The sequence below is a fragment of the Oryx dammah genome, unplaced genomic scaffold (genome assembly GCF_014754425.2).
Source record: "Oryx dammah isolate SB20612 unplaced genomic scaffold, SCBI_Odam_1.1 HiC_scaffold_17, whole genome shotgun sequence".
Lineage (NCBI taxonomy): Eukaryota > Metazoa > Chordata > Mammalia > Artiodactyla > Bovidae > Oryx > Oryx dammah.
In genome coordinates this window covers 50,481,283-50,552,185 of record NW_024070201.1, presented here as the reverse complement: position 1 = coordinate 50,552,185, position 70,903 = coordinate 50,481,283, and the positions used below count along the sequence as shown (strand labels likewise).

Genomic DNA, 70,903 nt, shown 5'->3' with positions numbered 1-70,903 from the left:
CCCACCAGCAAGTCCAGGGTTCATGTCCAGGCCCAGGGAACCTAGTAGTGGAGCCCAGAAATCAGGCAGGAGGTCAGGAGGCCATAACCATTTCCAAACCTGGGGACAAAGCCCTTTGCCTCCATCGTGTCTCACTCCCTGCCTGGGGACTGTGAGCGGGGGCATGGCCTCTTCCCTCACCTTCATATGTGGGACTGGGGTCCCATCTGTGGCCAACCCAGTACGGGAGGAACAGTCCATTAAGGGCATCTGAGAGGTGGCCTGGGAGGAAGAGAGCAAAGTCAGGCACCTGCCAGGCTCAGGGTGTTGAGTGGAGGGTGAGGGGGTCTTGCTGTGGAGTACGTTTTTGTGTGTGGAGTGTTTATGAAAAACATAGGACAGACCTTACTTCCTTCAGGTGGTCACTCAAATGACATCTTCCTGGTGAGGCCCTGTCCCTCCACTCCAGTGAAAACTAAACCTCCCACCAGCACACACTCATCTCCTCTTCTGCTGTAATTTTCTCCTTAGTGTTTATCATCTTTTTTTTTTTTTTTTTTTGAGACGTCAATGGCTTATTGGACAGGGAAGCACATACTATCTTTAAATGTATTATTTTATGTGTTTGCTTATTGTCTATCTCCTCCCATCAGAACCTAAACTTCACCAGGGCAGGGATTTTCATATTTTATTCACTGTTGCATCCCCAGTGCTTAGGGTGGTGCCTGACATATAGTAGGTACTCAATAAATATTTGTTGAATGGATAGATGGATGGATGAATTTCTAGGGCTAGTTTGAGAACAGAGTAGACTTAGGAACAGAAATCTGATGGCTCATAGGGAACTTGACTCAAGGCTGTGTTTATATCGCAAGCTGCAGCTGGTACTTGCAGTGTGTGTGTTGGGGATTGGGGGCCGATAAAGAGCCGTGGAGCTGCCCCTCACTGGTGGTGTGTGTTGAGATTCAGGCTATGGGCAGTCCCAGCTGAGAAGGGTGAACAGGACATGGCTGGGTGGGCCTGGGCTGCCTGCTTATTCCTCCTGGTCTGTCCAAGGTCTCTATCTCTTCCACCTCCTACACTGGCCCAGCTCTACCCTGCTCTCCCCCAAGAGCCTCCAGCCTGCACACCATCACTCCCTTTGCACCAGGGCCTCTGAATTGGAGGCCTCCAGCACTGGGCCAGCATCTTCTTGGCCCTTCTCCCTTCCCCTGCCAGCCTGGCCCTTCACCAGACTCCTGAGATCACAGCTCCTCCATTTGTATCCCTCATCCCTGGCACCAGCAGCCTGCTCAGCCCCGCACTGCCAAGCCAAATGTGGATGAAGGACGTGACTCAGCCCAGGGCCCTGAAGCCCAGGAACTGATAGCCACTCAGCTTGGCTGAGCTCCCAAACTTCTGTCTGTCCCAGAGCAGCCTCTCTCCCTTCTCATCCAAAACTTCGCCCCATCTTTCTTGTTGGGCCTTCTCTCAATCCCAACAGCCTGCAACTCATCCTTCAGAGCAAAGGAACGCCTTTCAGAGGCGCCTCCTTCAACTCTCTGGGTCACAGAAATAAATTCAAGGCTGGCCCCCACCCCCGCCCCTGCTGGCTCCTTCCCTCAGCCCACGACACTCTCCATCCTCAGCTCTCCTCTTAGCATCACCTCTTCCTTGACCTGTGTCTCTCCAGGAGGAAGAAGCACAGTCTTCCTCCTTCACAATCAAGCTTCTGGAAGAGTCCTTGCTGCTCTGCTTCCACTTCCGCCCTCTCTGCCCCCATTTCTCACACCTGTACTGTTGAGCCCCAGGCACGGTAAAGCAGGGAGTCTTTGGGCCGAGCTCAGGGGAGAGCAGTGGGCTCTGTCTTTCGAGGTGAGATGGGGCCTGGGAACCAGTGACTATCTGAGCTCCGTCACAAGGAAATCTCAATCTCAGAAGTGACCTTGATGCCACAGGCTTTCAGAAAAAAACAGGCCACTGTGAGGTGACTTCTGTTTGGTGTCACTCCTGCTGAGGCTGGTGCAGGGCTGGGGGGAGGGGAGCCTCATCTGTGGCTTCCAGGAAAAAGCCTGGACTCTGCTGGAAATTTGGGGTGGGGCTCTGCATAGGCATGGTACCACCAGAACATCTGTTTAGGGGGAACTGGGGAATTCTGGAGAGGTAGGTGAGAGGACTGATACCTTTACATAGCTCATGATATTTGTTTGAGAAAACATCAGTTATCTGTATCACAGACTAGGGTGGGCTGTTGATCACAGAGCAGGTGAGGGTCGGGGCACAAAGCTCACTCGGCTATCCCCCAGTATCACCCCTGATCATACAAAATACGAGGATCCACTCCCAGAGTGGGAGTGGGTCTCTCCTCAGAGCTCCCTGGAAAACCCAGAACTATTCAAGCCCAGTTATTCTAATTCTCCCCATCACTCCCATATACTTTGCCAAACCTACTCTGACCCCTGGGTGGGGTCCAGGTCAGTTAGAGTCAAATGTCCATTCCTGGCATCTCCAACCCTCTGCCAGCCATCACAGCTCCCTCTGTAGATCTTGGTACCTGGCAGACCTGGTTTCCATCCTGGCTCTGCAACTTATTAACAGTGACTTTACCTCTCTGAGCTTCAGTGTCCTTAATGATAAAATAGACATAACAATGCCTGTCTCCCAGCACTGTTGGGGCTCAAATGTAGTAATGAATCTAGAACACTTAGCCCAGAATCTGGTGCAAGCAGGTATTCACACAGCGGGGCTTCTTACTCATAATTTCATCACAGGCCAGCTTAGAAATGGCCTCACTTGCAATCTTTACTTATCTACCCACTCACTCACTTATTCACTCATTCATTTGCCATGCATTTGCAGAGAGCCTTAAGATATGCAGGAATTTTACTGGGCTTTGGTTTTTGTCCTTGAAAAGCCTCAGCTGATGGAAAGACAGATGGGGTCTCTGGGAAGACAGAGGAGGCCCCATCCCTGCCTGGGTTATCAAGGAAGGCTCCCTGGAGGAGGCGCTTCTTTAGTGGACTATGGACAAGGAAGGGGAGGGTGTTCCCCACAGAGAGACATGCTGGAGATATAAAGGCACAGGTATCCACAAGTGTTTGTGTTTGCAGGAGGTGAGTCCCAACAGGGACCAAAAACACACAATTGCCAGGCCACAAATTTGGCCCCTGCCTCATGGGCTCCAATCAAGGAACCCTAGATGGTTTGTAAAGCAGAGCAGAGGTGTGATCAGATTTGAGATTAAGGAGGTTCTTTATGCTGCTGGATGGAGGATGGATTGAATGTGAGACAACAGGGCCTGAAGAGGGGCCCTGACCCTGGAAAAGGGAGGCTGCAGGGCCAGCTGGTGGTAGGGCCAAATCAGGGGCCTTGAATGCCTGGCTCACAGCAGGCTCTTGCCCCTCTTCTGCACCCCCTGGACAAGCTTTGACAGCCGTCTTGCTGGGAAGACAGACTGGAGGGGTTAAATTCTCAGAGATAACCCATTCCAGTCCTCAGATCACAGATGGGAACCCAAGGCCCAGAGCACTGGGCCCTAGTCTCAGCCCTAAGGCTTCCCTGGTCTACAGCCTTGTAGAGTCTATGGAGGTCTTCTGTCCTTGAACCTGTCCCCCAGCCTGCCACCCCAGTCTCTTCACAGGGGAAGCAAGGGTGTGGCTTTGGTAGACGGGGACTTAGAGGGGCCCAGAAGGATGACTTGTTCCAACTGCCCAGCCCACGTGGGCCCTCCCATTTCTGAGTGGGGAGAGGGGTCTTAGAGCTTCCTCAGTTCTCTCCTCTTCTCCTTCACACCCTTTCGGCAGCTAAGGAAACTGGGGCCCAGAGAAGAGAGGCATTCAGCTCCTGGGATAAACACAGCTCTCTGGGCCTTGGAATGAGTGTCAGGTGTGGGAGACACTGGGCCCTAGTCTCAGCCCTAGGGCTTCCCTGGAAGCTCAGTTGGTAAAGAATCCACCTGCAGGGCAGGAGAACGGGGTTCGATCCCTGGGAGGATGCCCTGGAGGATGCCCTGGAGGGAGGATGCCCTGGAGAAGGAAATGGCAATCCACTCCAGTATTCTTGCCTGGAAAATCTCATGGACAGAGGAGCCTGGCAGGTTACAGTCCATGGGCTCGTAAGAGTTGGACACGACTGCGTGACTGAATCACCACCAGTCTCAGCCCTGCTGCGTGGGGCTGGACTCATGATTCCTGAGGACACTCAGCTGGGGAAGGGTGGAATTCCTCCGGCAACAGCACCTGGCTATGGCCTGGCCCCAGTGCTCAGCACTGTTTCCAGCGCTGTTCCTAGGGCACACTTCCCTTCCTTACCAGCCTCTGGGAGGCATGGCTGAGGAGGTCAAAACAGGAAGAAACCATGTGCTCCCAGGAGCGAGGGTCTGGGCAGGCAGAGGAGCCCAGGCCCCACTCTGTCTAGGGGACAAATGATCCCATCAGCGCACCCAGGTCTCCCTGTGGGGCTTGGTGAGGAGGCCTGGCTCTGGTCCCTAGAGCCTGCAGACCTGACCAAGCCCCTCCATGTCTGGCCTTGTGCTTGACCTTGACCCTACCCAGGGGAGTGAATGGACTGTGGCAGGTATATGGGACTGCACCGGAGAGACGGTTACTAACTGGTTACTGTGATCAGTGCCACATGACAGCTACCCTCCAGTCTCATGAGGAGAGGCTGGTGCGGGGGGTGGTGGGCAGGGCCCCACTCACTGCATTTCCCCGATGGGAAACCCAAGGCCCCACTTCAAATTAATCACCAAGCTCTGCTTGTTCTCCATCTTTATACCTGTCAGGCTGTCCCCTCCTCTCATCCTGTGGTCCCTGCCTCATCCTAGTCAGCAGCCACTTCCTACTCCGTGTCTTCCACCTCCCAGCCAATGCATCCCCTTTCTGCAGCTAAAGAGGTCCTTGCTCAGCAAAAACCTAACCTCAGTGCTCCCCCGTCCAAACATTGTATGGCTTCCCAGTGCCTGGGGATAAGAACAAGCCTAGTCTCTGCTGATCCCTCTGTTCTCAGCATTTACACGCAACCCATCCACTCACACATAAACCACAGGGCACCAAGCCATTTTCACTTCCTGAGACTAGCTGTGCTCTCCTTCGTGTCCCAACCAGTGCTGTTTGTGCCCCTGGATCGCTCCACAGGGCAGGTGGCAGGCTCCGGCTGTGAACTCAATGACATGGGAGACCCAGATCCCACCCTCAGGAGCTCAGCATAGAAAAGGAACATACAAGTACCTGAAGACCCACAGTCCGAGGCAGACATCCTGTTCCAGAGCCTGGTGGAAGCCCAGGCAGGGAGGGATGGTTCTGGGGGTAGGGAAGGCTCGATAGAGGAGGCAGCAACCAAATGGCCAAGTGTCCACAGAGGCCAAGGGCGTTTCAGACAGAGAAAACAGCAAGGGCAGAGACTGGATGAGGCGCATGGAAGGATGGTGAACACAGCTGGAGCAGCCAGTGTGCCAGCACATGTGGTCAGAAGAGAGGATCAAACTTATAACAATAATGATACAAGCACTGAGCCCAGTGTGGCAGATACACAATACCCCATTTAATCCTCATCATGACCTATGAGATAATACTGGTATTGTTTTCATTTTATACTTCAAGTGGGAAAACTAAGGCACAGAGAGGTTAGTTGACTTGCCCAAGGTAGCACAGGTAGAAGGAGTGATGGGCTATAAACCCAGGTAGTATGGATCAGAGTCTATAGTCTTAGCTCCTACAGTGCACCAGGGCTGGGGTAGGGAGGCACTCAAGTGACAGGCAAGTCCAGCCTCTCCACTGCTCTGCCCAACCTGCCTGGGACCTGGCTTGCTAAGGTTCACCTTCTCACTAATCATAGGGCCCCATAAATGCTGCCTCCTTCAGGAAGTCTTAAGGAATCAACTAGAAGGATTCCCTCTACTTCCAGAAGCCCCCATGGGAAATCGGAGACGAGGTATGACTTTTCAAACAGAGCCTCCTAAGCCCAGCTGCCCATTGGATTCCTGGACCCCCTATGCCTGTCAAGCATCTCTAGCTGTGGGGAGCCCCCTCCTCCATTCCATGGTAACCTTGTTCGTTCAGAGTGGGCACCTGACCCAGAGCTGGTCAGTCAGAGCATCCATCCAGACCCCTTACCAGTGATTGGTTCAGGGAAACCAATTAGGGTGTACCCCAGGATTTTGGTAGAATCAGCATGAAAGTTTCCCTCCCAGGATTATTAGCCATGAGGGAAGCCTGGTGCTTCTGGAAAGGATTTGGATGAGAATGTAGTAGTCCAGTAGAAGGTCAAGAGAGGACCTTCCCTGGTGGTCCAGTGCTTAAGACTCTGCACTCTCAATAGAGGGAGCCTGGGTTGCGATCCCACAGGTCACAACTAAGACCTGGTGTAGCCAAAAAAATAAATATTTAAAAAAGAAAGGAAAATCAGGAGCAACGATATAAAAAGAGTACTGATGGCATCACTGTAATTGGTGGATCTAACCATATCTGACCTAAGTCTACTTCTGAATTTTTCTTTACAATCACTAATACAGTTCCTGTTCAAATTGATAACATTTGTCATATGCAATCAAAACATCCCTAACCAACACAATACCAAAACTACAGACAACAAAGGAAAAACTAAATTGGATTCCATAAGAACTGAAAACTTTTGAGCATTAAAGGATACCATCAACAGAGCAAAAAGCAACCCACAGAATGGGAGAAAATAACTGCAAATTATACATAGGATATGGGATTAGTATCCAGAATATATAAAGAACTCACTTCTACAATTCAACAACTACAAAAAAAAGCAATTCAAAAATTGGTAAAAGACTTGAATAGATACTCTCCAAAGAATGTATCCAAATGACTAATAAGCACTCAAAACCTGTGTTTTGAAAAGATGCTCATCAAAGCTAATCAGTAGGAAAATGCAAACCCAAAGCATATGGAGATACACACTTCCCAGTCATCAGGATGGCTATTATAAGAAAAAACATGAAATAGCAAGTGTCGGCAAGGATGTGCAGATACTGGAACCCCTGGACATTGCTGGTGGGAATGTAAAATGGTGCGGCTGTGAAAAACAGTAACGGCAGTTCCTCAAAACAAAGAAAGAAACAAACACAGAACTACTAAAAGATCCAGCAGTTTCACTTCTAGGGGAAAAGAAGGGAAAGCAAAGACTCAAACAGACATTTATACACCAATGTTCCTAACAGTGTTCTTTACAACAGCCTAAAGATAGAAACAGCCTAAATGTCCGTGGATGGAAGAATGGATAAACCAACGGTAGTGCTCACGTGGATGTTTGCTTTCGGTTTTCTTGGGCACACACCTAAGAAGAGAACTGTTGGGTCATACGGTAACTCTATGTCTAACTTCTGAGGAACTGATAAAATTTTCCAAAGGGGCTGCCCCATTTTACATTCCTGTCAGCCACATATGAGAGTTTCAATTTCTCCACGTCCTCACCAACATTTGTTACTGTCTTGTCTTTTTCCTTATTTCCATCCAAGCAGGCATAAAGTGGTCTCATACTGTGATTTTGATTTACATTTTCCTAATTACTCCTTTTTTGTTTTGTTTATATTTTACCTTTGCAGTATAGGTATTTCTGATCTAAGGCCTGACACCTTTGGTGGAACAAGTGCCCCACAGAGTAGGAGAAGCATGGTTTTCAGGGCCAGACTGTCCTGGTTTTGCATCCTGCCTCAGCTTCTATTAATATTAGCTGTATGACCCTGAGCAAGTGATATAAAACTCTGAGTCTCAGTTTCCCCACTGACTAGATGTGGATGACAGTATTAACCTTTCATGGTTGATGCTGTTGCTGTAAAGATAAATCTATAACATAGCCATGGTGCGGGCCTGGCACAAGTAGGTCCTCAGTGACCCACTCTGAGAGTCTGACAGTGGAGCTTTCCAGGTTGGTCAGGAGACCTAGGCTAGTGACTGTTCAGTTTTTACTCTATTGTCTGTTTTATTTGAGCAACTTTCTACAGCAGAGGTATTTTAGGCTCCCTCAAACCTCAGCCTCTCTGTGCTTCTATTTTCCCTCTGTGACATGAGAAATGAGACTGTGTACCATAATGTCAGTGTTTGTCAATCTGGAGGATTCATTCTAACACCTTAAAAGTTTTGTCTCTTGCCTCAACCATCAGACTGATGATGGTTTCGCTGCTACTTAAAGGAATATCTCCTCCCTCATAAAGAGCTCTCCAGGGTGAGGAAGGAAGTGAATTAAACCTTCCTATGTGTGTGCTAAGTCGCTTCAGTCGTATCTCTCTTTGCGACCCTATGGACCATAGCCTGGCAGGCTCCTCTGTCCATGGGATTCTCCAGGCATGAATACTGGAGTGGGTTGCCATGCCTTCTTCCAGGGGATCTTCCCAACCCAGGGATTGAACCCATGTCTCTTATGTCTCCTGCATTGGCAGGCAGGTTCTTTACCACTAGCACCACCTGGGAAGCCCCAAACCTCCAAGTAATGTTATGTGCAGTATTTTCTTTTGTCCACTCCATGAGCTGGCCAGGTAGGTTTTAGTACCCCATTTTACAAATGGGGAAATTGAGATTCCAAGAAGTTAAATGACTTGTCTGAAATCACATGGCCAGCAAATGCTGGTACCTAGATGAAACCCAACTCTGATTTCAACATCTGATTTTTTTTCTCTGTGCAGAGTGTCTCCCACCCCCACCCTGCCTCCCAACAGAAGGCCCTTCGAGAACTTCTGAATGAATGAATGGCTGATTCCTCCTGACTTGACAGAGCTATTGTCATCTCTTTGAGCTGAGATTTGCCTCTTAGACAACACAGGTCAGCTCTCTCCTGGGGTCACAGAACAACCTCTACTCTGTTCCAGGACATAAAAATCAGTGCTGCACAGGGAGTCAGGATGCCAGGCTCTGCCCGCACTACAGGTTTAACTCATCCAGGCTTCAGTACCCAGCCCATGAGTTCTTTAAGCCAAAGACTAGATCTCCTCACCTCTGGGCCCCTGGCACGCAGCACAGGGCTTGGCACATATGCCACTGGGCCAGCCTAGGCCATCTCCATAGACTCACACTTGCATCTTGCCCAGGCCTGCCCTCATATGGGAGTGGTTAATGACAGGGCTGGCCCTGGGCCAGGGGTAACAGGAAGGTACCTCCACATGCCCAGTTCAGGGCACTGGCCCTTACCAGATGTGCCAACAGTCAGAGAGGAACAGTCAGAGCTGGGCCAGCAGATCCCTACCTCAGACTGAAAGAGAAACCCACTTCAGATACAAATGGGGAAATGGCTCCAGGACAAGAGGGGTGAGGGTGGGTGTCACTGGGGAGGGCCCGATAGACACAGCTTCCTGAGAGTCTTGACCAGCCTCTGTTGCAATGGCACCTGTTACTAGGCTCCACTAACTCACCCCTCCTCTAGGGAGGACAAGTTAGACTCTCGGGTCCAACATGGGACAAGACACTTTAATTTCTCTGAACCTCGGCCTCCTCAACTTCAGAATGGGGTAACAGTAATCTTGGCTGCATTTGCTTTCATGTGAAGCATTTAATACATAGTAGGTGCTCAATAAATGATAGCCATTGTAACTACCACTTAACCTTTTCTTTCAGCTCAATATTGACTGAGTGATTTATTCAGTTGTTCTTTCATTCATTTATTCATTCAGTCAACCAGGCACTACACCCTTGCTAGGTAGGCTGCGAGAGTCAAGGATAAAGATTTTGGAGTGACACAGGAGTTGAAACCCTGTTGCCACTAGTTGGGATGCGTAATGTTGGGAAAGCCATTTCCCCTCACTGAGACTTCATTTCCTTGCCTGTAAAATGAAATTAGTAAGAGTACCTGGGTAGGCAGTGCTGGGGGTTTTATGAGGAGCCAAAGGGACAGTGATGTGCAAGTGGCTGGCACAGAGCCTTGGAGGGAAAAGCAGGTGGCAGGTGGGCTGTGCAGAGGAGCCAGGTGAGCTGCCAGCCCTCCAGACTGGGCAGCTGGGCCTCCAGGGCAGGATGGGATGAGAACAGGCTGGAGGGGAGAAGAGTCGGTGAGCTCAGAGACAACTGGTGTTTCCGGACCACGGACGGCTCACTTCTGGTAAACTAAGAAGCCGTGAGGAAACATGGAAAGAGAGACTGGAAAAAGTTTAGGGGAGAAAAGTGCCAGCCAAACGAGAAGCCTTGGGCAGTACGGAGTTACCCCCCAGCCAGGTCAGGGGACCATGCACAGACACAGATGTGCACACACACTCATGAGCTGCACATTCTCACTCATGCAAACACACCCAAGGGCTTGCACAAACACAGACACAGATGCACCATCAGAGGCCCAGCACTTCAGAGTCTGCAGGCAGCCTTCTCATTTATCACCTCATCTGATACAGACAGGTGGAGAGACTGTCCCTGGATTGGCTTCGGGACCCATTCTAGAGCTGCCAAGAGATGTGCGTCCCCGGTACCTTCCAGGGCCCAGGGCCCATCCCATGGGCGGTGCTGCTTAGCATTCCCTGTGTAGTGTCATTGTAGATGGATGACAACAGAAATGCCAGAAAAGTTTTAACCCAGCTCCCCCAGATACGCTTGTTCATCCTGCTGTGCTCCCCTTTAACAAATCACACCAGGACTCCGGACTCACTTTCCTCACAAGCCACACGGAGGCAAGTGCCTCTTCCATGGATGCCCATCTGGTCCTAATTGGTCCCAGCCTTTTCCCACCACAGCCTCCTGCAGGCACAGCCTCCACCCTGAGGGGTGCTCATCAGCATATAACATTTAGTTTTCCAAAGCTCAGGGGAGAGCACGGTTACCCCCATTCTACAAACTGAGGCCCAGAGAGGCAAAGTGCCTCAGACCAGGCCTGTGTGACCCCCAGTCCTGCCTGCACTGTTCACTCCTCCTCATAGCCAAGTCCCCACATCGTCGCCGTCTCCTCCACCTTCTGCTCTGCACGGACTGTTAGCCTTAGCCACAATCAGGCCAAAGAAGGAAGGAGGACCCCCAAGTCGCACTCTCTTTCCATGAGAGAGTGGGCTCATGACCTGCAATGAGCCAAAGTGGCTGCAGGTAGTCCCTGTGCCAAGCTCTGGGTGGGGAGTGGCACTCAGCACCCTCAGGGCACTGACCCAGGACACTCACCCAGGAGGCAGTGAGCGCCACGCAGGTCCGTCAAGAGTTGGGAAAATTCTGACTCCTGGAGCAGTCCCTCCTTCTGGTCAGTTCCTGTGCCCCCAGCTGTCACATGTAGGGCTCACAGTCATCCCCGGAGACAGCCAATGAGGAAACCGAGAAATCGAGGAGGGGAAGTAACTTGCCTCGGCCCAGAGCTGGCAAGCAGCAGGGCGGGGACCCAAATCCCAAGAACGTTCCAGCTCAAGGCCCTAAAGCCAAAGCTGACCCAGCCACTGCCCAGTCACTTCACGCTCTGAGTGTGATCATCCCTGGAATGATACCATCAAATCAACCCCAACGGCTGCTGGGAGGACTGAGTGAGGTGGCATTTAAAGACCAGGGGCTTGGCACTCAGCAGATGACTGTTTTTCTCCTCATCTCCACCCCACCCCTCAGCCCTCTCCTGGCCTTTCTCAAGTCTGCAGAGAGTCCTGGCCCCGCTCACTGCCACCCCAGGGAATAACAAACCTGGTTTTCTCAGCAGCGCCTGCAAGGTCCATTAAAGGATGTGGAGACCCTGAGACCAATGGCTCTATTGTCTGGTCCTCAGCCCACAGGTCCAGATGCCATGGCCTCCCTCAGGGGACTGAGGATGGCTCCTCAGATTAAGGGTGACTTGGGCGGGGGAGTCTGAGCTCAGGCCAACCCCCATCCCTAGCTTCAATCCAACCTTGAGCTTGGGTCTGAAAAGAAAGCAGTCATGGGGACTCTGCCTCAGGCTGGTGGTGGGTCTGGGCCAGCCTCTCCCCATCCGAAGATTAGTCCTCCTCCTCTTTCTCTTTTACAAGTATTTATTAGGCACCTTCTCCATGCAGGTAATGTTCAATGCATGTAAGAGCACAAAACAAACTCCTTGCCCTCATGGCATCTACATTCTAGCAGGGGAGACAAATTTATTTAGTTAATGAGCAAACATGTAGCAGGTCAGGTGGTGATAAGAACTATAAACAAACATAAGGGAGGGTAAGGGACAGCGATCCACAGGGATGGATGGGACTTTCTAGATCTTTTCACAAGACCAGCTCCCACCTAACCTGAAGCAGACCCCAGGCCCTGAGCCCCAACTCTGTGCCAGTCCCTGCCCTGGTGGATCACAACAGAGGCCAGGGGCCCAGGCCGGGGATCGGGGCCCAGGCTGGGGATCCGAGGGCACAGGCTACAGCTCAGGACCCCCAAGGCTGCAACATAGAGCACCCAGAGCCTGCCTTCCACTCGCAGCCCTGTAGATGCTTTCCCCAGGATTGCAAGAGAGTATCCAGCGACCAATCCTGATGTTCCATTGAAAAGACAGAGTGTGAGTCCAGAGAGGGGCAGAGATCTGCCTGGAGCACACAGCAATGCAAAGGCGTCTTTGTTCCCCTCTCCTCTGACGGGTCCACAAGGGTGGGCTAAGGGCTGAGCCTCAGCAGGGCACTGACCTGTGAGAGGCTGCCTGTGTCCTCAGCCAGCTCCTCCACTAGGCCCACCTAGGAGCACTGGCCTGCTCCATCCTCCCAGTTCTGATAGCCAAATTCTCCTCTCTAAGCCCCTGGAGGCTGAAACCACTTTCCCTAGCCCAGTCTCAAGAGACTAGAATTTTGGTCAACTCTACCTTCACGTGAGTCCCATCCAGCCCAGTGGATCTCCACCCATTCCCCTCCCTCATGTCATGACCTAACTTAGAGCTCTTATCACAACCTGACCTGCTACCTGCCTCAGTTTCCTCATCTGTCAAATGAAGAAATGAAGGCAATTAGTCTTGGGACTGTCATGAAGAACGAGCAAGACACTGGCCAGAAGGCAGCCTGCAGACTTTCAGGTGCTACTCACATAACCGAGGTTGTTATAGGCTCAACATGCCTGTATATCCGAAAGCCAGCCTCCTCCTGCTTGTGGAGCCTTGAGGCAACCCCCAGAGCAGGGTCTCGACCCTTGATGGGAAATAAGTGAAAATTCCACAGAACCAGTTCTTCAGAAAAGAGAAAAACATCCCTGCTCCCAACCAGCAGGCTGGCAGCTGACAGGAAAAGCCCTTCCTCTGTCCTTGTGGTGAGAAGGTGAGGCGGGAGGCATGGAAAGGGAGAGTTGGGAAGCCCGGGAAAACTCCTTATTCTAGGAGGAGAAAGTGTGAGCTGAAGTAACTATTCATCTCGGGCCCCTAGGCTGGGAGAGGATGTTCCTACATGAACGGCAGGCACACCAGTCTGCATGGGGTGGGAGGTCAGCAATGTGTGGGTCTGACCTGGCAGATGCCTATGTATTCACAGGGGTTCATGTGTTTGGAACTGCACCTGTGTGTATATGGCACATGTGTGTCTGTGGCCCTGAAGTCTGTACATTCACACGTATGTTTGCCTGTGCTTGTGTCTCTGCATGTGGTACACACATGTGCCCACTACTGTAAGTGAATGTGAAAAAGTGAAAGTACTAGTCACTCAGTTGTGTGTGACTCTTCATGACCTCGTGGACTGTAGCCCAACAGGCTCCTCTGTCCATGGAATTCTCCAGGCAAGAATACTGGAGTGGGTTGCCATTCCCTTCTCCAGGGGATCTTCCTGACCCAGGGATTGAACCTGGGTCTCCTAAACTGCAGGCAGATTCTTTACCATCTGAGCCACTAGGGAAGGGATGCCCACAAACCCCCAGTGCACAGGCCTTGTTTTCCCAGGCTCGGCAATCCTTGCCACAATCTCAGGCAGGCTGGTCCTGGTCACAGCAGGTTCTCAATTTCCCTGGGAACAAAAGCACTTGCATAAGAGGAAAAGGAATACTTAGAGGATTAACTTAGCCTACTCAGCCCTGGATGTAGGCTTCTCATGTGTGTGCCAAAGGCCAAAGCCCTTTTCCTGGGGTCCTCAGACCTCTGCTGCCTGTGGGCACTGACCCCTGAAGAGCTACCCTCCTGCCTTCAGTCACCAGCAGGAACCCCTGTCCAGGTACAACAGTCAATCACTTTGCAGTTTACAAGGATCCTATCCATAGCCAACTCCTCAGAGAGTGGAATGAAGTGTGGACTTTGAGCAAAAGCACTGGTGTCCTTCGATAGCAGGTCAGGAGTGTGCCTGGAGGCCTCACCTCAACCTAACGAATCAGATCCTCAAGGGATGGAGGCAGACATTGCCACTTGAAAAGCACTGATATAGGACACTCCATACAGAGCCAACCCTCATCCTGCCAGTTCTCCCAGGATGGCCAAGGCCCATGCAGGTAATCTATACTGGCAACCACAGAACTCACCAGAGTGCTTATACTATCTCACTTAATCCTCACACACCCACACAAAGTAGGCACCATGATTATCACCATAACAGGTATGGGAAAATGAGGCACACTGAGCGGATAGGTAACTTGCCCAAGGTTCGTATAGCTAGTAGTAGCAAAGCCAGGATTTGAACACTGCTCCATCGTGCACCAATGTTTCCATGTCTGGATGGGAGTCAGTAAGGTGGGAAAGGCAATTAAAAAAAAGTGAAAAATCCAAGAATCAGTGGGTGTTCTCATGAAAATCTAACAAATACCAGATTTTACTGGTCGATGGCTTTAGAACTTGCATCTCTGTGCATAAAGGGCTAGAAGCAGCTCAGACAAAAGACACACATGCCGCATGATCCTATTAGAGGCAGAGCAGAAGGGCAGCAGCAGAAACCTAGACTGACATGGTGAGTGAGCTTGCTGGCAGCCAGAGTAAATGGTGGGAGGTAGGGAGGCTGCGAGGATTCCAGAGCCTGGCCAGAGTCACAGGGCTGGAGACAAGGCGACCACTGGAGAGATACAAGGGAGGCAGGTTCACTGGGGCTTGATAATTGAATGGGGTAATGGGGAATAATGAGAAATGAGGAAGAAGTCAAGGATACACCCAAAGCCCTCCTTCCTGTTAGGGTGACTGGAGGGCAGAGAGCACACAGGCAAGGACTGGACAGCCTCGCACAGCAGGTGCCTGGGGAGTGTGTGCTACCTGTCCCCCTCTGTTCATTCATGCCAACGCCTGCTCATACCAGGGCCCCTCCCACCCCTCCCACCCTCACCCCACCTCACTCAGCCTAGAGGTTCAGGACCCTCCTGGCTTTACTCTTCCACCAATCTCTTGGGGGTTACTGGTTTATGACCCCAGCCTCCAGAGCCACCGCCTGAGGTCTTTGCTTCAGTCGTCAGCTCAGGGGCTGGGGGGTGATCATCGGGAAATAATCAGGGCAAACTTTGTGAATCAGCAGGCCTGCTGCCCAGGGCTCTGGGCAGTGGAAATGCTGCAGGGCAAGGGGTGACGCCCAGGGAACCCCCCATCTCTTAAACTCTCCACCAGTACAGGGTTCTGCCAGAGGAAACTGCCCCCACCCCGGCCCTCCACCCCTCTCCTTTACCTCGCCCCTTAGTTCTTTAAGTTCTGAGACCAATTTCTTGGGACTGAGGCTGAGTGGAGAGAAGGGAAGAGGGGTCACAGTCATGGTGCCTTCTGCTGTATTTTCACTTCTCTTCATCTGCTCATTCGTTTCTTTATTCTCTCCTCACTCATTCGGGCTTCCCAGGTGGTGCTACTGGTAAAGAACCTGCCTGCCAATGCAGGAGATGCAAGAGATGGATTTGATCCCTGGGTAGGGAAGATACCCGGGAGGAGGGCATGGCAACCCACTTTAGTATCCATGGACAGAGGAGCTTGGCAGGCTACAGTCCATAGGGTCGCAAAGAGTCGGACACGACTGAAGTGATTTAGCATGAATGCTTCCTCATTCGACTAGTATTTATAGATTGGTCCAAGGACTGGGTTTCCATGATAGTGCTGGTGTCCCCAGTGGTCAGAGAGAGAGATCAGGGAGTTTTAGACTTGCAAACCAGATTGCCAGAGGAAAGTGACTTTTTTGTCCAAAGTCACACAGCTGAAGTGGGGGCTGGCCATCAGCTCTCCACTTGCAGCCCACGTTGAGTTCAGATTCAGCAATGCTTTAAAGGTGCTGTTCTTACTAGCACCACAGGAATCTTTTCTATGATCTAAGGTGCTTGGAGAGTCAGACATAATAATGTTTGCCTTTGGGTTCTCCTCAGCCCCATTTCTTCTTCTTTCCCTTCTTCTTTGTGTCTCCTCCAAGAGCCCAGTGATCCCACAAGTCCCTCATCCTGTGGGGAACGATGACAACTCGGGATCTGAACAGTTTCCTCTCCTGGGACACCCTCCCTTGAACCACGATCTACTCTAAGCACCTCCCTTGCCCTGATGAGAAGGAACCTCTGGGCTCACTGTCATTCCTCCCAGGCAGCATGTGGTCATGGACAAAGGACCTTCCCTCAGCCCAGAGAAGCAGTTCCAACGGTTGTGGCTGGTTGTGCAGGCCCTTTCCTGGGGGCTTCTCAAATAATTCTGCTGACGTGACCTCTAGTGTATCTTTCCTGGTAGTTTATAAACTTGATAGTGTCAGACTGCCAGAGCCAAGGTCAGAATGCGTGAATACTGGAGCTGGAATCAGGAAATGTTATAGCTGGAGGAAAGAAGTTGGAATTGGGATTACAGACTTTTTTAGAATGTTTGAGTTGAGATTACAGACTCTTAGAGCTAGGGATGTAGAATCATCAATAATTAGAGCTGGAATTACAGATCAAAGGAAATGAGAGACAGAAATGATGCCAGCATTACTCCATTCCACCCCTTGGACATCCAAGAAGAGAGAGCTGACCCTGTCACCCAGCCCGTGGGGTCTGGGCCAGGCCTTCCGCTGCCCCGCAGGGCTCTGTGCTCCAGATCTCCTAGAGTGGCATCCAGGGCCTCTGGGGCCGAGGCACTGCCTGCCTGGGGACAGTGGGGACAGTGGTCTGCCGCTCCCCTATCCTGAGCCTCGCTGCCAGTGCACCACAGCACCCCGCCACCACCCTGGATATATTTAGGCACCCTCCCTAAATAAATTTCCACAGCTCTGGCCACTGCCTTTTAAGTCCCCTCCTCCTCTGAGGCCTCCGGGCATCTTCTCTAAACTGACCTAATGAAATCCCCAGGAACAAGGGCTCTTGCCCAGCCAAGGCAAACATTTCTCCACTAGAACAAAGCCCAGCCTGAGGGGTCTCCCGGTCCACTCAGTCTGGAGCTCAGACCCACCTGCTGGAACTCTTGACACTGCAGCCTCCCTCTAGCTCCCAGGGCCTGCTCTGGCCTGAGGACCACACATCCTTGATCCTGCTCTTCTCAGCTTTCTTCATTCCAGGCAGAGAGCACTCCTGCCCCTGCCACCACAGTCCCCAAGCGCGCGCGTGCGCGCACACACACACACACACACACACACACACACACACTCGCGAGCACAGGCCAGCATTCCTCTCTTTCCTCTGGTGTTTGTCGGGAGAGAGGCTTCCATCCCAGCCCCACACTGCCCTGGCACCTCTCCTCTCGGCCTGTCTCCCACGCTCCATCCCAGGCCTTGCCAGAGACGCAACATCTTCCCCTTTCAGACTGAATCTTCCTAGGAGCCAGAGAGTCACTGAGAGTTCAATAGTGATCAAGGCTGGAGACAGGAACGGATCCCTCAGGCATTCTTAAATGGGAGACCCTCAGACTCCCACCTGCCCAGCTCCTGGGCAATCACTGGCTCTGTGGAATTGGAGAATTCTTAGGGCAGGAGCGGAACCACTGTGGGTGGGGGGGCTCCATCACTATCATTGTAGTTTTATAACCTGTTAAGGGTTTTTATGTGCCAAGTACTTTACATCCAGTAACTCATTCAGTCCTCACAATAACCCTACAAGGCAAATACAATTAATGTCTCCATTTTACAAAGGAAGAAACTGAGGCACAGAAAAGTTTTGCCCTAAGTCCTACATGTAGAGAGTGCCAGAGGTAGGATTTAAGCCAGGCCTTGACAACACAACTCCCTTGACAGTCCCAGGTGGTGGCCTGCTATAGGAACCCCCTTCCCCATGGTCTCCTGGTGTCCTGTAGCCTCTTTTTGCCTAGCCAGTGTAGAAAAGATGAGAACATTATTGAGAGTCAAGAGTTCCTCCTGAGAAGCCCAGTTTCCTTGCCCCTGCACTAGAGATGACTAAGACCCCACCACAGTTTCCCCATGCAAGACACACTCCCACTCCACTGTGACCCCTTCCTTCACATACAGTACACATGGCCACACACAGCTCCAGTGTCCCACCATACAACTCTGCTGCACACATGCACGCACGCCACGTAACAGCCACACAGCCGCACTCCTCCAGGAGGTCTAAGCCCTGCCATCTCAGTTTGGAGGACAGGTAGGGGGTTCCTCCTACTTTGCAGGTGCCGGAGGGCTCCCAGCAGGATAAACCCAGCTTATCACCAAGCCCTGTGTCAACTCACTGGATAGGAACTTACCAGACGATATTTTTGTGCACTCTACAAAAACATTACATAGAGGGTTGCAAAATTCACATGAGTGTTGAAGATTAAACAATGAGACTTCAAAGAAGCTTCTTGTGTGTGTGTGTGTGTGTGTGTGTGTGTGTGTGTGTGTATGTCTTTGCTCACCCATGCACGCCTGTGGGAGAGTGAGCATGGGACTAGCTGCACTTCCTCCAACCAGATCCAGGGTGAGCTTTCACTCTCCCAAGCCCTTCGGGGTGCTGGGTAAAAAAAGCCAGAACCACCCTAGGGTCGTGGGAAGTAAGAGCTGCATGAATGCTTCTCATCTTGCATTATTTGGCTCAGCATGCTTCACAGAGCCATGGATGTGCCACACATAGACAGCACACATTTCACAACAGGCACAACAAGCATGTGTGCACCGTCATGTGATGGTTCCCACCACACAGTGGGCACACACCCTGGGCACACACGTGGAACCCCCAGGTTACCCTTGCACAGTCACTCACAGCTGTAGATAAGTACCACACAAACTTTTTGCATGCAGAAAGCGAAAGAGTTAGTGGCTTCAGTCTGGTGGGACTCTTTTCGACCCCATGGACTGTAGCCCACCAGGCTCCTCTGTCCAGGGAATTCTCCAGGCAAGAATACTGGAGTGGGTTGCTGTTCCCTTTTCCAGAGGATCTTCCCGACCCAGGGATCAAATCCGGGTCCCCTGCATTGCAGGCAGACTCTTTACCGTCTGAGACACCAGGGAAGCCACAGTTCACTGCTCACACACACACCAAGCACACACTGTCGCTAACTGCATACACCCAGTACACACACGTTGCCCACATTAATTTCTTAAACACTGCCCACAATAACCCCAGACCTCCCACCCCGACACTCTCCATCCCACACCCACACTCACCACACTCACTTCCGGGAACCCCACCTGGGGCGCCAACGCATGGGCAGACGTGCCCTGGACCCGTGCGCCCCGGCACCGCCCCTCGGTCCCCTGCCCCGGACAGCCCTCACCTGGACCGCTCAGCACCTGCCGGGGTGAGAGTGCCAGGGAAGTCGCTTTCTTTGGCTGTCGGCTATCTAGGCAACCCCCGGAATCCAAGCGCAGCGTGGGCAGCGGCAGCAGCTCAGACCACCCGGGCCTCCCGGCTCCTCGCGCCGCAAGAGCAAGGGGGCGGGGAAGGGGTGTAGCCGTGCAGCCCTGCGCCGGCGCTGGAGTCCGCCCAGTTGGGCTGGGCTGGGCTGCCCGCGGCTGGGGGCTCCGAGGGAGGTATAGATCTGGAAGAGGCCACAGGTGTCAGGGTCTGCTGCTCTGAACTGGGACCCAGGACCCCTGGACTCCGTGCCAGATTCCCTCACCTCTTCTACCTTCCCTTGGCCTCAATTTCCCCCTTTGTACTGGGGTCAGGGGCTTAAGTGGTGATTCCGACTTTCCAGCTCTGACATTCCACAGTCCTAGGATAGTGAGAAGGGAGGAGGGATAGACATAAATGCCATTTCTTAGCATCTACTACGCGCCAGGCATCCTACTAGGTCTTTCAATACATTACCTTGCTTAATCTTCACAAGTGCTATTCTCTTTATTTTACAGACGGTGAAACTCAAGCACAGAGCAGTGAAGTGACTTGCCCAAAGTCACACAGCTAGTAAGGGGCAGATCTGAGATTTGAACTCAGTCGGACTCCAAAGCCCAAGTACCCCAAGTGGATTGGTGGCAGTTTCCATACCATACACTGTTCCCATATCCTCATAATAATATCAGGAGCTTGGTGTTACAAATCCATTTTAAAGATTAAGAAACTGATGTTCAGAGAGACTATTTTACTCCAGGTCAACCAGCTAGTGGACATCCTACTAAAGCTGGGGGTGAGAGTGGTACTGGGCTAGTATAAGGACAGTGCTTCTCACATTACTGATGTTCATCGGTGTCAGTATCCTCCTGTCACTCCTCCTCCCTCTCTTTTATCTCCTAAGCTCTCTCTCTTTTTTTAACATTAAAATTTTTTAATTTATATTATTTACTTATTTTTGGCTGTGCTGGACCTTCATCGCTGTGGGGGCTTTTCTCTCGTTTCGGTGCTTGGGTGTCTTCTCATTGCAGTGGCTTCTCTTGTTGTGGAGTATAGGCTCTAGGGCCTGCAGGCTTCAGTAGTTGCAACAAGTAGGCTCAGTAGTTGCAGTCCCCAGGTCCTAAAGCACAGGATCAATAGTTGTGGTGCACTGGCTTGCTTGCTTCTTGGCATATGGGATCATCCCAGATAAGGGATCACACTTGAGTCTCCTGCATTGGCAGGTGGACTCTCCACCACTGAGCCACTGGGGAGCCCTCCTCAGCTCTCTTACGGACAGTGGCCTCTAATTCTCTCATCTTGGAAACCCCAACCTGTAGCCCTCAGACTAGCCAGCCCCTCCACTTGGCTACCATTGCAGCTTTTAGTCACCAGTTATTGAGTTCCTATGTGACAGGTTCTGTGCTAGGACTGTGGATCTAAGTCAGTAGGAGACTCCAGATAGTGCTGGCCTCATGGAGTTTACAATCTAGTGGGGGCCCTAGTTGTTGAATAGTCACATAAATTAATATGTAATTACATATTGTGGTAAGTGCTTAGAAGGAAAAGTGAAGGGTAGAGGAGATATTATAATGGGAGTGGGAGGGTAAAGGCATCTAGTTTAAATTGTAAGATTTGGGGGAATCCCCTGGTGGTCCAGTGGTTAGGATTCTGCACTTCCACTGCAAGGGGGCATGGGTTCAATCCCTGGTCAGGGAACTAAGATCTCACATGCCCCTAGGCTCAGCCAATAAATAACTTGTAAGTTTTGGGAAGATTTCCCAGAGGCCAAAGTGAGGAATTGGCCTTGGCCTCAGTTAGGTGATGGTTGGGGGAAGAGAGTCCCAGCCAGGGAAAACTTGAAGAGGGTGAGACAGGAAAGGGTTTGGCGCATTCCAGGACATGAAGCTCAGCCAGAGTGGGTGGTACCCCACGAGCCAAGAGGCTTGGTGCGAGATGGGACGGAAGGAGCAACAGCGGCAGCCAGCCCAGCCAGGCCAAAATCAGGACTTTGGCCTTTGAAGAACGTGGGAGCCATCAAACCATTTAGAGCAGTAGAGTGACATAATCAGATATCCTTTTTTTTATTGGGGTAAAGTTGATGTATAACATTTTATGAGTGTTGGGTATACAGCATAATGATTCAGTATTTGTATATCCAATATCATTTTAATCAGTGTCTCCAGCTGCTAGATGGAGATTAAGGAATGGGTAGGAGGGGCAAGGTGGCAGCAGGTCTCCCCATAGGAGTCTGTTTTAGCATCTGAGAAAAGATGGCAGCTGGCCCAGAAAGGATGTGGGGGATGGAGTTCAAAAGACAGAGCAGGAATGTTTGGTGTCATGAACTGTGGTCATACTGTAGTCCCCCTGACCCAAGGGCCCTTGAGGTCTCACATAGCAGTGGGGCTGGGTAATGGTGGTGGTAGCCACTGCCAGTCCTTTGTGGGGAGAAAGTGTTTACCTGTGACTCAAGGGACTTGGGTCCCTAGAAACTCTCACTTAGGGAAGCTCTCCTCTCCCTTCATGGTAGTCCTTCCAAATCTTCCCTCTTCACAAGCTCTAACTCACTGATATCCCAGCCCCATCTGCTACCTGACTCACCAAGAAATTCACTCAACAAATGCTCACTGGTCTTCCCAGGTGGCGCCTGCCAGTGCAGAAGACAGTAAGAGACGTGGGTTCGATCCCTGGGTTGGGAAGATTCCCTGGAGGAGGGCATGGCAACCCACTCCAATATTCTTGCCTGGAGAATCCCACGGACAGAGGAGCCTGGTGGGCTACGGTCCACGGGGTCGCAAAGAGTCAGATACAACTGAAGCAACTTAGCGTGTATGCAATTGTTCACTGGTTCTGACCTGTGTTAGATGTTAGGACTGAGGCCAGTCTCAGTGGAGGGCACTCACTTAAGTTCCTGTCCCCATCCGCTCCCCCTGCCCTCCGGCCTTTCTGCTCAGCATCCCCTCTGAGATGAAGGCCCCAGCAGCGCTCAGAGCTGCTCTCTGCTTCTGCAGCCAGGTCCTCACACCCTTGGGAATCCTGGTCTCCCTCCCTGCTGGCCTGTGAACATGCTTCAGTGTCTTCTCAAGCCCTGGAGCCACCCACTCCAGCCGCTGCCCCTCTCTTCCCTTCACTGCCCGTGGTCTCAGAAAAGGTGCCTCCTCTGCAGTCCTCGGCCCATTTGTCCAGTCTCTGCTCGCAGAGCATCTCCCTAATGGCCGCTCTAAGGATCCAGTGACCTCCATGCCCCTGAAGGAGTGCATAGGAAGTCACTTCTAGACACTGTCAGAAACTCCCTGTGTGGTCCCTACAGCACCCTTCTCCTCCTGCTTCCCAGACTCCTCCCAGAGCTCTACCCCATCCTCGTCTTCTCTGCTCACTGAGCACATTCTCCCTGGGGCAGGGCAGTGGCTCTGTTCAAATTACCCCTGTGCGCTGGACACTCGCAGTTCCCACCTCCAGCCCAGCCATCCTCCTGCACCTCAGACCTGCTGCTCCCTGGACTTCTCCCCTCTGATGACTGAAGTGCCCTCTTCTCTACAGTAATCTCCCCCATGCCCTCATCTTCATGACAACACTGGCAGCCCAACACTGGCAGCACCTGGACAAGACATCCTGCCTTTCAGTTCCCACTGCAGCTGGTATTCAACAAACATGTATTGAATTCCTACTATGTTCCAGGATTAAGGAGGCTTTCTTAAACAAATGCAACAACAAAAAAGAAAAAAATCATAAAGGAAAAAAAAATCGATAAACTCAAGTGTAATAAAAATTTAGAAGTTCTATTAATCCAAAATACTGAAATAAAAAAAGAGAACCACAGACTGAGAGAAGGTATTGCAAAATGTAATGAAGGATTATTATTCAGCACATATAAATACCTCCTGTATACCAATAAGAAGAAACCAAACAACCTAAATAGAAAAATGAGCAAAAAACATGAGCAGGCATTTCACAGAAGAGAAAGCAGGCATGACCAACACACATATGAAAATATACTCAACCTCACAATCAACCAGGGAAAATTCCATTAAAACCACAATGAAATACCATTTCATACACATCAGACTAGAAAAAATTAAAGAGTTTGATAATACCAACTTTGTTGAGGGTGTGGAGAGACAGGAACTCTTATGTACTGTTGTTGGGACTAGAAATCAAACATACAAGCTGAAGAACAATTTGTCAATATCTAGTAATTGAAGATGCACATGGTCTAAGATTGAATCATTGCACTCCAACATTAATAGCCTGGAGAAACTCTTGCAGGTGTAGAAAAATATACATCACAACATTGTATCTAAAGCAAAACATTCAGAACAATCTAATTATCTATCAATAAGAGAATGGAAAATACATTTTTATTCAAGTGTCCCTTGCTACCTGAACTCACTCTCCTGATAATTTCTACCATGACTTTGAAAACTTTTAACTAGTAGAAAACCTGGCTTAAACCTGCAGGTGTTCCCCAGCACAAGCCTGGGTGAGACGATGTGAAGTAAGCTGTGGTGGTAACTCAGCTGTTCAGATAGTATAGGCTTGCACGTCATGCTCAAGTTCCTTAAACGTATTTGGTATATAATTGTGACAATCTTCTCCTCATTGCTAAGCAAAACTGTCTTCTAAGAAAGTGGGAAAGCCTGAATCTGACAGGCTGAAGAAAGCCCACTCGTTAGAAGAAAACGTGGAAGTAATAAAGCTCATTGAGAGGGCTGAACATGTGAAAGTTGTAAGCTTGCCCAGGCATGTGTGTGTGCATGCTAAGTTGCTTCATTCGTGTCTGACTCTTTGCAACCCTATGGACTGTAGTCTGCCAGCTTCCTCTTTCCATGGGATTCTCCAGGCAAGAATACTGGAGTGGCTTGCCATTTCCTTCTCCAAGGGATTCCCAACCCAGGGACTGAACCCAGGTCTCTTATATCTCCTGCATTGGCAGGCAGGTTCTTTACCACTAGCGCCACCTGGGAAGCCCCTTGGGCAGGCATACATCCCCCTCTATCACACATAGGAACTGTCCTATGTGTGAGAAGACAAACATGAAAAGCTCATTCAGTGTCAGATAATGAATCAGTCAGTGTTTTAAATCCTTTAGGACTTTATGCAATGATGGGAATATCCTATATCTGCTGTCCAATATGATATGATGGCCTTCAGCTACATGTGGCTACTGAGCACTTGTGTGTCTAGTACAACTGAGGACCTGAAAGTTTTAACTTCATTTCCATTTAAATAGTCTCATGTGGCTAGTAGATACCGTATTGGACAACACAGCTTTATACTGTGCGGAAATCTTTGGTGATCATTCATTGTTTTAAAGAATTTCAGTGATATTGGGATAAAATTAGTTGAAGTTTACCGATGAGCTGGCAACATATTATTATTTTTCCCAACTAAAATTATATAATAGGAATTTTCACTGGGCTTCCATGATGGCTCAGTGGTAAAGAACCCGCCTGTAATGCAGGAGATGCAAGTTTGATCCCTGGGTCTGGAAGGTTCCTCTGGAGAAGAAAATGACAACCCACTTCAGCATTCTTGCTTGGAAAATCCAATGGACAGAGGAGCCTGGTGGGCTACAGTCCATGGGGTCGCAAAGAGTCGGACATAGCTGAGCACATGCATGTGTGAGCTTTCACTATCTACAGATTTACTGTTAGGAACGGACTGTGCTCTGATAAAAAGGGAATACCTGTATACACATGTAATGGAATACTATACAACAGAGAAAATGAGTGAACTAGGGCAACATATCCAGAAAGCTAAACCTCACAAGTATATTCAGACTGAAGAAAGAAGTATATGGAAAGATACACACAATATGATACTATGAGCATAAAGATTTAAAAAAAATGCAAAATAATATCTATTCATGTATGAACATATGAATAGGAATGATCAACTGGGTAGAGGTCTACTTTCATGGGAAAGAGGAGAGGAGATTGTAGGGGACACACTGATTAAACTCTGCTCCTCTCCTGACTCCCCACCACCTGCTGCATGCTCTGCAAAGACAGAGGGTGAACAGGGCCAGTACAGAGTGGAAGCACCTCCTCTCAGAAGGCTTCTCTGTCCCTCACCCCACCAGAGAGAGCCTAGGGCCTCCTTTGGCTCCCAAGGCCCCAGTGTTGGCCTCTGATACACCCGATCACTCCAGCCTGATGTCTCCCTCCACATCACTCCCTCGTCAGCAGAGATCTTCCAGAACAGGCACTATGTCTGTTGTTCACCAGCCCTGTTTTCTCTATACTTGGCACAGTGCTCTATAAATAACTAAATGAAGGAATGAATCTAGGTCTCTTTGGGGATTTAGAGTCATCATTATCATTCATTTCTTCTCTGACCCTTTCTGTGTGCCCAGCATGGTCAGGGCACTGGGGATACAAACATGAATTATCTGTGCCTAGTACCCTCAAGAAGTGTTTGGTGTGGAGAGGGGTAAGCCAGGTTGTGGGAGGGACTGAGATGCAGAGACATGCACTGAGGCATAGGAGCCCAGAGAGACCCCTGGCCCAGCCCGGAGACAAGGGGCACAGGGAAGTCAGGGTACAAATCCTAAATCGGTGTTAAAGAATAACTAGTCACCTGCGTGAAATTGGGGGAGGGGCAGCATACAAAGACCTGGAGGTGAGAGAGAACATGGCCAATTCTGAGACCCTTGTGTGGCTCAGTCCTGCTGGAGGGTCCAGTGGAAGGGAGGAGTGGGCCAGACAAGGCTGAAGATGGGGGAGAGACCAGGTCTTGCAGGGCCATGAATGTCGCTCAAAAGCTTGGTTTACTCTCAGGGGGATAAGAGTCATGGAAGGGTATAAGTAGGGGAGGGGCATAATCAGTCACATCTTAGAAAGTTCACTCGACCCAGCTGCTGTGAGGAAGGGCAGGAGAGGAGGCAGGAGACAAGTGAGGCCAGTAGTCCAGGCAGATGACCAAGGTGGTAGAGGTGGAAGAGGGGTGTTAAGTGAGGGGGCGATTAGAAAGGGGATTGTGAGGACTTTTTAGAAAACGAAGATCATGTCATCCAGTCCCATCACTCCATGGGAAATAGATGGAGAAACAGTGGAAACAGTGTCAGACTTTATTTTTTGGGCTCCAAAATCACTGCAGATGGTGATTGCAGCCATGAAATTAAAAGACGCTTACTCCTTGGAAGAAAAGTTATGACAACCTAGATAGCATATTCAAAAGCAGGGATATTACTTTGCCGACTAAGGTCCGTCTACTCAAGGCTATGGTTTTTCCAGTGGTTGTGTATGGATGTGAGAGTTGGACTGTGAAGAAGGCTGAGCACCGAAGAATTGATGTTTTTGAACTGTGGTGTTGGAGAAGACTCTTGAGGGTCCCTTGGGCTGCAAGGAGATCCAACCAGTCCATTCTGAAGGAGATCAACCCTGGGATTTCTTTGGAAGGAATGATGCTAAAGCTGAAACTCCAGTACTTTGGCCACCTCATGTGAAGAGTTGACTCATTGGAAAAGACTTTGATACTGGGAGGGATTGGGGCAGGAGGAGAAGGGGACGACCGAGGATGAGATGGCTGGATGGCGTCACTGACTCGATGGACGCGAGTCTGAGTGAACTCCGGGAGTTGATGATGGACAGGGAGGCCTGGCGTGCTGCGATTCATGGGGTCACAAAGAGTTGGACACGACTGAGCGACTGAACTGAACTGAACTGAACTGAGAATCAGCTGGATTTAGGCAGATTGGTTGTGACTGTGAGGAAAACAGAGGGAGTATCTTGGTTTGGGTTCCCCTAGAAGCCAATCTTGAGGCAAGGATTCAAATGCAAGTAGTTACTTTCTGAGATGATCCCGAAAGCATCGGTTTAAGGGCCTGGAAAAGGAAAGAAGCCAATTCCGGGTGGCTGTATGGTCAGGCCACTCCAGGTGGCTGTTCCCGTGTTCTCTGTGCATCTATTGCCTTACCAGTGCTTGCTTCACCTACACTGACTCACATGAGTAGACTCTCTACATACTTACGCCAGGCCCTAGCTAGTGATTGTTCTTATCAAAGAGGCATTGAGGGGCATGCCTCTCTGCTGGTTTTCTTGATAACCAATGAACCAACCCAATGTCAGTGTGCCCCATAATTGGCAATCTCTCCATCTACCCCCTGGGAGGGAAGACTGACACCACCGTTGCTCTAAGACCTTGCTTCAGATATGTGTCCTCCCCCATCCATTAAACCATTGATATCTCTGTTGCTGACTCTGGACTCTTTTTGCGTCTTGAAGCTGGGTGAGCACAGGCCTTCATAGGCCTGTGAGGTGCAGCCCAACACTGATCAATGAGCAGATTATCACTGCAGGGTAATCCCATCAGGAACCTCCAGGAGGTGGCAAGAATCTACCTCAGAGATGTCCCACAGGAGGGGCAAGGAATCCAGAGCATTTATCAATTGACTCTGGCTGTCATTGGTTAAAGGCTGGTCTCCAAATGTTCTGACACTTCTGGCCAAGTGTGCTCCAAATGGCCAGAGAAAGCCCCTAGGTAGAGTCCCAGGTACTCTCAGCAAGAAGATGCAGGGGTGTAGGGAGTGGTGAATGCTGGGGGTCGTGATCGGGGACCTGCTCTAGCATTTCCTACAGGGGAAAGGAGCCCCATTTACCCCCAGTAGGCTGAGCCCTGGTTCTCAAAGGTGGGTAGATGGGGGGAATCTGTATTGAAATTGGACAGTGGGGGTTGGCTTGATGGCCCTGACTTCTTCCCAGCATCCTATCCCTAGACCTCAGCCCTAAGCCTTTCTTGTCTGGTCCATTCACTGCCCCCAGATGGTATGAAGACCCTCATCTGATTTTGGTGGGGACTGTGCTCCAACCACTGGAAGTGTCTATCCGATTAGCTTAGCCAAGTGGTTTGATCGCCGCACACAAATCAAGTCAGAGAAATGTGGTAGCTCTTTAATAAAATAACATCCCATCACCCCCAGGGTTGGCAGGGAGCTGGAGACACAGATCTGGGAAACATATCAATTTAATGTTCGGTTCTCTGGGCCATACAGGTGAGTTTGCCTAATGGGAGAGAGATCAAGAGGAGGGTTTGGGCTGAAGCCATCAGTTAAAAGAGAGAAGAAGAGATGCCCACGGGTAAGACTGAGGAGGAGCAGCCAGAACAGTGAGGTGTGCAGCGGAGTAGTGTGGTGTCACTGAGGCCAAGAGCAGACAGGTTTGGGAGAAGAAAGGAGGCTGCTGCAGGCCCAGAGCAGGGCCCAGGAGCCAGGCCTCATCCCCCCTGCCCCGGCTCCAGCAGAGGCCAGAGAGCCCTTCGTTAAACCGGGTCTGGCAGCACACTTGCCTCCTTCTCTTCTCCCTTTTCCTCCTCCCTCTCCCAGCCTCTGTCCGTGGCCTCAGGAGCCTTAGCAGCTGGCAGGCGTCCAGTGAGACCCAGAGTTGACAAGCTATGTCTGGCATTTCCAACGACTTCGAGACTATCCTGCTCCTGTCAGCCCCCGGTTTTGATGTGTCTGCAGCCCCCTCCCAAGACCAGTGCTGCTCTTTCAGCCCTAACCATGGTCCCAAGACCACCCAACCCCTTTCCTGAGGTCCAGGAGCCCCACGTTGCTCCTTTTTGTTCTGTCCATCCAGTGTCCGTGGGCAACTGATGTCCTGAAAAGGGCCACCACTTCCAGAAGCCTCCCCTTTCACATTCCTACCACACTCCAGCTGCCCAACCTGGTATTAATCCACAAGTTCATGACCCAGGAATTTTAGCCCTGGCAGTCCATCCTCAGGGTTTGGGAGTCCCCCCTGCCTTCATGTACATTGATGGGAGGTGGGGGGTGATTCATTGCTCTTTTCTAGGTCTTAATTTCCTCAACTACAAAATTTCCTCAACAGTCCCCTCTCTGCCTCCCTACCGTGGTCACAGTTTGTAAATTCGGTTTATGCATGCTGTTTGCCCTCTTGGAATGCTTTTCCTTTCCTTATCCTCTCCATGAGTCCTGCTTACCCTTCCAAGTTCTACTAATAAAACATGCTATAGTTTTATTTATCTGTGCTATACAGTAGCTTCCCACTAGCTATCTATTTTAACACCTGGTATTATATACCTGTCAAGGCTATGCCCCTAATTCGTCCCACCTTCCCCTTCCCCACATCGTGTCCACATCTGTTCTCTATGTCTGCACCTCTATTCCTGCCCTGCAAATAGGTTCATCTGTACCATTTTTCTAGATTCCACATACCTGTGTTAATACAAATGCTACCTTTTTTTTTTTCATGTGTGCTATGAGCCAGCATCATGCTAAGGGCTTTACGAACATTTTCATGCTTCATTTGTACATGGAGTCTGAATAGATACTCTGATCACTCCCATTTTACAGATGAGGAAACTGAGGTTCAGAAAGACTATATGACTTGGTTTAGGTTATAGATCTGGGCAACGTTGGTCAGAACTAGAACTCAGGACTTCCGAGGCAAGACTGAGGCCGTTCTCTTTTCAGTTTGGCTCCCTCTTACCGTGCCCACCAGAGCTGCTCCTGATTGAGAAGTTAGCTGGAATTAGAAGGAGCACAGTAACTGTGGTAAAGCTGACGGAGGTCTGCTGCTCAAACTACATCTGGAAGCTCACTGACCCCACAACACTGCCTGCTGCAGGGGGATCGGGGGTAACAAAATCCAAATGAGGACCAAGAAGCCAAATTACAGGAGAGTGGAAACTTCAGATCAGGGGTCAAATCTTTCAGTGGGTACCCATAGGTCCCTATTCCTTTCAAATCAGACTTGTTGAATGTGTACCATTCCCAGTATTCTTGCCTGGGAAATTTCATGGACAGAGGAGCCTTGCAGGCTACAGTCCACGGGGTCACAAAGAGTCAGACAAGACTGAAGGGACTAAGCATATTAAACCTGAGGTACAGCCAGATTTTATTGTTTGGTTAAATAATTTAAACTTCCTAATGAAGAAAGAATTGTTTTCATTCATTTCAGCTCTTTAAAAATCAACAAATTCAATATCCAAAGATTGGAAATGACCTAAATGTCTATTCACAGGGAACTGGCTAAATATATTACGACTGTAAATAGAACAAAGAAGATTTTTGTTTGTTGGTGTAAGAAGACTTTCAAGAAATCTGCAAAAGAAAGCCAGTTATAAGTGTATGAATGTGTAGCCTTTTGTAAGAAAAAAGAACGCAGCTTTTAGGATTTATATATGCATACATTTATCTGCAAAGATGAAAAACCATGAATGGTGGTTTTTTGTAGAATTAATGAGAGAGACTCTTCACTGTTTACCTTTCATTTGTGTTTTGTTTGAACTGAGTGAATGCCTTCTTTAATAGAAAACTAAATTTAAAAAATATCACTTTCTTAAATCAAGATGTCACATTTAATAAAGTTGTTCCAAACGGTGGGACTTGATAGTATCTCATTATCAAGAAAAATGGAAAATTTTTATAAACAGGATTTTTAGAGGAGTTTACTGTTTTCTAAGTAGTTTTGCATAAATTGACACATTAATCTGCTTAAGTCTTATCTAGTCCAGGTGATTACTCTCATTTCTCAGAGGAGGAAGCTGAAGCTTAGAGAGCAATGCTCTCATCTGATGTAAGGAAGGAAAGGAACTGGAGCTGGAACCCAGGGGCCTGATAGCAGGAACCTCCGAAAATGTAAAACAAAGCCACACCTTTCCTGCTCAGAGGGCTGGTGACTCATAGAAGGTGGGATAAAATAATTCTGTTCTCTTAAGTGGTTTGAAGATTAACTGAGGTAAGGTATGTAAAACTTTGAGCACTGTGCCTACCACAGAGTAGTTAATAAAAAAACTTTCTTTAAATATTGCTTTAGACTGGTTCCAAATAGGAAAAGGAGTACGTCAAGGCTGTATATTGTCACCCTGCTTATTTAACTTATATGCAGAGTACATCATGAGAAACGCTGGGCTGGAAGAATCACAAGCTGGAATCAAGATTGCCGGGAGAAATATCAATAACGTCAGATATTCAGATGACACCACCCTTATGGCAGAAAGTGAAGAGGAACTAAAAAGCCTCTTGATGAAAGCTAAAGTGGAGAGTGAAAAAGTTGGCTTAAAGCTCAACATTCAGAAAATGAAGATCATGGCATCTGGTCCCATCACTTCATGGGAAATAGATGGGGAAACAGTGGAAACAGTGTCAGACTTTATATTTTTGAGCTCCAAAATCACTGCAGATGGTGACTGCAGCCATGAAATTAAAAGATGCTTACTCCTTGGAAGAAAAGTTATGACCAACCTAGATAGCATATTCAAAAGCAGAGACAAAGGTCCGTCTAGTCAAGGCTATGGTTTTTCAGGTAGTCATGTATGGATGTGAGAGTTGGACTATAAAGAAAGTTGAGCACTGAAGAATTGATGCTTTTGAACTGTGATTTTGGAGAAGACTCTTGAGAGTCCCTTGGACTGCAAGGAGATCCAACCAGTCCATCCTCAAGTAGATCAGCCCTGGGCGTTCATTGGAAGGACTGATGTTGAAGCTGAAACTCCAGTACTTTGGCCACCTCGTGCGAAGAGCTGACTCATTTGAAAAGACCCTGATGCTGGGAAAGACTGAGGGCAGGAGGAGAAGGGGATGACAGAGGATGAGATGGTTGGATGGCATCACCGACTCAATGGACATGGGTTTGGGTGGACTCCAGGAGTTGGTGATGGACAGGGAGGCCTGGCGTGCTGTGGTTCATGGGATCGCAGAGTCGGATACGACTGAGCAACTGAACTGAACTGAATCATCCTGTATTATTGAGGGTTTTTAGCATTAATGGCACCAAAGTGGTGGTGGTGTTGTGTGTCCTCTATATTATCTAGAGTTTAATTGTCTCGACATACACAATGCTGACCTTGGCTTCTGGCAATTTCAGATCAGAAAAATAATGAGTGATGCTGTATTTATTGAAAATTGTCATATATAAAGAACAGAATTGTTCTTTCCAATTATTTTTTTCCTCCAAAGTTTGAGAATAAGGGGATGTAATTTGAATTTCAAAGGAAAAAGCCCTGATTTTCCGGAGAGGGAAGTGTGAAGAGCGTGTTTGTGTGGAAACACTCCCATCGGCCACCATTTGAAGACCTGACTGACAGAAGCTCTTAGATGTTGCCACTCTCAGAAGTGGATGAGAAAGGCCAGAAGAACAAAAGCAAGGATAACAAGAAGGCATAATCAGGAGGGTTTGGATCCACCTTGAGCTCCTTCTGCAGGTTGGAAGAGAGGCATTTCATTGGAATCCTGCTGGCTCTTCCAGTAACAGAACTGACAAGAAAGAGAACCCTTCCAAAGAGTTGGCACTTCTGAGTTTAGGGAAGCAATCATGGTGTTCAACTTTTCTTCAGGTGGCTTATGGACTGATAGTGTATGGATTTAGAAAAGAACAGGAGGGAGTCCCTGGTGGCCCAGTGGTTAAGAATCTGCCTGCCAATCAGGGGAACACAGGTTCGAACCCTGGTCGGGGAAGATCCCACATGCTACGGGGCAACTAAGCCTATGCACCATAAATACTGAAGTGCACATATCTTAGAACCCATGCTTGGCAGTAAGAGAAGCCACTGCAGTGAGAGGCCTGTGCACCACACCTAGAGAAAGCCTGCACGCAGCAACGAAGACCCAGCCCAGCCAAAAATAAAATTAAATGAATAAATAAACAAATAAAAGATTTTTTAAAAAAGAAAAGAGCAGGAGACAAAGTTATGTAATGTCTAGTGTTAAATAACTACACTTGGCCAAAACTGTACACAGGAGATAAGGAAGCAAAGCACGAACCAAGATTAACTATGAGGGAAGCCATGAGTGAGTCTCTTAGAAGACTGAACAAGTCTCCATCCATAGAATGGACACAGAGACAGAATTCTTCCATGAAAAAGCACCAGGAAAATAAAATCCTGAATCTCCTCATATTATCATTGCTTTTCCTGGATCTTAACCAGCATTTTCCTTGTTCCTTGGGCTTTAAATAGGGAGTTCAGCATGGACCCCCACATTGGAATGGAAAGCTCACCAGCTCATAGCCCTGGTTCACAGACCCTGGAGAATGTTTAAGATACAGAATGCTACTGACTCGAAGAAGAGCAATAGCCTTGATGTGAGAGAGGCAGGTTATGACAGGGTTTTGCTTTCCCTTCAGCAAATCGAATGCAAATGAAAAGAAATGAAGTCTAGGTATCTTGATAGCCATGTCCACTTCGATGAAAACCACCACATCCTTATTGACATAGGTGCTGGTACAAGATATTTAAAGAACCAAGAAGCCGTCATATAGATAGTGGCTGGTAACACTGACCTTGCAGAAGGTTGGCTTAAGCTTTTGCCCTGTGTGGGCAGTGGCTCTAACAAATTCCATCTCATACTTGCACACACACACACGTGTGCTTGCACAAAGCCAAACCTCAACTCTGAACACATCTGATGAGATGTGGTGTGTGTGTGCTCAATCATTTAGTCGTGTCTGACTCTTGGCAACCCTATGGACTGTAGCCCACCAGGCTCCTCTGGCCATGGGATTTTCTAGGCAGGAACACTGGAGTGGGTTGTGTTTCCTCCTCCAGGGGGTCTTCCTGACCCAGGGATCAAACCTGCACCTCCTGCGTCCTCTGCATTGGCAGGTGGATTCTTTACCACTGAGCCACCTGGGAAGCCCCGGGATGTGGTGCCTTATACAATCATGGATTACAAATAGCCACAAAGCAGTCACAGACTGTTATTATTATTATCATCAACATATTGTATACAGAGATGACAATGAAGAGAAAGAAAGCTAGCTGAGTCATTCACCCAACACAGGAGATGATGTTCTTTGATACAGAAGTCATCAAGATCAATGACAACAGAAATCCATGAAGCCCTGTTTTGAAGAGAAAATAAAGCTATGGGGTATAAAGGTAAGAACTTGGGTAGAGTAATTAGGGCCAGGTTCTCCACCATGATGACAACTTGTTAACCCAGCAAGGGTAAGTTCAGGCCCTAAGAAGTCATGTCAACAGGCATTCCCATATGGGGAGATACGTGCAAAGAAAATGCATCTCCCTGTCAAACTCTAAAAAATGGGATGATTCCCACATCCACAATAAGAGGTTTTCTAGGGCTGCTCTAACAAAGTACCCCAGATTGGGCGGGTTAAACTTCAGAAATGAATTCCCTACTGATACGGAGGGAAGTCCAAGGTCGCGGTGACAGCAGGATTGGGTCCTTGGCCTGCAGAGGCTCATCTTCTTCCTGTGTCTTCATACCACCCTGCCTCTGTTTGTGTCTGTATCTGAACATCCTTTCCTTGTAAGGACACCAGCCATACTAGATTAGGGGCATCTCAGTGACCTCATTTTACCTTAATTGTCTCTTTAAAGATCCTTTCTCCATTAAGTACCATTCTGAACTACTGGGTGTTAGGACTTCAACATATTTTGGGGGAGGGGTTCAGCATAGAAGAGTGGGAAAAAACAAAATGTGGTACAGTCTCTTCTCTGTTTCTGATTTTCTGCCCCTTCAAGACAAATGGCTTCTGGGCATTTAGGGATTTGGGACCCACACTTTTGTAGCAGTGAGTAGAGACGAGACCTTAGCTTCAATTTGATTCCTATATTTACTCGTCTGCCATTTTCCCCCATTTTTAAAGTAAAGAAGCAGGTCATTTATTCTGTAGAAGTCCTCAAATTCTGGATCTAGCTAATTGCATCCTCAGCTGTCGTTTAACATGTTCTTCTGTACCCTGTATTTCCTGAAAACTGATAGCTAAATCAGTTTGATCAGACTCAGGATCAATTGTTTTTAGCAGGAATTCACATGTGGTGGTCTGTACTTCCTATTGCACCACGTTAGCAAGACATAATGACTGATCACCTTCTCTTTTTTGTGATGCTAATATTGGTCAGTGGGTCAGGTACTATGAGACTATTTGTGGGGCACTTATGGCCATTGATGATAATAACTGCCTAGACCTGTCCAACGGAAATATAATGCCAGGCACAGGTATAGTTTAACATTTTCAAGTAACTACATTTAAAAAATAATCAGAAATAAATGAAATTGATTTTAGTAACATTAATTTTGTTATCAACATGTAACCAATATGAAAAATTAATGAGATATTTTGCCTCTTTTTATTGTACCAAGTCTTCAAAATCTAGTGTGTGTTTTACACTTGCAACACATCTCAATTCAGATGAGCCACATTTCAACAGCCACTCATGATATGATAACCAACACTGTTTAAAATTTCTTTATAATTCTCTTTGTCCTTAGAACATGTGCCTCTTAGCTGTGTAGAATGTGGCAATTATTAATTACAGGAAAAATAGAAAGTTAGGCAAGAAAGAAAATGTAATCATGGGACGCTATTAGATATTAACTAAATTAATATTTTAGTTAGTATTAACATTCTAAAGGAGATCAGTCCTGGGTGTTCTTCGGAAAAGCTGATGCTAAAGCTGAAACTCCAATACTTTGGCCACCTCATGCGAAGAGTTGACTCATTGGAAAAGACTCTGATGCTGGGAGGGATTGGGGGCAGGAGGAGAAGGGGACAACAGAGGATGAGATGGCTGGATGGCATCATTGACTCGATGGACGTGAATCTGAGTGAACTCCAGGAGTTGGTGATGGACAGGGAGGCCTGGCGTGCTGCAATTCATGGGGTCGCAAAGAGTCGGACACGACTGAGCAACTAAACTGAACTGATTAGACGTTAACTGTGAACAATACTTTCAAAGTCATAAAAATGTAAGCACTGAGTATTAATTTATTCCAAAATTGCAGTGGGAGGATGGGGGAAGAGAACTTCACAGAGGAAATCAGTAGATAAAATAGGAGTAACTGATTTTTCTTAACAGCCTGAATTTGCTATTGCCATGGGACAGTTTTCTTTTTCTCCAGTCGAGTTTACGTTTCTGGCTTGTTTTCATTTCGTGAATTTAACACTAATTCCTCTCCTCCTTCTTTCCCTGCCTCTTCTCCCCACCCCACCCCCACCACTCCTCCCGAGCATGACCTGGGGGAAAGGGAGAAGTCTCTCTTTCACTTTAGCAGGACTGTGACATCCCTGCTGTGTGGGTGTTGCGTGTGCCCCCTCTATCCTGACGACCCCGACATGGACCACGTATGTCCTCTGTCAGAGTCATCCCTCCTTGGCACACATGTGAGGTCTCTGCCCAGAGAGATGAGCCAGTGAGGGCAGGGATGGCAGTCCACAAGGGTTGGAGGAGGAGGAGGCGTTTACCAGGTAAGCAAGGCAGGGACAGGGATTCTGCACACAGAGGGACGGTGAGGGCAGAGGCAGGCTGCCTGGCGTCTTCTCACAGCACTTTAAGGGCCTGCAGTCACTCCTCAGAGACCCTGTGCAGCTGCCCTGACATTTCTGGCTGCCCAGGACCCAGTGCCATTTCCTAATCTGCTTAATAACAGGCAAATACTGGCATCTGCTGAGCCCATGGTCTTGAAACAAATAGACCCAATTAAAAGGCCATCATAGGGGAACTCAGGGGAAGAGGAAAAAAAGTCATTGATCAAATCAGTGCCCAGCTACCCTGTGGCTGGTTTGTGACCTTCTGCCCCAGAAGCCTTTCTCCCACTCTGCCCTAGACCTGGGAAACTTCCGGCCACCCCAGCTCCATCCTCCACTCCTCTACCCTCTGACCAGCTGCATGGCACCTTGCTAGGCCTCTGACTCTTGGTTTCACTGCTTGCCAAACCCTGCAGGAAAAAACTGTCAGGGATCCTTCTGGCTCTTCCTGCAAAATACATCTGGCATGCATCCATTTCTCACCACCTCCATTGCTACCATCTGGTCTTAATCCTCATGCTCTCTCGCTTGGATTCCTGCATTGGCTCTTTCCAGCTCTGGCTGCTCCCATCCTCACCCCACTGTAGTTTATTCTCCATACTGCAGCCAGACTGAGACTTCCAAAATGTAAGGCAGACTGTACCTGCCGTGGCTTTCCAGCCTCACTCACTGACCTACCAGATTCCCCCAGTCTACGGCTCCGCTTCTTATGTCTTCACCCTGAACACCAGCCTCCTTCACAGCCACACCTTTGTGCTATTTCCTCCAGCTGGAAGGCTCTTGCTGCAGATAACCCCTCAGTTAACACCCACAGCTCCTTCAGATCTGTTCAAATGGCTGTTTTAGCCTCTCCTGAGGTTTCACCTTGGAGAAAACGATGGCAACTCACTCCAGTACTCTTGCCTGGAAAATCCCATGGACAGAGGAGCCTGGTAGGCTGCAGTCCATGGGGTCACAAAGAGTCGGACACAACTGAGCAACTTCACTTTCACTTTTCACTTTCATGCATTGGAGAAGGAAATGGCAACCCACTCCAGTGTTCTTGCCTGGAGAATCCCTGGGACAGGGGAGCCTGGTAAGCTGCCATCTATGGGGTCACACAGAGTCAGACACACTGAAGCAACTTAGCAGCAGCAGCAGCAGCAGCAGAGGTTTCACCTGACCACCCTATTTAAAATCACATCCTCCCTGTCTTCCTAATCTCTCTTCCTGTTCTGCCATTTTCCCCATAGCACTGTCACCTTCTAACACATCAAGGAATTTATGCTTTATGATATCAGTTCTTTTTGTCTCTCTCACCCTACTAGGGTATAAACTCCTAGAGAGAAGGATCTTCTTTTCCATTCACTGATGATTTCCAAAAATCTACAGCAGTACCTGGGACATGGTAGCCTCTTGGTAAATATTTGTTGCATAAATAATCAATAATCAATAATAACAAGGTTCCTCAGACAAAATGTGGCAAAGCCATACACATGAAGTATTATTGGGAATATAGTACTGCTATGTGGTGCAACATGAATGGACCGTGAAAATACAATGCTAAGTAAAAGAAGCCAGGCACAAAGGCCACATACTGTGTGATTCCATTTACATGAAAGGTCCAGATTAGGCTAATCTATACAGAAAGAAAGTTGCGTTTCTCTAGGCCCATGAGTGGGGAGGGGGCAGTTCAGTTCAGTTCATTTGCTTAGTCGTGTCCTACTCTTTGCGACCCCATGAATCGTAGCACGCCAGGCCTCCCTGTCCATCACCATCTCCCAGACTCAAATACGTCCATTGAGTCAGTGATGCCATCCAGCCATCTCATCCTCTGTCATCCCCTTCTCCTCCTGCCCCCAATCCCTCCCAGCATCAGAGTCTTTTCCAATGAGTCAACTCTTCGCATGAGGTGGCCAAAGTATTGGAGTTTCAGCTTCAACATCAGTCCTTCCAAAGAACACCCAGGACTGATCTCCTTTAGAATGGACTGGTTGGATCTCTTTGCAGTCCAAGGGACTCTCAAGAGTCTTCTTCAACACCACAGTTCAAAAGCATCAGTTCTTCGGTGCTCAGCTTTCTTCACAGTCCAAATCTCACATCCATGCATGACCACTGGAAAAACCATAGCCTTGATTAGATGGACCTTTGTTGGCAAAATAATGTCTCTGCTTTTGAATATGCTATCTAGGCTGGTCATAACTTTCCTTCCAAGGAGTAAGCGTCTTTTAATTTCATGGCTGCAATCACCATCTGCAGTGATGGGGAGGGGGCAGATATGGGCAAAATGGTGAGTTGACTGTTCATGGTACAGGGCTTCTTTTTGATGGCAATGAAATTTTTCTAAAATTAATGGGGGTGATACTTGCACAACTCTGTAAATACATTAAAAACTATTGAATTGTGTATTTTAAATGGATAAACTTTATGTGCTGCATCGATTCAGTCATGTTTGACTCCTTGTGATCCTGTGGACTGTGGCCTGCCAAGCTCCTCTGTCCATGGGATTCTCCAGGCAAGAATACTGGAGTGGGTTGCTGTGCCCTCCTCCAGGGGATCTTCTCAACCCAGGTATCAAACCCACATCTCTCCTGTCTCCTGTATGGGCAGGTGGGTTCTTTACCACTATGTTATTTTTGTTGTTGTTGTTCAATCGCTAAGTCATGACTGACAGCATTCTCACAGACTGTAGCACGCCAGACTCCTCTGTCCTCCACTATTTCCTGGAATTTGTTCAAATTCATGTCCATTGAGTCAGTGATACGGTCTAACCATCTCATCCTCTGCTTCCTCCTTCTCCTTTTGCCTTTAGTCTTTTCCAGCATCAGGGTCTTTTACAGTGAGTCAGCTCTTTGCTTCAGGTGGCCAAAGTATTGGAGCTTCAGCTTCAGCAACAGTCCTTCCAATGAATATTTAGGGCTGATTTCCTTTAGGACTGACTGGTTTGATCTCCTTTCTGTCCAAGGGGACTCTCATCATTACAGCTCAAAAGCATCAATTCTATGTGTTAGTTATATCTCAATAACTATGTTAAAATAATAGTGCTTCTGCCTTCAAGGGCCCTTGTGAGACTTACATGAAATGATTAATTTGACTTGTTTTGTAAAGGAAAGGAATTATATAATGAGTACCCACTGATCCGAGATGGTCAACAAAACCATTATATGGTTTATCTTATTTATCCCTCACTATGAATCTCATTTGTTCATTCAATGAGGAATTGTGCACCTCCTTTGTACGAGGCACTGGTTTGGACACTGGAGGTAAAGCAGTGATCAAAGTAGACAAAGACCCCTGTCCTCTGAGAGCTTTCAGGAAGAATCAGACAATACAAACCAAATGTGAAGTAAGTGTGATTTCCCTTTTTTTTAATGACATGGAAATTGAGATGCCCGAGGTCATCTGAATAATGAGAGGCAGAGCTGAGATTCAAATGGAAGTCTGCAAGGTTTGTGTGTTTCTGTGCCTCGTGGGTGAGGGCACTGGGTTGGCTTAGGTGGAGTGAAAGCTTGTGGACGAGGTGTGTGGGTCTACGGTGAGGATGTGGGGGTGGGTCCCCGAGGGCTGGCTGGGACACGGCCCCACCCCCAACCTGGTGCTTCCCACTTCATTCCAAGGGCCCTCCCTTCCTCATGACTGACAGTCAGATGCATCTTACCTACTAGATGCTGGCGGGATCCAAATTATAGGCATCTCACGGGTGGTGAGTGAACCTGAACTTCTGCCAGAGCAGTCACATGGGGGTGCCAGGAGAGGCAGCTGAGCTCAGTCACATCTCCCAAGGGATGGAGTCCAGTTGTGGAGGCTGCCTCATGAGGAGGCAAGGACTTCTGGGGGGCCTACAGAGGAGCCAGGGCTTTGGGTGGGGGTGGAGGCCTGGAACAGGACAGGGAAGGGAGCTGGGGGTGCCAGGCTGGAGAAGAGCCAGCTTGGGGTCATGGGTACACCCTCCGTGGCTGCTCTGGGCTGCGAATAGGTGTGCCATGTGCCCTTATGGCCAAGCTGGGGAGACAGGGTTCCTGGGAGGAGGCTCTCCTCCAGGGACAAGGGTTGTCTAGGAGGGCGTCACCTCTCCATCTCTGGAGGTGGAGGAGGAAGCAAATGATGTTGGGGTGTGAAGGAGGTGCAGAGGGGACCCCTGTTGGGGGACAGATCCTTTCAGAGGCCCCAGCTTCAGAGTGGGGAGAAGATTCTGGCTTCCCTTCAGAAGAGCTCCCAGACCAGATTGGGGGGCAGGGTGCTGGCTCTCAAGGCCTAAGTGCCCCCGCCCAGTTCTGCAAGCCTTGGGGAGGGCCTCTCTAGCCCTGCTCCCCAACACTCAGCTGTGTCCTCAGACCCAGGGTTTGGGTGTCTTCCTGGCAGCCAGTGAAGGTAGGGACACCATCTGGGGCCTCCCTAAAGGTAAGTAGAAGGTCAAAGGGATAACCATGACCAGAGGACATCACAGAGTTGTCCTTGGGGATCCCAGCTCCTGGCAGAACAAATGAGGGCCAAGTGAGCGCCTTTGAAACCCCATGCTGGGACACTGGGCCTCAGGGGGCACTGAGGATGGAGCAGCAGTGTCTGCCTCTCTTTTTTTTTTTTTCAAAGTTTGTTTTTTCTCTTAATGAGGGCCATTTTTCCCCCCAGTCTTTATTGAATTTGTTACAATATTGCTTCTGTTTTATGTTTTGTTTTGTTTTTTTTTTTTGGCTGCAAGGCATGTGGAATCTTAGCTCCCCAACCAGGGATCAAACTCATACCCACTGCATTGGAAGGGAAAGTTTTAACCACTGGACCACCAGGGAAGTCCCTGCCCCTCATTCTTCCCTTTACAAAACCATCAGCCAGTCATAAGCCTTTCTGAGGGGATAAAATACCCCACAGTGCTGAGCTTTGTCCTGGTGCCAGAGTGCAGCATGATGGATCCACTAGGGGCTGTGGGGCTCTAGGTGGGTGTAAGGAAAGAGCAAATTAGCCAGGACGGCAGTGGTCAGGCTCTCTCGCCCCACGGCCTCTTGCCCCACGTTTTGCAAATAATGATTATGTAACTGCATGTGCACTATGTCCTATATAAGCACCACCTGAACTGCCTTTGTGGTCTAGTCAAGTTCAGATGCATTGAGTTAGGTAGTCGTTGTTGCTGCTGTGTTTGCCATTAGAAGATAAAGCACATCTCCTTTGCCATGGTGAATAAAGAATGTCTGCAGTTCCTACAGCTCCTCGCATCATCTTCCAGCTTCTTCCTAGCTCATGCCTTGCTTACCCTGGTTCAGTGAACAGTGAGATACAACGAGACAACTGGCATAATCGGCAGGATTGAACATCGAGACAGTGGGGAGTCCCTGTGAGCCCATGGGAGTGGGTGGGCTGGAATGGAGAGCTGAAATGTCACCTGCAATGAAGAGCTGAAACTCACCCACAACGGCAGCAACCTTTTGTCATTGCTGATCAGTCCGCACCATCAGGAACACACCTGGAGCCAACAAAACTTGGCTTATTACTGTGGAGCAAAGACTTCCTATCAGGGGATTCTGTGGGGTGTCTCCAAGGGGAAGAGTTAAGGAAGCGGTGTTTATAAGGTTGTGGGGGCTGAAGTGAGTCAAAGAGGGGTCTTTGGCAGAGACTGGTCAGAATTTTCAAAACAGGAAGTTGCTGGAACAGTGGGAGATCCTATGTTAAGAATACAGGAGAATTACTATTAAATCAGTTTGTGGTTTTCTCTTGGAACATGTGGGTCTAAATTAGAAGTCCCCAACCTCCAGGATTTACTGATGATCTGAGGTGGAGCCAATGTAATAATAATAGAAATAAAGAGCACAATAAATTTAGTGCACTTGAATCATCCCAAAACCATCCTCCACTCCTGGTCCATGGAAAATTGTCTTCCATGAAACCAGTCCCTGGTGGCAAAAAGGTTGGGGACTGCTACTCTAAATAAATCCATGGGTGTTTACAAGTGTGAGTTTAATCTGAGATGGACATCACAGCTTGGTCAGAAACGGTTACCTGTTTTGTAAGTCAGGATGCTTTGTAAACTGTGTTCCCAGTTTCAGTTCTCAGTCCTATCTCTATCTTACACACCCCAGCAACCTGGTTGCCCCCAAGAGGGTCATTTCCTTCTCTTCACTCCACTGGTGAGGGTCTGGACCTCAAGCTGCCTTTCTGCTGCTGCTGCCATCTCTGGCCACCAGGGGGCAGCAGGGCAGCAGCCATGGACTCAAGACCCAGAGGGGACTAAGCACAGCCAGGCAAGGGAGCTGAGCCAATACTCAGATTGAAGGGATAGGTCTGAAGCTCTGCACAGCTCCATTTGCTTTCCTTTCCTTCCAGGAACACCAGGAACGTGGAGAAAAAGGCGGAGGGAATTGGAGAGTGAGGGAGGAGGGAAACTGAAGGAAAGGGGATCCACAGAGCTGGCAGCTGGGTCCTCTGCCGCTCCCATCTTTTCTGCCATGCCCAGGCCGGTCTACTTCCATGCCCTGGTTCTACTCTGACCTCCTGGCAGCCCCTCCTGGTCCTCCTCTTTCTCCCACAGGTTGGCCATCCACCTGTGGCCTTTCTACTCCAGGGATCTACGTGGTACCTGCCGGGACTGCTCCTCCCCCTCAGCCTTCTCCCTCAACACAGATGTGAACACACACACACTAGCACAGGCTGTCTGATGACTTTTAATTTCCTCCCCCACATTGTGCAATTGATTTGGTCACAAAGGCTGGTCTAACAGCTTAATCCCACAATGAAGTGGGACTTTTCATGTGGCTGCTGATTTGGAATTTGGCTCCAGGACATAAATCTGAGGATACAGAGGGGTAGAATATCCACCTACTAAAGAAACCTAGAAACAACTGGGGTTAGATACCTTTTCAGGTTACTACCCCAGCTCCCTACCACCTCCTTTCTTGACTCTACAAGCTCAACACCTGACATCTCTGCAGTTGTGAATTCACAACAGAGTGGGAGTGGGGAGGGGGCTGGACAAGGGCCTTCCCACCCCCAGGCCAGGTGAAAGATGCTCTAGGAAAATCACTGAGGGAGTCTGGGGTGTATCAGTTCAGACTTCCAGCAGGAAAATGGGGCACAAATTGGTCACTCTGGGATAGTTGAATGAAGAGACTCTTACAAAAGTGTGGTCTGCAGTGCGAGTCAATGCATGAGGCAGGGGACCCAGGGCCAGTGCTCTGAGACAACCTGGAGGGATGGGGTGGGGAGGGAGTTAGAAGGGCGTTCAGGGTGGGGGACACATGTGTACCTATGGCCGATTCATGTTGATGTATGGCAAAAGCCATCACAACATTGTAAAGTAATTATTCTCCAATTTAAGTAAATAAATAGTTTTTAAAAGGAGTCTGGCAAAACAATGTGTGGTCTGGTGTTTGTGGGGAGTCTCTGTGCAGAGCGGCACTGATGTCAGGTTGTCAGGGCCAGGGAAGCAAGGACAGCAATAGAGGGCTGGGGCAGTCCTGGAGATGACCCACTGGCCCCTTTCCGCCTCACCTTGCCCCACACCCGGAGGAGAGGGGCACCCCAAGGATGGGGAGCAGGGTCCTGCCAGCACTGGGGGAGAGGAGGAGGGAGCAGTAAATTCAGAAGGCAACTAGAACTTTAAACTGGACTGAACTTTAGTTGTTACCCAAGAGTGACTCAAAGTTTTGGAGTTTGCCAAATATGCAGTTCATGGATGGAAAGGGAAATTAGACATTACTGAGCAGAGAGCATCGATGAGAGGAAAGTAAAAGTTGCGTGTTTGTGCCTTACCGCACACTCACTGTTCACTAAACTTGGAAAGGCAGTATGATCAGTTCCATTTTACAGATGAAGAAACTGAGTTTGCAACCACAGAGCTGATGGAGGCTGAACTGGGCTAGAACCCTGCTCTTCCTGCCTCAGCTTCCCTGTGTCCCCCGACCTCTTCCTTTCCCTGAAGAGTGAATGGGGAGCTCCCAGGTCAGAAGCCAAGATACCCCTCCCTCCCACCCACACCACTCAGGCTTCTCCCCAGGATGCCTGCCCCAGGCCTTCCAAGGTGAGTGATCCTCCCAGTCGGTACAGACCAGCACTGATGAAGGCAGCTAAGGCAGCAGAAGGAGCCCTAGAGCCCTGGTCTCATGTTTAGTCTCCACACTAATCACTGCTTGGCCTCGGGCAAGGCACAGCCCTCTCTGGGTCTCCAGTCCCTCCATGCAGCCAAATAATCCCTGGGGGTCCCTGTTAAGAGGAAAAACTGATTCTAATTGGTCATGTCTCCCAAGAGACTCACATGCTGTTTCTCAGTGGTGTTTAGGAGGAACAGCCCCAGGAAGTGATGTCAAGTTTGAAAGGTGAGGAGCAGGGCAGGAAGGCCCAGAGGGTAGATGCAGGGGAGATATTTTGGGGCAGACAGATGCCCTGGTCACTGCCGGACAATGGTATAGGGCAGCCATTGTGCTGGGAATGAAAAATCCTTTTCTGACTTCAAGGGCTGAAAATAGTCATGGGTGAGCCCCTGGGAGTTGGCGTGGTCTGGTCCATTGTTCCTGGCTGAGATGGGGCTGGGACTGGACACCTGGTTGACTTGGAGCCAAGACAAGGGCAAGCCTTTTGAAGAGGCTGGGGCCACTGAGGGGTGGATGGGCAGAGCCAAGGTCATTGCATATGGGGAAATTGGAAACTGAGATCCAGAGAGGAAAGGGGGATTTACCATGTCACATGGCCCAGCAGAGCAGAGGAGGATGAGTTTGGTTTCTGGGGCTCATTTCCTTCACCCTCACACCCTCCACCTCAAGCACATACCCATGGGGAAGGCAAATGCATCCCTCACCTGTCACCCCAGTCACTCCTGGCCAAGCTCCAGCCTCACCCCACAGAAGGCAGAAGCGTCTGACATTCAGCTGTGGTACCAGTGGAGTCACTTCATCTTTCTGCTCACTTGATGCCAGGGGAGACCCACTGCCCCACTCTAGTTCTCAGAACTGATGGCTCATGGGTCCTAGCAGTGCCTGGGGGAGCAGCTGTTAGCTCTGTCTTTGATGAAAAATCTAGGCTGCTGATGCCCTAAGTTAGGGAGAACTGGTGTGTGGGAGGCAAGGTCTCCAGCCTCTACAGAGTGACCCAGAGAGGGCAGGCACATGGACTCAGGTCACACAGCAAAAACTGGCCGTCCGTTGCCTGCTCTGGCCCAGCTCCAGGTTGGTCCTCCAGCCCTGGGTCTCTGACTCTTGGATAAACCAAGGAGTGGCTGCAGTGCCCTGGTGGGGACCACCAGTCAGGAAGAAAGGGCCAAGTCTTGCTGCCCGAGGGTGGGAGCCCTCTGGAAGACCAAGGGCATCCTGTTCATCCCCTTCCCATTGTCACTTCTCCCTAAAGCTCTTCCACAGCCCATCACCCGGACAAGGTTCTGTAAACACACACGAGCTCACAAGCCTGAGTGCCACCCAGTGCAAGGCAGGGCAGAGGGTGGTCCCACCCTCAACCCAGGATGGCCTGCTCCCTTCCCCCACATCCTGAGGAAGCCTCGCCCACAGGGGACACCCTATTGTTCACTGGCCGGACACACAGTCCTTTCCTTCAAATCACTTATCCCAGTGTGGTTATATATTAAATTATGTGAACTCCACAAGGGCAGGGGCCAGCTGGTTTGCCTCCATATCCCCGTGGCACAGTGCCCAACGTGTAAATGCTTATGTTCCAGCCTCTGATCTCAGTGCATGTGTATTGATTCAGGCCTGTATTGATTCAGGCCTCCCAAAGCCCTACATGGGAGGTAGTGTCTCCTTCTGGAAATGAGAAAACAGAGGGGCTGCAAGATTCAGTGATTTGCCCAAGATGCCACAGCTGAAGAAAAGTGGAGACACTCAAATGCAGGTGGTCTGGGCCGAGAATTGGTGCTCTTCACCTCATCCTCACTGGAGCGCCTCTCTCATCCTGAATCACATGAAGGTTGAAGGGTTGTTTACAAACTCTCCTGCCCTCCAGGGACTGCAAGTGGCAGGGGACACTGGAAAGGCAACTCCTCAGGGCGTCAGATGGACATGAACTCAGTCTTGACTCCCCGTTTACTGCCTGTATAACCTGGAGCAAGTCCTTCTCTCTCAGAGCCTGCTCCCTCATTTGCTAAATGGGAATAATACTGTCTATCTCACATGGTAGTGGTGAAGAAATATTACAATGGATGTAAGAGGGCCCTGCCTGGTGCCTGGGACTTAGGTCAATACCTCGTTTCCCTTCCTTAGGTGCCTGACTCTTACATCCACCTAAATCTTCCATGACAAGGGTGATGGTAAAGAGGTAGCTTTGGTGGCCTGACCTGCCAAGATTGGAGTAGTTGTGTCTGGAGGGCATGTTACCCAGGACCTTTCCTAGCCTTTGGAGGGTCAGAGTGTCCCTCCCAGGCCCCAGGTCAACTGCCAACCAGAGAAGAGACCTCTATGTGCCAGGGCCCCTGCCCCTGCTGCATGGAGCTCCCTGAGCTGAGCTGCTGCTGGCCTGTCAGCAGGTGTTTCCTCCTCCCAGCTGTTCCCCCACCACCCCAGTGCCCCAAGTCCCTGGCTTTAGCTCCCTAGCTCCGTCAGAGGCGGGAAGAGCTGGGGTGGTAGGGGTGACGGCAGGATTCCCACAGAGGCACTGACCTGCACCGAGGGGAGCGGGAACGGAGCAGCCAGGGCGGTCTAAGCCCCTGGCGCACATCCAGGCGCCACGCTGACCTGCCAGGTGACCTTGGGCAAGGCCCCGCCCCTCTCTGGCCTTAAGTCTGTAGCTGAGTTGATAGTCCCCAGGGTCCATCAGGGGCTGCGCCCTGTCAGAGTGGCCTTCCGGAGTCAACAGCCCCAGGAAATGATGTCAGGCTGAGGAGGTGAGGAAAGGGCAGGGAGGCCCTCAGAGAAAGAGGAGATATTTTGAGGGCAGACAGGTCCCTCCACGTCACTGCTGGACAATGGTCTGGGGCCAGGAGTGGAAAATTCTGCTCTTACTTTGCCTGAAAATAGTATAAGGTAACAGGGTCGGGAACCCACCCTCAAGGAGGGTGGCCTGCCCACTGAGCAGCAAGGCCCAATGTCCACAACAAGGGGCCAGGCAGTCTGACCAGGGTCCAGAGATGGGGCCCTGGGCCTGTCCATGGTTCTCTTAGGGTCTCCATTCCCCACCCCCACCAGTGTTGGCCACAGGATTGGATGGTGAGTAAACTCCTCCTGTCCTGTAGATCCTGTGTCCTTAGACATCTCCAGGCACTGGTTTCAAGGAAGGCTTCCTGAGGCTAGGCCATAGTGTGGTCTCCATGTGCTGTGGAGGCTGAGTCCTCAGTTCTCGGGCTCTCAGGACAGCTGCTGGAGGGGTAAGTGGGCAGGACATGAAAGGAGTGGGGACCAGGGGAACTTGGGCCCATGGGACACAGTCCCATCCCCAACTGCAGATGGACATTCAAGGGCCCCCAAAGTCATGACATATAACTCCCTGCCTCTGGGTCTGAGCAGAGCTGAGGGAGTCAGAGCTCAGCGTCAACACTCCTGGTCAGTAGAGCTGGGTAAGGGCTCCTTATAAACTGAGATGGGGTTCAGCCTGAGCAGCAGCTGGTAGGAAACTCAGGCCTGTAAGAAAAGTTCAAGGACAGACTCTAAGAGATCATCACAAAGATAATCATATGGATCCCAGCTATATTAACAGAAGGATAGAACCTAGAATCCAGGAGGTGAGCATTCCACACTACTTTGGGCAAGTCACCCACATTACACAACGCAGACTAATGGTCTGGTTCATGACTCATGACAGGTCCCTGTCACAGGGGGAGCCCTGGACCTAGACCCTAAATAGGGCAACCCTGAGGGTGCCGTTTTGACGAGGCAGAGTGGGAAGGGTGGAGAAGTCACTGGAGGTAGGTGGAGGTGGAGTGGGGAAACCAGGCAGAGTGGGCCCATCAGGGAAGGGCTTTCCCAGAGGGAGAGAGATAATCCTTATTCTTGAAGTTAAAAGTGAGGTCAGTTTTGCCTTGAAAGTGAAAGTGAAAGTGAAGTCGCTCAGTCATGTCCGACTCTTTGCAACCCCATGGACTGTAGCCTACCAGGCTCCTCCGTCCACGGGATTTTTCCAGGCAGGAATACTGGAGTGGGGTGCCATTTCCTTCTCCTATTCCTGCCCAAAGGCTGGAGCTAGCTGGCACCTGCACTTTCATGTTCTTCTCTGATGAAGTGTTCTTCTCGGAAGTCCTGCCACTCCAGGAGGCTTTCCCTGACGCACAGTCCACAGCCCCAACCATTCATGTTATCCAGCGGTGTGCTAGAGAAACTTGTACCTGCTCACAAGAGCCAACTGCTAAATTTTCAGACATTTTGCAAGGAGGCTGACATCCCACTGGCAGTCTGAAGCTGGCCCTGGTAGGATTATTTGTACCACAGCTATTAGCAGTGTTTACAAATCAGGGATTCCCCCCACCCTCTCTGGACAGTCAGTTAAATGGTTTAACATTGATCAGCACTTAATGGTTACTGTCATTGAATCCTAAACTGGTGGGACCCTAAGGACTGGGACCCTCTGCAGCCAGCAAAACCAGGCAGAAAAGTCAGTTAACTTTAGAGTAGAGGAGGCTATTCCTCATATGAGACCACCTCTAAGGCAGCTGGTGGGAAGCCAGGCAGCAGAAAAGAGCAGGTTGGAGAAAGGACAGCAGTGTGCACAGCGAGAGCTTCCCAGGCTGTAACCCCATGCTTCAACTATACAACGGGGCCTGGCTCAGCAGTAACAATACCTTTAGTATCAGTCCCAGCTTCCAGAAGACATCAGTTTATGTCACCATAAACTGTTTATGGTGGATTTATGACATCAGTTTCCAGACATACCTCCCTTGGACTGAGGGTACTCCTCAAAGCCAAGCCCACGGTGGCACTCAGACCACTCCGACTCATCGTGGGAACCGCTGGCTCAGCCCTTACCCCTTACCAGGGTCCTCTGGTCAACTTGCAACCCCACCCCTCCCAGGCAGCTCAGGCCCAGGCTTGGCTGTGTGACCTCGGGAAGTCGCTTTCCTCTCTGGGCCTGTTTCTCCATTTGACTTGATTAGGCTGGAGCCCAGCCTGGGGACCCTGGCAGGCACAGCCAGGTATTTATGTGGGAGTCAGGCCAGGGCTGGCATTGTCCCTGAACTCCCTTCTTAAGATCTTACTCCCTACCCCACACATACAAATGGTGACTAAGGGTGTGGGGACCGCCACGCTCTCTGGACCACAGAGAACAGGCTGAGTCCCGCTCAGATGACAGCACTGGCGTCACATCTCCCTTGACCATCCTGCCCGAGTCGCTGATGGTCCACATGTGGGGAGACTGTCCCGTTTGAACAAGTCTACAGCCCCACCTCATGTAAACTTGAACGGGGGTTCAGCTCCTACAGCCATATGTCCTTAGTGTCAGCGCCACTACCAGCCAGCGAGGACTCTGTCCCCCTGGAGTTCTCACGGCTGGCCGAGTCTTCTGTCCTGTCAGCGTCAGCTCCGTAGGACCTGTGCAGGCCCAGCCGGTGGCGAGCCTGGGTGGGAGGGGTGGGGTCTGTGGGTGGCTTGGCATCCCGGGCAAAGCGCACGAGCCTCTGCCCAGCCAGGAAGTAGAGCACGGGGTCAAGGCAACTGTTGGCGCTGGCCAGGGGCCGGGTGACCTTGTAAGCCAAGTTGATGGCGTCGAGGGTGCGGCAGCTGAGGTCCAGCGAGCGGAAGGAGTAGTAGAGGGTGCGGGTGACGTGGAAAGGCAGGAAGCAGAGGACGAAGACAGTCAGCACAATGGCGATGGTGCGCACGGACTTGCGCTTGGCCCGTGGCAGGCCGCCGGTGGTCCCGTAGGCCGGCTTTAGCAGCCGCCGAGCCATGAGTACGTAACAGACCAGGATGACGGCGAAGGGCACCGCGAAGAGCAGGCTCAGCATGACGGAGCTGTAGGCCACGAAGTGGCCGAAGAGCTCGGGTGCCGAGGTGTCATGGCAGATGATGCGGTCGCCTCGGGTGCTCGTGGTGACGAAGTACAGCACAGGGGCCTGGCAGGACAGCACCAGCACCCACACGGCGAACGCCACCCGGCGGGCGTAGCGGGCTCGGCCCCAGCGCAGCGAGTGCAGCGGACGCAGGACGCCCAGGCACCGGTGCACGCTGATGCACGTGAGGAACAGGATACTGCAGTAAAGGTTGGTGTAGAAGAGGAAGCGCACCAGCTTGCAGAGCACGGCACTGAAGGGCCAGTGGTCGCCTTGGGCGTAGTAGTAGACCAGCAGGGGCAGGGAGGCGGCGTACAGCGCATCCGACACGGCCAGGTGGAACATGTACGTGGTGGAGGCGTTCCAGGTCTTGAGGCGGCATAGGAAGATGTAGAGCGCTGCGGCGTTCAGACACAGCCCGAGCAGGCACACCACGCTGTAGGACACGGGCAGCAGCACGTACTTGAAGCTCTCGTTGAAGCGGCACTTGTAGTCCAGCTCATCCCCATCCCATGTGCCATTGGTGGTGCTGTTCCAGGTGTCCGGGCCTATGGCCATGGCCCTGAAGGGAAGCAGGGGTGGGGGTGGAGAGAACAACCATCAGGGTCATGGACGGCCGGGGACCCGGCAGGGAGGCCTGACACACCCGCCTGACTCAGGCCATGAGGGACCCCAAGTGACTACAGACACCTCCGTTAGGATCTGCCCAACCACATTCAAGGCTTTTCTTGCATCTGATCTGCCCCTCTCTGTGGACACAGAGGGCCCAGAACCTTGGAACCCTGGGACCTTAATGAGATCCATGAATGTCAGGATCATAAAATTCTAACAATTTAAAACGGGTAGGCGAACTGAGGGACAAATCCAGCCCACCAGTCTGTTTTTGTAAATAAAGCTTTATTGGAACACAGTCATGACCATCTGTTTCTGCAGTACTGAATAGTTGTGGCAAAGACCATATATTCCTCAAAGCCTAAAATACTTAGCATGTTGCCTTAAAAAAAATTTTTTTTTTAATTTGGTGTTTGAGAACCTCAGGAATAGAGTTCCAGATCTAGGAGTCTGCCTAGGGCAGCTCATACCTTTCTGGAGGCATTAGGAAGTTCTTTTATTTGGCCTGTCTTTCTGCTCTCTGGGAGGCTCTGGCCCTGTGCCTAGTATTTTGGCATTTGAGGGAGTTTTGTAAGGGTCTCTCTCTTTAGTTATTCAGTCACCTCTTCAGCAAATATTTTTTAGGGACTCCTGTATTCTGGTACTTTCTGCATCTGTAAACAGCAGTCCTGTTCCCTGGCCTCTGAGGCCACCAGATGGAGCAGTGACCTTCCTAAAGATTGCCGGCAAGTCTGGGGTGGAGATGGGAATAAGGGTAATGGGGAACTTCTGTGAGGCCAACTTAGCTTCCTCCAGGCCTGCCCTGCTTCTCTCCACACATCACCACCACCTCGACCTTCTCCTGGTTCCCAGTGAGCATATAATGCAGCTATGGCGCCTCACCCAGACAGAGAGCACCTGGAGACCAGGATGCGACCTTACTCCTCCCCCCATCTCTCCAATGTGACCAAGAAGAGCTCTCTCAGACTATCCCAGTCTGGAGGGCAAAGATGTGCCCAAAAGTCTCAGAAGGCAGGCTGGGAGTCAGAGAAGAACTCCCTGATTATGGGGCTGTGCAGGTGGCTCCCTAGTGAGTGCAGAGGGCTTGTGCCCTGTGTGTGGGTGTGTCTGGGAGGACACAGAAGGCAGATGATGTGTGAGTCCTCCTCACCCTGAGAATCTGGGCCTGTGTAATCCCTCCTATTTTGGAACTCCAGGATCCTGAGAGGCTGGGACTCAGAGATTCTGTGGGGCCAATGACATCCATTCCCTTAGATGCTGAGATTCCTGCCCAGCCAGGCCTCCCAAAAGCAGCTCAGGGCCCATGAAGTTGAGATCAGGGTGGCTGAGGGACAATTGGCTCTTCAGCTCCCTTCTTTCCCCAAAACCCTCCCTCCTCTATCTTCCCTGCCTGCTTACTGTCAGCAAAGATGCAACTAGGAGACAGGAAGCCTGCCCTCATGACCTTGCTCCCACGGACACAGGTTCCTCCCCAAGGAGCCAGGGGAGATACAGGATGAGAAGGTACGTATGAGATCAGGGGCCACTGGCAGGGCCAAACTGCTAGGACCCCTCTTGACTCAGGAACCAGCATTAAAGCATTTCCTGCATCCCACCCAGCTCCTTGCAGCCGCGTCACCTCCACCCTTGCTGCTAGAGCCCCTGTATCGGTCTCCCTGTCTCCAGCCTCAGTCCCCTCCATCCAGAGGGATCTTTGGAAAAGAGAAAGTCATTCCTCTGCTGGAAACCCGCTGTGGCTCCTATCTGATCTCAGGAGAAAACCCAGCTCCTCAGGCTAGTACCAGCGGTTTGTACAACCCAGCTTCTGTCACCATCCGCATCCCCTGTGACCTGCCGTTTCCTGAATGCACCTAACACGTTTCCCCTCAGCCATGCTTCATGTTACTCCTTCAGACTGGAATCCCTTCATGTTCGGCATCCCCATCTGTTGAAATGACAACTCTATCCTAATCCAGTGATTAGGAAGAAGCTGGCCTCTGGACCCAGGCTGCCTTTGTCCCCTCATCTGTGAGGGGACAAATGAGGTGATCAACAAAAGCTACATCACAGGCCTGCTTGTGAGGGTTAGGAGAGCAATTTGTTTAAAACCTTTGGAGCCACGCTTGGCACACGGTGGGCACACTGTGTGTTACGAGCTTTGAGGCTCAGCTCAGCCGTGGCCTTCTCCTGACCTCTTTGGGAAGCCCTCTCAGGCCACGAGCAGAGGAGCAACAGAAGGCCTGGAGGTTGTGGAGCAGGTGAATGTGGTGGGCCAAGGCAGTGACACCCCATGCTGGGGCCAGGCCTGGGGACCTCATGAGGGGAGAGGTCTGAGAGCTGTTTAGGAGGGAGTCTGGATGGAGGAGGGGCCAGGACGCCTCAGGTTCAGGGGTCAGGAGGAGAGGGAACTCAGTGTCAGACACGGTAAGTGTGGGGTGCTCCAAAGAGGTGTCATGGGCTGGGATCACCAGATCTGAAGCACTGAGAGGTAAGCAGAGGTTGCTAGCTCACAGGAGCTGCAGAAGGAGCATGGAGGCCCAGGTGTGAGACTGAGCATCTATGGAGGGGCCACACTCCCCCTGGGGACACTGGCTTGGGGTGTCCAGCTCTGCCACAGAGCCCTAGGTGACATCAGGAATTTCCTGCCCTCCTGAGGGTCAGACCTCCCAGGGGCTGAATCCTCTGGCCTGGTAGCACTGTGATGCCAACACTTCCCTAATTAGGTGCTGTGACCACTGGGCGTGCTCAGGGCACCCCCTCGCTCCAGCCCCACCGCCACACCGCTGCTCTGCTCCTGCCCCAGTGCTGAGGCCTGGCAGGTCTCTCCTCAGAGCGAGGGTCAGGGCCTTCATCTTCCCTTCATGTCGACATCCATAGCTGGTTACAGAGTTCCTCGGTAATTACTCACGGTGGAGTCTCTGACACTGATGCATGGGTGGAAACTTCAGTACGTCTCTCATGAACCAAGGGAGCTGCCCTTTCCACCTGTTTTAAGACATCCTGGCCTCCACCCTCCCAAGGCAGCGAGGGACTCTATCATCACAGACCCTGTCCAGACTGACCCCGCCTGCCCTCTCCCTCCACAGTCCGGCCCGCCAGCTTGTGCGTACAGCTTCCCTCCCCACCCCTCTGACCGGCTTCTGCTTACCGAGCAGGCCAAGTCTTCAGTCCTCTCCCTCGGCCCTTCCTACTGCCCCTCCTGAGCCCTGATACCCTTGGGGCCTCACTCGCAGCGGCCCGGGACCAGCTCCCACCTAACTTTGTCCAGCACCACTCAGCTTCCCCTCTGTGCCTGGTTCTGGCTGGCCCTGACCTCAAGCGCTCTGAGTGTGGTGGGAGCCGTGAGCCATGTGAGAGCCCTGACAGGCTTTGTGTGCCACTGTTCCTTCTGTCTGGAAAGCCTTTCCTGACCCACTCACACTCCACCCATCCCTCAAGACTCTTCTCAAATCTCATCTTATCTCCAAGGCTCTTTCCCTGCATCACTAACCCCCCAGGGCATTCCATACATCCTGCTGGGGATTGGTGTCTCCACCCTCTATCCCAACACATTCCAGGAACTCCTATCTGATTCTTTCCTCTGGCCCTGTCCTCCAGCTAAAGGCCTGATCCAAAGCAGGCATGACATGAATGAGAGAACGAAGGAATGAGTGAAGCAACCACAAGAGGCTATGGGAGCCCAGAGGAGGCTAAGCTTTATGATATTGGTCTCCTTTCAGCGGACAATGACACTGAAGGATTGCTCAGCTGCTGACCCTAGGTGGCCAGGGGTCACACCAGCTCTCGAGGGGCCCAGTCCACCTGAGGGCCTGCTCCTGCCCCAGGCAGACCCCTGGAATGGCTCTTTTTTCAAGAACCCTGCCCTTCTCCGGACAGATCAGGGAAGAGCCAGAGGGAAGGAAACTGGACCCAAGGATTCTGAAGATGGGTCAGCTGTCTAAGCTACATTCCTCTATCTGACACCTCTCTGGCTCAGGTCATGGGGTCAGAAGCTCCTGATTCTGGACTGCCACCCTCTTCACTTTGTAGGGACCAAGTCTGGGTTGAGCAGCTTCCCCTGCAGCACCCTCATTTCATTCCTGACCGCATTCCTCAGCAGATACTGCCATAGAAGTTAGGCTACTTGTTTAAGGTCACACTGCCAAGTATTGGAAAAACTGGATTTGATACCCAGGACTGTCTGGCTCTGAAGCCTGAATTCATCACAGCTTGGGATGAGGTAGCAGGGCATGAGTCCCCTTGATTTACCCCCAGGTCAGTGTATACACATGCACGAGCCTACCTGCCCCAGCCTCCCAGCTTCCCAGCCAGCGGACCCCACCCTCTCGTGCCCATACCTGACCAGCCCCTGCTCTTGCTGTCAGGATGCTCAGCTCCAGCTCAGGTTCCTCACTCATGAATGCACACGCCTGGACCGAGCTGCAGGGAGCTCTGTGGGAAACAGGAAAAACAGGTCCTCCAGCCTGGGGCCTCGCCCAGCTTCCAGCATTTCTCAGGGCAAGCAATGCCGTGGGCTCCAGAGACAGGAAGGTGGAGACAGCTGGGGCTCTGGGTCACAGGAAGTCAGCTAGGATGAGCCTTCCCCGGGCTGCCTCCTCTGTGCCAGCCCTGGTCTGAAAGAGGCAGAAAGTGACCAGCAGTGCTTGTTCCGGTAGGCAAGAGTGTCCTCTGCCCACTCTTGCCCCTTAACTGTTCCCTTTTAGCTCACATGGTGTACAGGTGTTCCCAGGCACCCCCTTTCACTGGAGGATGGCTCTGCCGGGGAGGGTCTCCCCCATATCCTACAGAGCTGAGCTGAGCTTCCAGTGCCCCCTCCCTCAGTCCCTGTTTGTGCTTCAGCCCCACAACAGGAAACACTCAATACCCTCGCTTCTCAGTATGCACTCAATGGTACTGTGGCCAACACAGTTCACCTCAAGCTGAGTCTCTCTCTATCTGGAATATCCTTCCTCCCTCATCCCACCGCTAATCATTCCTCCAGAGGTGTGGTAAACACACATGGGCACACACAGGCACGGACACACCTAGATACACAGTCATATTCAGATGTACACACACACACTGTCTCTCTCACACACACAGAGTGTTAGACAGCCAGAGCCTGGAACAGCCTTTAGAAATCACCTCTGCCAAACTCCCATTTGACAGAGGAGGAAACTAGGGCCCAAGGGCTCACAATCAGCCAGAGACGGAGCCAAGAGCAACACCCGGGTCAAGATTCTGGCCCTGGTTGTATGTCTTGCTTGGGACCCCTCCCACAGAGCAGGTACGGTGCTTCGGTGAGGGGATGGTGACTGGTGGAGGAATACCTCTGTGTCGGCAGGTCCCAGTGTCCACCAGAACCTCAGACCCATCTCAGAGAAAGAGAACATTCCTTTCCTTTTTCTCCTGGGTTCACTTCCCTGCAATGGGGGACCAGGAGACAGCTGAAGCCAGGCCCCCAAGCTGGAAGCCCATGCAAGTGTGGGGAAAGTGGAGAGAGGTGGAGATGGGGGAACCACAGGAATAGGGCAAGGGGAGGGGACACTGGGAAAGGCCTTGGACCACGATTTTCCCAGTGCACCTTGCCCAGGAGTCTCAGGCTGACACGGGCCAGCCGGCTGGTAGTCGGGAGTCTAGTGACAAGGTGAAACAGTTCTTCACCTTCTCATCTGCTCCACCTAGGGTCTCACCCAGGCTTCTCCTAAGGAGATGCCTTCACTGAAAAGACTAAGGTAGAACATCTTGCTTTCTCTGGACAGGTGGGAGATACTAGGTCTGCTATGGGACTAGTTCCTAGCTCCCAGCTGTGGGACTCAGACAAGCCTCAGGTCCGCACTTTAACTCCCATGGGATCATTCTGGCCTGGTTGGTTATTTATTTATTTTTGGTTGAGCTGGGTCTTCGTTGCTGCATGCAGGCTTTCTCCAGCTGCAGCGAGTGGGGCTATTCTTTGTTGCACTGCGCAGGCTTCTCATTGCAGTGGCTTCTTTGGTTGCGGAACACAGACTCTTCAGTAGTTGCAGCACACAGGCTCAATAGTTGTGGCACACAAACTTAGTTGCCCCAAAGCATGTGGAATCTTTCAGAACCAGGGATCGAACTTGTGTCCCTTGCATCGGGAGGCAGATTCTTAACTACTGGACCACCAGGGAAGCCCCCTTCTCCTGCTCTTTGGCTTGGTTGTGTCTTTTGACTTGACACTTACCAAGAGTCAAACCCAGTTTGGGGGTAAAATGACCACTGCCTCCTAGATCCTCTCTTCCAGGAAGCTCCCATGGTTTTTAGTGTGAGGGAATTAGTTCTGATTAGTTCTCCACCAGCGGGAACACGTCTTACTGGCAAGGCCCAAGATCTACTCTTCCTGGTAGTTCCCCACTGTGAAGCAGCCATGATGTTACTGTACTCATTTTACAGTACTCATGTTTGTTAAAAGCAAACAAACCACAAAAAGACAAACCAACAAGGCCCGAAAGGGTAGCCCAAGATCTTACCCAAGGTCACTGATAAGCCAGGGGCAGAGCAAGCCTGGCACGTAGACTCACTACCTGCCCCCTGGACCTGGCTCTGCCGCTACCACTCACCCAACCTACCTCTTCCTCTCCGCCTCACTCTTTCTCTCTGTGGCCCCAGGCTAGTGAGCCCAAAGCCAGGAAGAGTGGCTGGGGCAGTTCCCAAACTGGTTACATATTTTTCAGGGTGGCTGGACAGCATTCCAGCTTCTCCACTCGGGTGGCTCTGGAATGTATTGCCTGCTTGCCACCCACCTGGCTGGCCCTGTCCAGTCCAGCAGGGGAAAGTGACCTGTCATCATTCTGGAAACTCCTGCCTTTGCAGGAACTGAGGTGCTGTGAAGGGAAAGCCCTGGACCCAGAATCACGGAGGGGCAGTGGAGGGCACTGGGCAAGGGCGAGGTCCCATTTCTTCCATTCCCAGCCGTGAGACCCGGACAAGCCTCAGCTCCACAACCTAACTCTCAATTTCCTTGCAATCTAAGAACAGTACGTGCCTCATAAGTTTGTCAAGATAACTAAAGGAGATGATTTAGATTTTGTGAAATAATTAAAAGAGTTATGATTTTAGCAGGTGAAGAAGGTGGGCAGGATGCGGGTATTCTAAGAAGATAATAGGGGCAGGAAACGCATGATATTATGGGCAGAGTAGCAAGGTGACAGCCAGACTGACCACAGATCAAGGTTCTCACACTGAAGGCCATCCTCAGAAGGGACAGCAACCTAGGCACCCCCAGCAAGACTCAGACCCCACCACACCCATTCACTCACTCACCCTTTACAAAGGCTGCCGTATCTGCACCTCTGTCTGTGTGGGCGCTTGGGGACTATGAGGTGGGTCAGACCCTTCCATGATCTTGAGCTCACTGTCAAGGTTGAGGGTGGAGGAGAGAGGACAGGGGAAGATCCAGGAATAGTCAATGACATCTTAGGGTGATCAGGGCTGAAGGAGACATGAGGGCCCCTAATGGAAAGGGGATGTGGTCAGGGAAGGCTTCCTGGAGGAGAGGACACCTGTTTTGGAAGATAGGTAGGAAATTAGGTGGGTGAAGAGAGAAGAGGAGCAAAGAGAGCAAAAACTGGGGCAGGTGATCCGTAGTATTTTGGGAAACTGTCAGTTACCCTTGTGGCTTGGGGCAGAGGGATGGTAAAGAGAGGGTAAGGCTGAGTTGGAGGACAAGGAGGAATTTTGGAGTCATCCTCTACTCTCTCCCAAATGTCCTCCCTGGGGCTGAAGGCCTGTAGGTGCCCAGCTTTGCCTGGTATGCTTTCTGCATCACAAACACTGGGGCTGGTCTGGTGAAACAGCTGAGGGGTAACCTCAGATGTTATCAGCAGGTCCTATTGCAGTGTGATGCCTCTCAGCCTCCTCTGGAGGCCCTGGGTCTCTGGAGGCCCTTCTGGAGTCTCTCTCCTTCTTGGGAGTCCTCAGGATCCTGACTGTGGGGGCCACCCACTGGCGTTGAGCTCAGAACATCTGAGTGTGTGGGTCTCAGAGGTCAGCCAAGCTGGTTCTCCTGCCTTACAGATAAGGAAACTGAGACTACTTCCTTACGTGGAAGGGCCTTATCCAGGTCTGGTGTTCGAATTATTTTCAATGCGGGGTTAAGTTCCCCCCAAACAACCTCCAGGGCAAGACTCCAAACCAGCTGGCCCACCTCTGACGACACAATCCAGCCTGGTACAGAGCTACAGAGGTATGCTGCTGACCTGAATCAGCTCAGAACCATAATGCCCTGGACTCCACCCTGATCCATCACACCTGAAGGTCTCCAGCCACACTTAAGAGGCAAGAACCCTGGGTTCAGGTTCCAACTTGGAACATCCATGCTGTGCAGCCTTGGTCAAGTCAGTTCCCCTCTCTGAGTCTCAGGTTCTTCATTGATCAAACAGGGAGAATTACTGACACATAAGAGCTCTCAGGAACCCTCTGCTCAAGAACCAACTATATCTCTCCATGGAGCAAGATCTTCTTTTTCTATTATACACCTACTTTCTTCTGATCATTCATTTCCCCAACACTCACTGGCACCTTCTCTGTGTCCAACCTGTGCTGAGTGATCTGGACAGAAAAAAAAAAAGCAGGCCCAGCCTGGCCTACTCCTACAACTGACCTCTAGGATGAATACAGAGGTGAGGAAGGCTCCCATAGTCAACCTCCCCGCATCAGGGCCCAACAGTTGGGAGAGGCCAGGCCTGAGGACACAAAAGTAGCCTAAGCAGAACATATGGGTCAGAAGGTGCACCAGGGATTTCCTTAGTGGTCCAGTGGCTAAGATCCCGTGCTCCCAATGCAGGGGGCCCAGGTTTGATCCCTGGTCAGGGAACTAATCCTTGGCCTTCCCTAGTAGCTCAGATGGTAAAGCATCTGCCTGCAATGCAGGAGACCTGGGTTCGATCTCTGGGTGGAGAAGATCCCCTGGAGAAGGAAATGGCAATCCACTCTAGTATTCTTGCCTGGAAAATCCCGTGGACAGAGGAGACTGGCAGGTCACAGTTCATGGGGTCGCAAAAAGTCGGACATGACTGAGTGACAAAACACACACACGCACAGGGAACTAGAGCCAGCGTGACACAACTCAAGATCCTGCACGCCTCCACTAAGGTATGGAGCAGCCAAATAAATTTTAAACAATAAACTTTAAAAATGGCACACCACACAGACTCACAGAAGGAAGTTTGGGAAGAAGAAAGATTCCATCAGGAGCAGCGCCACCTCCTGTCACCCAAATAGCAAGGTTTCTCCAGCCCTGTGGACAGCCTGAACAGATACTATCTTGGCAGCAGCTGGGTCATCAGGCCACAGGCAAGAAATAAAGACATATTTTCAGGAAGGAATTCAAACTTCCCTTAGCCTGAAAAGTAGAGGACCTGGCCTCACCCAGATAGGGGTTCTGTCTTGAATGGGGAAGAAAAAGCTAGGGCAGGTGGGCAGGAATCCCTGCTGTCACCTTGGCTTTATGACCTTGGGCAAGGTATTATCTGAGCCTCTATTTCCTCATCTTCAAAATGGGGGTAATAATTTCTCCTTCACAGGGTTAAAATGAAAGTTTGCTCAGTCATGCTCTTTGTAACCCCATGGACTATACAGTCCATGGAATTCTCCAGGCCAGAATACTGGAGTGGGTACTCTTTCCCTTCTCCAGGTGATCTTCCCAACCCAGGGATTGAACCCAGGTCTCCTGCATTGTGGGCAGATTCTTTACCAACTGAACCACAAGGGAAGCCCAAGAATAGAGGAGTGAGTAGCCTATCCCTTCTCCAGAGGATTTTCCTGACCCAGGAACTGAACCGAGGTCTCCTGCATTGCAGGCGGATTCTTTACCAACTGAACTATCATGGAACCCAGTATATTTCACAGGGTTGGTGGAAGATAAATTAGGGACTTTTATAAAATGTTACTGGTAAGTTGTCTCTGCAGAGAGGGCACAGGGAGAGGAAAGCAGTCAACAGTTTAAATTCCAATAATCAGCACCATCCCTCACCACTGCATTCATGTTCTAGTATTGTCACAATGCATTTAGGTCTATGAATATCACACATCTCACCTGAGCATTGCACTTTACACAGGAGAGAAAGCCTAGAGATAAACCCACACACCTATGGTCACCTAATCTGTGACAAAGGAGGCAAGAATATACAATGGAGAAAAGACAGTTTCTTCAATAAGTGGTACTATGAAATCTCGACAGCTACATGTAAAAGAATGAAATTAGAACATTCCCAAACTCCATACACACACACAAAATAACTCAAAAAATGGATTAAAGAATTAAATGTAATGCAGAATACTCTGAAATAAATTACAGCAAGATCTTTTTTGACCGATCTCCTAAAGTAATGAAAGTGAAAATGAAAATAAACAAATGGGACCTAATTCAACTTAAAAGCTTTTGCACAGCAAAGGAAACCATAAACAAGATAACATACAGAATGGGAGAAAATATTTGCAAATGAAGGAACTGACAAGCAATCAATCTCCAAAATATACAAACAGCTCATGTAGCTCAATATTTTAAATCCAAACAACCCAATCAAAATATGGGTGGAAGAACTAAGCAGACATTAGAAAACTGTGAATCAAAACTACAATTAGGTATCACCTCACACCTATCAGAATGACCATCATTTAAAAAAATCTATAAACAATAAATACTGAAGAGGGTGTGGGGAAAAGGGAATTCTGTTGCACTGTTGATGGGAATGTAAATTAATACAGTCACTATGGAGAACAGTATGGAGGTTCTTTAAAAATCTAAAAATAGAACTACCATATGACCCACATTCCCACTACTGGGCATATACTCAAAGAAAATCATAGTTCAAAAAGACACATGCACCCCAATGCTCATTGCAGCACTATATACAAATTGAGGCTAGAACATGGAAGCAACCTATGTCCATCAATAGATGAATGGATGAAGAAGACATGGTACATATATACAATGGAATATTACTCAGCCATAAAAAGGAACAAAATAGTGTCACTTGCATAGACAGACAGACCTAGAGGCTGTCATACAGAATAAAATAAGTCAGAAAGAGAAAAACATATACTGTCTATTAATGCTGTTCTGACCATGCCCTGCTCACAAACCTTCCATGGTTCCCTATTTGCCTTCAGGATGAAATCCAAGTTTTCGTCTTGTACACCCTGAGTCCTATAGTGCCCCGGGACACACTGTTAGGACAATCTGTGCCACCCATTCTAATGGCCTGACTGGTTTCCCCTTCTTTATAATGATGTAGCGCTCCACTGTAGACAGGCTTTCCCTGGGGATGCTGGGGACAGGGGACAGGGCTGAGGGGCTGCTGCTGCTCCCCCAGTTCATCTCAGTGCTGTGCAGGATCCTGGCAGCATAAAAATGAGTGAGATCCAGTTCCTGCCCTCCAGGGGTTCTGAGAAGCAGGAGACAGAGACCTTAACAGTTCAGGGTAGAATTAGGGCTCTAAGACCGCAAGGGCCCAGAAGAGGCTCCAATCCAACCTGGCTAAATAAGGACAGCTTACAGAGGAGGGGGCATCTGAGCTGGGTAGTTCTCCAACTGAGGAAGATGAGTAGAAGGGCATTTCAGGCAGTGAGCATGGACTATGGAATGGTCCAGAGGCAAGAAAGTGACTAGCATTTGCAGCACATTACATGCATTTACGAGGATGGAAAGTCAGGCAGGAGAGGTGGCTGGAGAGGGTGGCAAGGACCAGCTCTCAGATACCTTGACTCCCAGGCCAAGGGGCTCAGATGTGATCCAGTGGAAGTTCTCTGAAAGTTTAGCCCAAGGAGCAAAATGACTGGGATTTGAATTTCAGGAAGTTATCCCTCAGGATCTGATCTTCCTAACCTCAAAGAGTGAGCCTGCCCAAGAGGACACTGGTGTTGAGCATGACCCACACGACAGCTCCTCTATAGTCCTTAAGTTCCACATCACTATTATTCCCCTTTTACAGATGAGGCTCGAAGAAGGGACCTGCCTTGCTCAGGGTCACATGGTGTACAAGGCATGATGGAGGGAAGGTCTCTGGGTCTCCAGAGAGCTTTTAGGGGGCCTTGTCTGCTCAAAGACTCTCTTTCCCAATCATTTCCACCAATAGACAGCTGAGACTTTATCTGGGCCCCACCCTGGCCCTCAAAAGCTCCCATTATTCCAGCCAGATCCAAAACAAAGTGGGCACTTCAGGCTGTAAGCCCAGGGAAACTGAGGGTGTGTACTGGAAGGAACAGCTGCCATCAGCCCCAGAGACCCCAAACTGGCATTTCTGGTCCGCAGCAGGGCCTGGCCCTTGGGTCTGGCTCCTGGGGGACCCTAAGCCTGACACTGGGAGCCCTCCTTAGGGAGGTGAGAGAGGGCACTGCCTTTCTCCAGGCTGACCCTTCCTACAGCAGCCCGCCAGATTAAAAGTCCCCAGACCGAGGCTTAACTGTCCTTCCAGGCCACTGCTCCGCGCGCCACCCACCCCCCGGCCCCCGCCCCGCCCCGCCCCGCCCCGCCCCAGTCTTGCCGATGCCCAGGCGAGGCTGCCACCCAGGGTGCCCCTGGAGAGACGGGGCTCGGGACCTCCAGGGTTGGCCTGTCTCTGGCTTAGGTCCCACGCTGCGGGGGCGCCCGTACCGGAGCACGAACACAAACAAGTTCCACAGGTTCAGCTACCCGACTCCGCAGGGGCGCACGCTCTCACCCAGGGACACACACACTTTTGCGAATACGCGCACTCACCCGGGGTATCCGTCCACATTCCCCGCGATCGAACTCCGGTGGAGCCCGAGCTTGACCACGGACCCGCCAGAGCTCTCACAGGGGTTTGGAGCCGTGCCTTCTCAGCCAGCCGCGCGCGCCGCTCTGCCTGCCCGGCGCCGGCCGAGTCGCCACCCCGCGCGCACCCGGGCCAGCCCGCCCGCGGCCCTCTCTCCGCCCGCTGGTCCTGCCGGCGGCCCACCCTCACCTCGCAGGACGCTCGTCCTCACGCTGTGCCCCGACCTGGCTCCCAAGTGCTCGCTCCACCGCGGGGACACACGTGCCCGAGAGCCTCTCCCGCCCCGCCCAGCTCCCCACCCCTCCGGGTCAGGCCGGGGGCGGGCCGGACTCCGGACAGATCCAGGCACTGCCGCCGCCACCTCCTGCCAGGGACAGACACTCCGCTACCCCCTCGCTCGGGAACACTGCAGGGCCATAGGACGCTGCCCGGGCAGGGACGGGCGGCGACTGACCTACCGCCTGGGGACCGAGGCTCCCTGGCCTTCCTCACTGGGATGATGAAAGGCTTTCAGAAACTTTACTCAAGTTTTGCAAAGTTCAGTGTCTCTGCGACCGCTGTCACTGCCCACCGCAGAGCTTCCAGAGAACCTGTTCAGGGACCTTGGCCAGAGCACTGGCCTCCCATTGCCCGTGGGGAGGAAATCTGGGCGCTCAGCGTCCTGACCCTCCAGTTCTGGCAAGGAGAGTGAAGGGAGCCTCTTGTGCTCTCTCTGTGCTTAATCTCAGCCAGAAAGAGTCAATAGAAATTCCTTAAGAACAGGCTTTTTTTGGTCTGTCATCTTGAGCTACTTCTCATGAGCTGCCTTTTCAGCCTACTCCCGCCACACACATTACTCTCTTCTCTGCCCTCAACCCCATTCGGATGGCTCCTGTAGCCAGGGACCCTCGTCCATCCCTTTCCTGAACTGTGAGCTCCAGGAGACCAAGGAACAGTCTGTCTGTCCCAGAGGCCCCAGGAGTTGCTTAATACTTGTTGGAATGCTTGAATGAATGAATGAAAATGACCACCACCCCCTTCTCATTCTGGTCTAGGCTTGGAGAGTGCAGGTTCTGACTCAGCTTCAGCCCTGACTCTGGGAGACCTTGATCCAATTCCAGCCCTTCTGGGGCCTCCTTTTCTCTGAAATAGAGGCGATCACAGCCACCCTTTCACCAGTCAGTGTTGTTCTGTGTGGGGCTCTCGACAGTCAGTGTCTGGACCAGTGCACAGAACGTCTGTTTCTGTGGCCAAGGAACTTGCCCAGGGCCCTGGGACCTTGGGTCCTGCTAGGTCCCACATCAGCTGACTGGGCCTGGCTGCAGTCTTGCCAGGAGTGGGAGTAGGGTGGACACACAGCTCTGTGTGGCTGGGCCACCTCAGCAGTGCCCCAGGGACCTTCACCCAGGAGACACAAAGGCTCCTTGTCCAGCCTCCTCCGTCTATTGTCCTAGTGGATCCATGCAGCTTCTAAGGGGCTAGGAATCCCTGGGGCCCCTACTTGAGGAGTCCAGGCCTTGGGGTCTCATTGTGGGGAAAGCCTTCTGGACACTAGAGACCTCAGCCAATCCTCTTCTTGCCTCGCCCATCAGATGCCTACTGTAAATGCTATTTTGGCCCAGAGAAAAATTCCTTTGGTATCAGTATGAGGACCCAGGGCTCTGCCTCAGGTTCCAGCTGACTGGAGGGTGGCCAGCCCAGGGCTCTGCTCCTGCTCTGGTTCAACTGGCTCACTTTACAGCAGAAAAACCTGCATCCCTGAGACCCGCGGTGTCTAAGCTACCACAACAGGTAACTTGGGCCTGAGGCACAGACAAAAGGGATTTGCCCTCGAACCCCACAACCAGCTCAGGTCCCCTTCTTGCCTCATCTCCTTTAAAGCTTCTCTGAGCCTCAGTTTCCTCTTCTGCAAAGTGGCAGTAATAATTCCTTTCTCAGTGGCTCATCTGAGGTTCTTGTTTCAGGGTTTTGCCCATCATCCCCAGTGGCCTAGGTGTGAAGGGTTAGGATGCCCTTCTGTTGACGGGCTGGAAGTCAAGGTCTCCTGATATCTTCCCCTGACTCTCTCCTCACTGGGCTTTGGAGATCATCAAGTCCACCAGGTTCCAAATCCCCCAGCTAAGTCTCCTCTACTTATGGCCTAAGGAGCCCCATCCCTCTTCAACCTGAGCTCCTTTGCTTTTATCTTTGTATTTACTTACATTTCCTTGTAAGAATTTGATGAACCATTGATCTGACCGGGAACTGAGGCCCCGTGAGTTCCATAGCAAACCCCACCCAAGTCCCCATTATGAATGGGTAAAGAAAGAGCACGTAGCCTGTAACCACGCAGCCAAGGCAGGCTGATGGAGAAGGCCCAGACACGTCAGGTCCCCATGAGGAGAGGGGACCAGGAGAGGAGGCGGGGAGCAGGGCTCCATTAGCAGCAGCAGGTTAGGATGGGGAGGGCAAACGCAGCAGCACATCTCCCCAGGCATTAGGAGGCTTCCTGCATCTCCAGCTATGAGGAGGCATTTGGCTCTCTCAAGCCTTCTCATCTTCCCTCTCTGACTGCTCTTGTCTCCCCTGAGGAAGCCAGCTCTCAGAATCTGTGCTGGGGCTGGAGCCCCTGCCCTGGCTCAGCCCTTGTCATTCAGCTGGGACATGACACCTCCAAGCCCTCCTTCACAGGCTAGGGTGGTGACTCCGTTACCCCTCCTAGCCTTGCCTGCCTTACACCCTCCCGTGTCCCCACCACCCTCATGATAAAGCCTGGCTCTGCAGCCTGCCGGGCCAGGGCCTTCCTTCCCCTGCCTCACCTCCTGCCTCTGCTCCAGCCATGCTGCTACACTGGGCCTCTCCCACCTCCTGCCTGGCACTTGCTGCTCCCTCTGCCTGCAATGCCCCTTGATGCTTCTCCACCCTTGGTCCTTTCTCCTGACTCCCTGCCATCACTCGTCTAAGTCCCAGCCCAGGCGCCCCACTAGGTCCCTCTGTCACACCACCCATCACAATCTGATTACTGACGATATCTATCTCCCCCTCCTATGGGGATCTATTTGAGGGCAGGGCTAGAGTTCATCGTATTCACAGTTAAATGCCCAGCACCTAGCACTGTCCCTGTCAGCCGGACAACCTCCGTGGATATTTGTTATGTGAGTGAATAAGAACGCTACCGATCACATTCTTGTGATTGTATTTTCATTGTCTGAAAATATCTCATTTAATCTTCACCAGCACCCTAAAAGGTAGATCATTACCACTTTACATATAAGAAATTGCAGTTCGGAAATCAGAAGTTAATGTCTAAATCACACAGTGAGTCTGCAGTAGGTCCCCTGGCCCTGAAACTGCAAGGCAGGGAGGAAGGCTGTGTGGCATTCCCAGAGTGATGGCTGAGCCATGGCGCTGGCACCTGCACTGCGACTCCGGTTATGGAGAGCTGGACTGGCTCCAGAAGGCTTGTCTTGCTTGCTCTCTGGGCTGCTGCATTGGCCTGGACCATCCCCTGCCTCCCTCACCAACCGGGAACTGTGCTCCTCAGATTTCCCCAGCAGGGGCCAGGCCTCCGATGTCAAATGCAGCCTGGAAGCTCTGGCTGTTGACGTGCCAGGATGCAAGCACCCAGGGGAGGCAGCCCGGGAGGCAGGAAGCCTGGTCCAGGCCAAAGCAAGCCTCTGTTCTGCCTCCCTGCCAACAGGACAGGCTACAGAATTTGAGGGATCCATGGCAAAATGAAAATACAGGCCCCTTGTTCCAAAGCTAGTAAGACTCTCAAGATGGTATAGCAGAGTGCTAAATCAAGTATGGGGACCTTCGAAGCATGGGTAGCAGACCTATGAAGCCAGCCCTATCCTCAGACCTTTTGTTTCTTCATCTGTCAAATGGGAAATGATAGCCACCTCGTCAGCAGTGGTGAGGATGAGGTGGGAGATATAAGTAGGAGGTTCAGTGAACAGCATGAGCTTGGGTAGGGGGCTGTGTGACACCATGTGCTGTTCACCAATCAGCACTAGGTAGCAGACTAAGTCTCATCAGGAGTTAGATTCCTCACACACCTCCTTTCCATGAACTGAAAACTAAGGCCTGGGCAAAATGACTTGGTCAGGTTCACACACAGACTCAGTACAGGAAGCCAAGATCAGAGTCCTGACCAGTCTCTCTGCAAAACGGGCGCTTTCTGTAACACAGGAGAGGGGTGGTTGGGAAGAGGGAGGGAGGGTGCTGCTCAGGACAAAGAGGGCCACTGTGCAGACACAAAGACCTGACCACAGAGGCCCCTGCGGGGGCTGGGCCCAGTGAGTGGATAGAAAAGCCCCATGGTGACTGGGGAGCTGCCGGGAGCTGCCTCCCAGCCTCTCCCTGGCCCTGCATTGATGGGGGCGGGGAGGTAGCACGCAGAACCGAAGAAATAGGTCAAGGAGGAGTAACAGACTCACAGCCAGACCCTTTACCCAGCCCCAAGCCCAGGCCCCCAGAGCTACCCACCCTGGCTCTCCCCAGCTTCTCCTGGGCAGCCTGCCAGCTTTAGGAATTCCCCACCCCCCGCCCCGCATACCACCCACCACCAGTGAGAGTAGGGCTCAGTTAGGTAGCTGACCATCCAACATTTCCAAGCTCACAATCCTGCTCAGAAACTTTTGGCTACTGTCTATCACCCACAGAGGAAGGAAGCATAAGCCCTCACATGTCATTCAAGGCCTTTGTGACCTGCCCCGTTTACCGATCCACACTCTCCTGTCCCCATGCTCTATCAACCTTCCTCAGCCTAGTCATATGGGACATGCCACAGTTCTCCAAACCACTCAGTCCTTTCACACAGCCCTGCGTTTGCCCGTGCTCTTCCTTCTTCCTGCAGAGCTCGTTCCCCATGCTCACTGCTGGCTGAAATCCTTTCTCCTTGAACTGGCCAGTTCAAGGGCCCCCCTACTAGGCAGCTTTCCCCAACCCCCCACAGTTGGATTTAACCTCCAGTCTGCCCCCAAGGTTGGATTCACCCATTCTCTTGCAGAGCTTATGCCAGTCTGGCTTGAGCTATAGTTTGGATCTTCAGAGCCTGCCTGGAGGAGAAGACATTTGAGCTGGGCCTTAAAGGGCAGGTGGACTTGACTGGTGGACAGCAATGGTAAGCAACCGACAAGAGCTCTCAGAACCAGCGCTCTCTCAAACATTTTATGTAAATCAACCTATTTGGTTCAGATAGCAAGGGGTCCACAGTTCAGAATGTGCTTAGTTGCTCAGTTGTGTCCGACTTTTTATGACCCCATAGATGGTAACCTGCCAGGCTCCTCTGTCCATGGGGATTCTCTAGGCAAGAACACTGGAGTGGATTGCCATTTCCTTCTCCAATAGTTCAGAATGGCAGGAGATGAATGTGGGGTCCAATATCAAAGGGTAAGAAAAATTGCAAGCATGAAGTCATAACGGGTTTTATATGACATACTACAGACAGTTTCGGAGAAGGCAATGGCACCCCACTCCAGTATTCTTGCCTGGAGAATCCCAGAGATGGGGAGCCTGGTGGGCTGCTGTCTGTGGGGTTGCACAGAGTTGGACACGACTGAAACAGTTTAGCAGCAGCAGCAGCACAAACTGTTTGCTCATTTAAAATGCACCTGAATGTATTTCTCAGTACTATGGTTTACAAACTAATTCTGCTTGTATCTTTATTGTTTTCTTCCCTTTAACTACCTTGGGATAACTTTTCTGTTCCTTTTCTACAAGCTTATTCAAGTGAATGCCTGTTTTATTATCATTCTTTTTAAATAACATAGACACATAAAGCTATGTTTTCCCACTGCATTGGGAAAATGCAGCTTTTGCTGTACATTATACATTTTGATATGTAAAGTTGTCTTTATCTTTGTTTTAAAATAGTTGGTAGTTGAATTTTTAGATTTCTCTTTGATCCAATAAGAGTCTTTTTAGGAGACTAGTTAGACTTAGGAATTGTTTCTCTTATGTATTTATTTTTGGCTGTTCTGGGTGTTTGCTGCTACAGGGACTTTAGTTTCAGTGAGCGAGGGCTACTCTTTAGGTGCTGTGCTTGGGCTTCTCATTGCAGTGCCTTTTATTGTTGGGGAGCCGTGGCTCTCGGGCTGTCTGGCTTCAGTAGTTAAGGCACTTGGGCTCAATAGTTCTGGTTCCTGGGCCCTAGAGCATAGGCTCAGCAGTTGTGGAGAACAGGCTTAGTTGCTCCATGGTATGTGGGATCTTCCCAGGTCAGGGATCGAACCCACGTCTCCTGCGTTGGCAGACGGATTCTTTACCACTGAGCCACCAGGAAGTCCATGTGTCACTTTTTATAGGATCCATGTTTTGAGACGTTATTAGTTTTATTATACACATACATACACACATCTTTCAAAATAATGTATATCTGTATTTATTTTTAGCTTATGTAATGTTTGTAACAGGCTTCCCAGGTGGCTCAAGTGGTAAAGAATCAAACACAGGAGCCTAGTGGGTTATAGCCTATGGGGTTGCAAAGAATCAGACAGTTGCTTGCTCAGAAGCAACTAAGCAAGCATGAACTCAAGTATGAAACCATCTTTTCCTAACAAAAGAGCCATTTAAGATCTGTTTGCATTTATGTTTCTATTACAGACTGCTAATGATATATCCCAATACTTTATTTATATTAACCTTTTATTTGGGGGCAAAGTGAGGACTGTGGTCCTGGGAATAAGCACTTCAGACAGCTCTGAGAAACTGCTCCAAAAAGGCAGGGGGGGATGTCTGTACATCTGTGATTTTGGTGAAGGGGGAATACATGCAATCAAGCACATATTTTTCCGGAAGCTTTATGCTAGTCACAAGGAACAGGTGTCACCATGAAGGATTTAAGTGCTTATCTAGATATGAAGGTGGTGCTGATGGTTAAGAACATGTCTGCCAATGCCGGAGACACAGGAGACGCAGGTTCTGTTCCTGGGGCATGGCAACCCACTCCAGTAATCTTGCCTGGAGAATCCCACGGACAGAGGAGCCTGGCAGGCTACTTTCCTGCCAGTCCATAGGGTTGCAGAGTCAGACATGACTGAAGCGATTTAGCACGCACACATAGATATG

At 50.6% G+C, this 70,903-nt stretch overlaps 2 protein-coding genes across 6 annotated transcripts in view; both read right to left on the bottom strand.

Moving 5' to 3' along the window:
- Window positions 1–11,209, bottom strand: part of P2RY6 (pyrimidinergic receptor P2Y6) — a 24,426-nt gene extending 13,217 nt beyond the window's left edge. The window contains exon 1 of the mRNA XM_040258794.1: window positions 11,049–11,209. The gene's annotated coding sequence lies outside the window, so the exon portion shown is untranslated. The remainder of the gene's footprint in view (window positions 1–11,048) is intronic.
- A 32,059-nt stretch (window positions 11,210–43,268) lies between these two features.
- P2RY2 (purinergic receptor P2Y2) lies at window positions 43,269–64,142 on the bottom strand. Of its 5 annotated transcripts, XM_040258789.1 has the most exons (4): window positions 63,838–63,985; window positions 55,472–55,747; window positions 49,949–51,105; window positions 43,269–48,180 (listed from the first exon to the last, which is right to left on the bottom strand). In XM_040258789.1, exon 3 carries the CDS (start codon window positions 51,099–51,101, stop codon window positions 49,968–49,970), a length of 1,134 nt encoding a protein of 377 aa, XP_040114723.1. In that variant the 5' UTR covers window positions 51,102–51,105; window positions 55,472–55,747; window positions 63,838–63,985; the 3' UTR covers window positions 43,269–48,180; window positions 49,949–49,967. The 5 variants fall into 5 exon arrangements, with proteins under 5 accessions (XP_040114723.1, XP_040114727.1, XP_040114726.1 ...); XM_040258793.1 differs by lacking the exons at window positions 43,269–48,180; window positions 63,838–63,985 and adding an exon at window positions 64,064–64,142 and having other exon boundaries at window positions 48,227–51,105; window positions 55,472–55,565; XM_040258792.1 differs by lacking the exons at window positions 43,269–48,180; window positions 63,838–63,985 and adding an exon at window positions 64,064–64,116 and having other exon boundaries at window positions 48,227–51,105.
- Between the last annotated feature and the right edge of the window lie 6,761 nt (window positions 64,143–70,903).

Excerpts from the sequence above, each read along its gene's own strand:
- P2RY2 (XM_040258793.1), bottom strand. The coding sequence starts at position 51,101 with ATGGCCATAGGCCCGGACACCTGGAACAGCACCACCAATGGCACATGG.